The sequence below is a fragment of the Chenopodium album genome, chromosome 11, assembly GCF_948465745.1.
Source record: "Chenopodium album chromosome 11, dcCheAlbu1.1, whole genome shotgun sequence".
Taxonomy (NCBI): Eukaryota; Viridiplantae; Streptophyta; class Magnoliopsida; order Caryophyllales; family Amaranthaceae; genus Chenopodium; species Chenopodium album.
Genome location: NC_137844.1, coordinates 40,842,956 through 40,915,044, shown reverse-complemented (window position 1 = coordinate 40,915,044; position 72,089 = coordinate 40,842,956). Strand labels below are relative to the sequence as shown.

Below are 72,089 nucleotides of genomic sequence, written 5' to 3'. Positions count from 1 at the left end.
ATCCAATGTACTTTGGATGTGCAAATGGTTTATGTGACCTAACCTTACTTTGTTATAAGTAAGTTTACTTTAAATCATCTAATTTTGCTTTTGTGATCTACTTATATCAATGTCATAAAACAAAATAACTCATATCTAGCAAAATGAAAACAATTTATTACCTTGGTCATGGATCAACATTTGTCCAAGCAAAGTAAAAACAAATCAGTATTCAAATAAGAAAACCAAAATATTGTCTCATAAACTGGAAATTGTTCTAAAATCATCATAAAAATTCAGAAATTAAAACTATGAAGCTATCTCTGGCCACTCGAACATTTCTAGTGCACCTTCAAGTTTCACTTCCTTGCTAGCCTTACTTGCTTTGCAGCTTCTGCACAACATTAATAATGTTAAGCACTGCAACTTGGTATCTGTAGACACCCATTTGTGTCTCCCCAAAACCAAACCCAGTGATGAATACCTTTTGCGTCGAATAATTATCGAATAAGGTGAAAGTGTGAAAGGTCAGGTGTTGCAATTGGTTTTTATTAAAAATTCTTTCTTTATGTTTTCGAAAAACAACTCTATTTTATGAAAATAGCCAATCCAGTTTAGTTTAGTCCATGACAAGGGTCCAATAATAGTGTAGTTGGATGGGGCTTGCAAAGATCTTTCCAACGATATATTATAAGCCCAATTCCGATGAATAATGAGGAAGTTATGGCCAAAATACTAAATTGGGCCCGGTTTGATCTTTACATGCGGCCCGATGATCTAGGGAAGGGCCCAATGTTAATTATTATTCCTAAAGTTATTAGAATTAATTATAGTCTTCTAGAATTCTCTAGAAGGTTCTCTTAAGTCCTAATAAAATTAGAATTAATAATTATATTTTGATAAGTTTTACTTGGAATAAAATATTATTTTATGAAAAATACGATTTCAGTTTTCATACGGACTTTACGAGTCAATTTTGATTGATAAGTGGACTCCGTGTTTGAAAGCGCGTAGGAAACCCGGCTGTCGCCAAAAGACAGGCCTGTCGCTACGCGACAAGTTGGTTTTGCGGCGACAGCGTGAAGTTTTATTCCTTATCAAATTCTACCTATTTCCGGACTGTTTTCTTATAAATAGGGTCCTGAACCTCCGTTTTTTATCATCAACAACAATCAATTCTCATCTACGATCAATTCTACAATTATCATCTCTCTCTAGCTTTTCACAAACACAATTCCGCATACACGAGATCTAGAAACACCTAGCCAAGGTCGAAGTTGCCTTCGCCCTAGACGTGAAAGGTTATAATTTCTTAGGGTTTGGTCCCAAATCTCTACTTCAATTATTTAATTTGATTGTTTGATTTTATATTTTCCTCGAAGTTACTAACGCGTGTATTTTGTTATTAGAAAGAGGTACGAGGCATCAAAGAATGTAATCTTATTGCTCTATTCTTGTAGAAAGCATGTTTATTATTTATTAATTCCTGGTATCATGTTAGGATGTTTTTATTGCTTTCTAGTATCATGTTTAGGGTGCCTTTATCTCTTTTCTAATATCATGTTAGTATCATGTTAGGGCTAAAGCTTTGATTTTTATTGTTTAGTGACATGCTAGGGTTTGTTATTAATCTTGTTAGTATCATGCCTAGGATCTTGCTATTATTATGCTTTATTTTTAACATGATTATAATTATTATTTTTATTATGTTGCTTGATATATCTTATTCATTGTCATTGCTTGATCACGCCTTTTATGCATGATTAAAGGGAATTTGTACTTAAAATCACGCTTAATAAGATAATTAATAATCATGTTTAGGGCTAATATGATTTTAATTCAAGTGATCGCCAATAATAGATTTTTTTGTGCATTAATAATCAACCAACATAGATAAACAGGTTTAGGGTAAACCTAATGATTGCATGTTAGTCAGAAAGCGCACATGAATACAAGAAGAATGAAGTAAAGGCCTATTTAGCGCAGGTTCAATCTCTTTTAGGTTGGATTTGTACATTCATCCCCGAACACCAGTCTTGGTTCCAGACCTATTGGAGTTGACGATCTCATAGATCGTTAAGGGGTGTAACCTTCACCCTGTGAACGGTTTACAAGTTCCTAAAACTTGTTGGCGACTCTTTTACTCTAGCTTCCTTCCCTTTGGACGCCACCATGCTTAAGTGTATGATCATAGTGGGGCTTAAGTGTAGGATGACTTGAAATATTTCCTACAGTTTTTTGGCGACTCCACTAGGGAGGATTTCTATTTTAATTCCTGAAATTTATTTCAGTAATGATTTAGAATGAGTGGATGAGACTCGAAAAGTTCTAAGTATTTCATGTGCGTTATTTTGATTAACATTATTGTCATATGCATAAAAAAGGTTCTTATTGGAAAGATCATTCGTAATGAGTCAAAAACATAGGATTTTTACACGTAGGAAACTTGGGAAGTATCTTTCACAACTAGAATTGAAATAATACTACGAAATCTGGAAAATTCTAAGAACGTAGATACCTGCTGAGGCATGTAGGAACTAGCGTCTAGAAAACAACGCTTGTCGCCTGTAAAGTGCTTCTGTCGCCTGGCGACAGGGGTACTTTTACGGCAACAGTCCCTGTAGTCAGGCGCCAAATTCTTCCAATACCGAGCCAGAACTCTACCTTCTTGTTTTGACCATTTCTAGCACTATTGGCTCGATTCTATTTCTTGATTGAGTTTTTCTTTCTTTTCTGAAAACCATATGTGTTCTACATATGGACATAACCCTCTAGGGGTTCACGCTCCATCTACCCAATCGAACGCTCCTGGCAACGACGGGTACATCCGAGTTTGTGAATCCACCAAACCGTGGAAGCAAGTTTTTAACTTGCGGGGTCCCATCCATACGCGCCAACCCTTCCGAAGGTAAGGCTTCCGCGCGGTGCATCCGGACTCATAAACATGGACCCTCTTTGACTAACCCATATTCTTGAACTTTAGAGAACTAGAGCCATGATTAGGTTGCAAACTCATTACATCATATTGTGACTATTTGAACTATTTGTGCATTCTTTGCTTGTGCATACCCTATATGTGCTAACTATTTGTTTGACTTGTGCTTAAGTCTAAATAACCAATTAATGACTGAAAAGGACTTTGTCCAACTAATTAATTAATTAATTTGACTAATTAAAGACTAATAAAATAATCAATCTGACTTAGTACGACTGTAGGCATGTCCCCTTAGAGTAAACTTACTGGAAACAGTCCCAGATTAATGTTCCAGCAATGGCACAGAAGTTTGGGCTGTGGCGCCGCAGTTTACTGTTTGTCGCCTGGAGACAAATTTGTCGTTTGGCGACAAGCTTCAAACTGTGGCGACAGTTCCGTTGTTCTGGCGACAGTCCAGATTCTTACTCGAGTCATCACGACGAGTCTAATTAAACCGTCCGCTAATCAATTTAACCAATTTGTTAATGGCTTTAGCCATATTTAAGTCCTTAATTGAGTCTTGGCACTTAGTCCCATGGTTATACACAAGGGTCTTAACATGTCACCTACACTCACTAGTGTTAGCACACACTTTATATATTCACCATGACCATGTCTTAGGTTCATGCATGAGTCGGTTTTTTCCGTCATTTGAGTTGGGGGTACATTCTATTCCTAATTTTTTCATATCTCTCCATCTACATCATCTTTCCATTCTATACATGCTTTCCCCATGTCACAATATTCATTATTCCTACCTTCTTCCATCTATTGAATGTTGAATAGAGTTGAGTCAAATAATTAACAACGAATATCTCTTAATTTTCCCTTTCCACAGTACTTGGTCAAGGAGATAAGGACGATTAATCAAAGACAACACCTTTCGTTCAAGTCTCACTTTTTGATAAGCCATTCGGTCAAAAAAGGAAAGCTAAGAAGATAATGGCAAGTCAAGAAGAAGTCAATGAACTCAAGGGACAAGTGGCTAACATGGCTGAAATGTTTAAGAATATAACTCTTCAAATCAATGACCCTGTGAGACAACGGCAAATGGAGCTCATCCAGGAAAGTTTGAGAAGATTATCAAATGACTATAGATTCCAGGGCATTAGCTCACAAGGGGTCTCGATGGACAAGGATCTTCTTCCGCAGAAGTTCAATGCCAACGACATCCCGAAATTCAAGGCAATGGATAACCCTTATTTTCATTTAAGAGCCTTTGAAACTGTAATGAATATTAAGGGAATAGATAAGAAAACTTTTCATTCTGTGTTTTCTCTATCTTTAGAAACTGTTTGTCAGCAATGGTACTTTTCTCTTGATAAAGAGAAAACCTCTAGTTGGGAGTCAATTGTAAACGCTTTCATAGATAGATATAAGTGCAACATTCAAGACGAAACAGACCACAGACAACTTGAGATGTTAAAACAAAAAGAAAACGAAGGGTTCACTCCTTTCTTCAACAAATGGAGGGAAACTTCTGCTAATATGGTCAAGGTTCCTACCGAGAAAGAGTCTGTGAGGATGTTCATCAAGAATCTTCAAGAAAAATATGCAAAGCACTTAAAATATCTTGAATACTTTCAAGGCTGTGTATAATATAGGCATTGACATTGAAGATGACCTTCTGAAAGATAATAGTGCTAGAGGAAAGAAGAACGACCATCCTTCTTCTTCCTCTCCCATTAGTGAAGTACATGCTACGATCACCTCCAAACCACGAATCCAAAGGTCGAAAAGAGTGTTCACTCCACTTGGTATGAGTTATGAAACAGCTTTCGAAAAACTACACCACAAAGGACTAGTAATGCCCATAGGGCCTATCAAAGATCCAGTTCCCAAAGCCAAGCCACCCAAGTTGGATCCTAATAAGCACTGCAAATATCACCAAGGAAAGGGTCACGACACTGAGGAGTGTAGACACCCAAATGTGTCTCCCCAAAACCAAACCTAGTGATGAATACCTTTTGCGTCGAATGATTATCGAATAAGGTGACAGTGTGAAAAGTCAAGTGTTGCGGTTGGTTTTTATTAAATTCTTTCTTTCTGTATTCGAAAACAACTCTATTTTATGAAAACAGCCAATCCAGTTTAGTTAGGTTCACGAAAAGGGTCCAATAATAGTGTAGTTGGATGAGGATTGAAAAGAGCTTTCCAACGATATATTATAAGCCCAATTCCGATGAATAATGAGGAAGTTATGGCCAAAATACTAAACTGGGCCCGATTTGATCTTTACATACGGCCCAATGATCTAGGGGAGGGCCCAATGTTAATTATTATTCCTAAAGTTATTAGAATTAATGATAGAATTCTCTAGAAGGTTCTCTTTAATCCTAATAGAATTAGAATTAATAATTATGTTTTGATAAGTTTTATTTGGAATAAAATATTATTTTATGAAAAATACGGTTTCAGTTTTCATACGGACTTTACAAATCGATTTTGATTCATATGTGGACTCCGCGTTAAAAGCACGTAGAAATCCAGGCTGTCGCCAGACGACAGGCCTGTCGCCAAGCGACAAGGTCGGTTTTGCAGCGACAGCGTGGAGTTTTATTCCTTATCAAATTCTACCTATTTCCGGACTGTTTTCTTATAAATAGGGTCCTGAACCTCCGTTTTGACCATCAACAATCTACAATCTACAATCAACAATCATCATCTCTCTCTCTCTCTAAAGCTAGAAGCTTTCTCTTTCTTTCTCTAAACCTTCCCTCTTACAAAATTCCGCATTCACGAGATCTAGATACACCTAGCCAAGTTCGAAGTTGCCTTCGCCCTAAACGTGAAAGGTTATAATTTCTGAGGGTTTGGTCCCTAATCTCTATTTCCATTATTTGATTTGATTGTTTGATTTTATATTTTCCTTGAAGTTACTAACGCGTGTATTTTGTTATTAGAAAGAGGTACGAGGCATCCAAGTAAGTACTTTAATTGTTTAATTGATATTATGATATAGAAATCACGTTAAGATTGTTATTTTGGTTCCTAGTATCATGTTAGGATGCTTTCCTTAGTATGATATTTTGGGTGATTTGCTTATATCAATTATGATTTCTAGAATGCTTCCTATTTTCTTTCCTAATAGCATGTTAGTATCATGTTAGGCTAAAGCTTTGATTTTTATTGCTTAGTGACATGCTAGGATTTGTTATTAATCTTGTTAGTATCATGCCTAGGATTTTGCTAATATTGTGCTTTAACATGATTATATTTGTTATTTTATGATTATGATGATTTTTATTATGTTGCTCGATATATATTATTATTGTTATTGCTTGATCACACCTTTTATGCATATTTAAAGGGAATTTGTACTTGTAATCACGCTTAATAAGATAATTAATAATCTTGTTTAGGGTTACTTTTGATTATAATTCAAGTGATCGCCAATAATAGTTTTATCTGTGCATTAAATTCAACCAACATAGATAAACAGGTTTAGGGTGTGCCTATTGTTTGCATGCTATTCAGAAAACGCACATGAATACGAGAAGAATGAAGTAGAGGCCTATTTTATAGGGCAGGTTCAATCTCTTTTAGGTTGGATTTGTACCTTCATCCCTGAACCCTATTTGGTTCAAGACCTTTTGGAGTTGACGATCTCCTGGATTGTTAAGGGGTGTAATCTTCATCTTGTGAACGGTTTACAAGTTCCTAAAACTTGTTGGCAACTCTTTTGCTCTAGCTTCCTTCCCTTTGGACGCCACCATGCTTAAATGTATGATCACAGTGGGGTTCAAGCTTGGGGTTAATGGCTTGAAATATTCCCTACAGTTTTTGGCGACTCCACTAGGGATGATTTCTATTTTAATTCCTGAAATTTATTTCGGCAATGATTTAGAACGAGTGGATAAGACTCAAAAAGTTCTAAGTATTTCATGTGCGTAATTTTGATTAGCATTATTGTCATATGCATAAAAAAGGTCCTCATTGGATAGACCATCCGAAAAGAAAAAACATAGGATTTTAACACGTAGGGAATTTGAGAAATATCTTTCACAACTAGAATTGAAATAACGCTACGAAATCAGGAAAATTCTAAGAACGTAGATACCTGCTGAGGCATGTAGGAACTAGCGTCTAGAAAACAACGCTTGTCGCCTGTAAAGTGCTTCTATCGCCTGGCGACAGGGGCACTTTTGCGGCGACAGTCCCTGTAGTCTGGCGCCAAGTTCTTCCAATACCGAGCCAGAACTCTGCCTTCTTGTTTTGACCATTTCTAGCACTGTTGGCTCGATTCTACTTCCTGATTGAGTTTTTCTCTCTTTTCTGAAACCCATATGTGTTCTACATTTGGACATAACCCTCTGGGGGTTCACGCTCCATCTACCCAATCGAACGCTCCTGGCAACGACGGGTACATCCGAGTTTGTGAATCCACCAAACCGTGGAAGCAAGTTTTTAACTTGCGGGGTCCCATCCATACGCACCAACCCTTCCGAAGGTAAGGCTTCCGCGCGGTGCATCCGGACTCATAACCATGGACCCTCTTTGACTAACCCATATCCTGAACTTTAGAGAACTAGAGCCATGGTTAGGTTGCAAACTCATTGCATCATATCGTGACTATTTGAACTACTTGCGCATTCTTTGCTTGTGCATACTTTATATGTGCTAACCGTTTTTTGACTTGTGTTTGAGTCTAAATAAACCAATTAATGACTAAAAAGGACTTTGTCTAATTAATGAATTAATTAATTAATTTGACTAATTAAAGACTAATGAAGTAATTAATCTGACTTAGTACGACTTTAGGCATGTCCCCTTAGAGTAAAATTACTGGAAACAGTCCCAGATTAATGTTCCAGAAATGGCGCAGGAGTTTGGGCTGTGGCGCCGCAGTTTACTGATTGTCGCCTGGCGACAGGTTTGTCGTCTAGTGACAAGCTGTAAATTGTGGCGATAGTTCTGTTGTTCCGGCGACAGTCTAGTTTCTTACTCGAGTCATCACGATGAATCTAATTAAACAGTCTGCTAATCAGTTTAACCAACTTTTTAATGGCTTTAGCCACGTCTAAGTCCTTAATTGAGTCTAGACACTTAGTCCCATGGTCATACACAAGAGTCAAAGCATGTCATGTACACTCACTAGTGTTAGCACTCACTTTATATAGTCACCTTGACCATGTCTTAGGTTCATGCATGAGTCGGTTTTTTTCCGTCATTTGAGTTGGGGGTACATTCTATTCCTAATGCTTTCATAATCATCTCTCCATTCTCTACATGCTTTCCCCATATCACAATATTCATTCTACCTACCTTCTTCCATCTATTGCATGTTGAATAGAGTTGAGTCGAATAATTAACAATGAATATCCCTTAATTTCCCTTTCCACAGTACTTGGTCAAGGAGAGAAGGACAATTAATCAAAGACAACACCTTTATTCAAGTTCAACTTTTTGATAAGCCAATCGGTCGAAAAAGGAGAGCTAAGAAGATAAAGGCAAGTCAGGAAGAAGTCAACGAACTCAAGGGACAAGTGGCTAACATTGCTGAAATGTTGAAGAATCTGACTCTCCAAATCAATGACCCTGTGAGGCAATAGCAAATGGAGCTCATCCAGGAAAATTTAAGCAAATTGTCCAATGACTATAGATTGCAGGGCATTAGCTCACAAGGGGTCTCGGTGGACAAGGATCTTCTTCCCCAAAAGTTCAATGCCAACGACATCCCGAAATTCAAGGCAATGGATAACCCTTATTTTCATTTAAGAGCCTTTGAAACTATAATGAATATTAAGGGAATAGACAAGAAGGCTTTTCATTCTGTGTTTTCTCTATCATTAGAAACCGTTTGTCAGCAATGGTACTTTTCTCTTGATAAAGGGAAAACCTCTAGTTGGGAGTCAATTGTAAACACTTTCATTGATAGATATAAATGCAATATTCAAGTTGAAACTGATCATAGGGAACTTGAAATACTCAAGCAGAAAGAGAATGAAGGCTTTACTTCTTTCTTTAATAAATGGAGGGAAACTTCTGCAAAGATGGTTGAAGTCCCTACTGAAAGAGAATCCATGAGGATGTTCATCAAAAATTTACAAGAAAAGTATTCAAAGCACTTAAAATACCAACACAACTTGAATACTTTCAAGGCTGTGTATAATATAGGCATTGACATTGAAGATGACCTTCTGAAAGATAATAGTGCGAGAGGAAAAAATAACGACCATCCTTCTTCTTTCTCTCCCATTAATGAAGTACATGCTACGATCACCTCCAAACCACGAATCCAAAGGTCGAAAAGAGTGTTCACTCCACTTGGTATGAGTTATGAAACAACTTTCGAAAAATTACACCACAAAGGACTAGTCATGCCCATAGGGCCTATCAAAGATCCAGTTCCAGAAGCCAGGCCACCCAAGTGGGATCCTAATGAGCACTGCAAATATCACCAAGGAAAGGGTCATGACACTGAGGAGTGTTGGAAACTCAAAGAAGCTATTCAAGATCTGATCAATGACAATAAAACTTCCGAGATTCTAGCCATCGCAGAAGATCAAACATCCTTCGATCCTTCACTCCTTATCACACCTGTAGGTAAGCCCATGATCGAGACAGCTTATATAGCCTCTCTTGATGAAGTGGCCATGATTGAGGAGAATGAAAGTATTTTCTAAAATAATATCAGGGAAGACTCGTCAAGTCTAAAAGAAGACGTTCGAAAACTGCAAGATGTCATTGCCATGCTCTTGAATGTGGTAGAAGGATTAGCAAATCAGATGATAGTTGTTGAACAAAATTCTCACCAAGGATCTAATGAAGAACTCAATGCTCTAAGCCACGGACCAAACGGACCATTGAAGAATACACACCAATAGGAATGACTTACAATGAAGCTTTTGACTGTCTCCACGATCAAGGTCTCATTCGCCCCATTGGTCCCGGTCAAGACCCTCCGCCTGAAAAACGGTATCCAAATTGGGACCCAAAATCTTATTGTCGATACCATAGAGGTTGTGGTCACACCACCGAAGTATGTATCGCTCTCAAAGATCGTATTCAAGACCTCATTGATTCAAGTTTCCTCCATGTTCCTCCGCGCGACAAGAAGACCAGGATTAGTAACAATAATAAAAGTGGTTGGAAAGGAAAGAGGAACGAAAATCCTTCTTCCAAACAAACATTCAAGTATCAAAGCTCTATTGTCCAGAGACGCATGGACATTTCTTTCAAGCTCTTTTGTTCAGAGACACGTGGGCATCCTATTCAAGCTCTATTGTTCAAAGACGCGTGGACATTTCCTTCAAGCTCTTTTGCTCAGAGACACATGGGCATCCTATTCAAGCTCTTTTGTTCAGAGACGCGTGGACATTCCTATTCAAGCTCCATTGGTCAGAGACGCGTGGACATTTCTTTCAAGCTCTTTTGTTCAGAGACGCGTGGACATTTCTTTCAAGCTCTTTTGTTCAGAGACGCGTGGACATTCCTATTCAAGCTCCATTGTTCAGAGACGCGTGGACATATAAAAAGAAACTCTTTTGTTCAGAGACGAGTGAACATCAAAACAGCAAGATGGCGTTCCATAGATTGTGGAAAGTCGTCACAACAGCAATGCAGCAACAAATCGGTTACCTTCAGAGGCGTGTGCTCGACGGTGCAAGATACGCGTTTCTTAACTCTTTTATCTATTTAACTAACGTAGTTTGCAGGTATCGGCGTTACAAGAATGATTTAGGATCGCAGAACGTTCTAAATCATTCTCCGTCCCTATCGCTACTTTGACTTTCGTTTTCAAAACTTGCGTTTCTCCAAACTCAGTCAAAGTGGGGGCTTCTATAGACACCCAAATGTGTCTCCCCAAAACCAAACGTAGTGATGAATACCTTTTGCGTCGAATGATTATCGAATAAGGTGAAAGTGTGAAAAGTCAAGTGTTGCGGTTGGTTTTTATTAAATTCTTTCTTTCTGTTTTCGAAAACAACTCTATTTTATGAAAACAGCCAATCCAGTTTAGTTTGGTTCACGACAAAGGTCCAGTAATAGTGTAGTTGGATGGGGCTTGAAAAGAGCTTTCCAACAATATATTATAAGCCCAATTCTGATGAATAATCAGGAAGTTACGGCCAAAATACTAAACTGGGCCCGGTTTTGATCTTTACATACAGCCCAATGATCTAGGGGAGGGCCCAATGTTAATTATTATTCCTAAAGTTATTAGAATTAATGATAGAATTCTCTAGAAGGTTCTCTTTAATCCTAATAGAATTAGAATTAATAATTATGTTTTGATAAGTTTTATTTGGAATAAAATATTATTTTATGAAAAATACGATTTCAGTTTTCATACGGACTTTACGAGTCAATTTTGATTGATAAGTGGACTCCGTGTTTGAAAGCGCGTAGGAAACCAGGCTGTCGCCAGACGACAGGCCCTGTCGCCAAGCGACAGACCCTGTTGCCAAGCGACAAGGTCGGTTTTGCAGCAACAGCGTGGAGTTTTATTCCTTATCAAATTCTACCTATTTCCGGACTGTTTTCATATAAATAGGGTCCTAAACCTCCATTTTGATCATCAACAATCTACAATCTACAATCAACAATCATCATCTCTCTCTCTCTCTCTCTAAAGCTAGAAGCTTTCTCTCTCTTTTTCTAAACCTTCTCTCTTACAAAATTCCGCATTCACGAGATCTAGATACACCTAGCCAAGTTCGAAGTTGCCTTCGCCCTAGACGTGAAAGGTTATAATTTCTGAGGGTTTGGTCCCTAATCTCTATTTCCATTATTTGATTTGATTGTTTGATTTTATATTTTCCTTGAAGTTACTAACACGTGTATTTTGTTATTAGAAAGAGGTACGAGGCATCCAAGTAAGTACTTTAATTGTTTAATTGATATTATGATATAGAAATCATGTTAAGATTGTTATTTTGGTTCCTAGTATCATGTTAGGATGCTTTCCTTAGTATGATATTTAGGGTGATTTGCTTATATCAATTATGATTTCTAGTATGCTTCCTATTTTCTTTCCTAATAGCATGTTAGTATCATGTTAGGCTAAAGCTTTGATTTTTATTGCTTAGTGACATGCTAGGATTTGTTATTAATCTTGTTAGTATCATGCCTAGGATATTGCTGTTATTGTGCTTTAACATGATTATAATTGTTATTTTATGATTATGATGATTGTTATTATATTGCTTGATATATATAATTATTGTTATTGCTTGATCACACCTTTTATGCATGTTTAAAGGGAATTTGTACTTGTAATCATGCTTGATAAGATAATTAATAATCTTGTTTAGGGTTAATTTGATTATAATTCAAGTGATCGCCAATAATAGTTTTATCTGTGCATTAAATTTCACCAACATAGATAAACAGGTTTAGGGTTAACCTATTGTTTGCATGCTAGTCAGAAAGCGCACATGAATACGAGAAGAATGAAGTAGAGGCCTATTTTATAGGGCAGGTTCAATCTCTTTTAGGTTGGATTTGTACCTTCATCCCCGAACCCTATTTGGTTCAAGACCTTTTGGAGTTGACGATCTCCTAGATCGTTAAGGGGTGTAATCTTCACCTTGTGAACAGTTTACAAGTTCCTAAAACTTGTTGGCGACTCTTTTGCTCTAGCTTCCTTCCCTTTGGACGCCACCATGCTTAAGTGTATGATCACGGTGGGGTTCAAGCTTGGGGTTAATGGCTTGAAATATTCCCTACAAGGAGTGTTGGAAACTCAAAGAAGCTATTCAAGATCTGATTGATGACAATAAAACTTCCGAGATTCTAGCAATCGCAGAAGATCAAACATCCTTCGATCCTTCACTCCTTATCACACCTGTAGGTAAGCCCATGATCGAGACAGCTTATATAGCCTCTCTTGATGAAGTGGCCATGATTAGGGAGAATGAAAGTATTTTCTAAAATAATATCAGGGAAGACTCGTCAATTCTAAAAGAAGACGTTCGAAAACTGCAAGATGTCATTGCCATGCTCTTGAATGTGGTAAAAGGATTAGCAAATCGAATGATGGTTATTGAACAGAATTCTCACCAAGGATCTAATGAAGAACTCAATGCTCCTAAGCCACGGACAAAACAGACCATTGAAGAATACACACCAATAGGAATGACTTACAATGAAGCTTTTGACTGTCTCCACGATCAAGGTCTCATTCGCTCCATTGGTCCCAGTCAAGACCCTCCGCCTGAAAAACGGTTTCAAAATTGGGACCCAAAATCTTATTGTCAATACTATAGAGGTCGTGGTCACACCACCGAAGTATGTCTCGCTCTCAAAGATCGTATTCAAGACCTCATTGATTCAAGTTTCCTTCATGTTCCTCAGCCCGACAAGAAGGCCAGGATTAGGAACGATAACAACAGTGGTTGTAAAGGAAAGAAGAACGACAATCCTTCTTCTTCTGGAAACGCCCACTCTAGTAACAATGTTAATAACGGTGTCTTAGCTATGGATAATCAAAGTTATAAAAAGAAACCCAGGAGAGAGTTCACACCCATTGGAATGACCTGCGATGCCGCTTTCGATCGTCTCTATGATCGAGGATTAATCAAACTCATTGGCCCTACCGAGGATCCAACGCCAGAAAAACGATCTTCAAGATGGGATCCCAATTCCTATTGCAAGTACCATAAAGGAAATGGTCATACCACCGATGAATGCTACAGGTTTCAAAATCTCATTCAAGATCTCATAGAAGCAAACAAGGTCCCATTACCTCTAGCTAGCGAAAGACTGGGTGATGTTGAAGCAAACGACACAAGACAAGAGGCGAGCGTTAACGACAAGATTTCATGACCTCTTTTTTCTATTTCTTTTTTCCTTTCCCCAATAAGTCTAGCAATAGGCACCTTCCTCCTTAGATTTTTTTTATTTTGTATGTTTCTTTTCTCCCTTTAATAAAATGAGCATTTTTCCTTACGTATGATCATCACATCGCATTGCATTGCATTGCATTAAAAAAAATAATAATCCATGTCAAACTAAGCACAAGGTATACCCATGATTAGAGGCACCTCTTGTAGCCATGTTATACCTTTCACCCTTCATATATACAATCTTTTCTTGATAAACCACTTTGAGCTTCGTCTAACGATAGACCTTTCTTTCTTCAACCCACATCTACCTAACCTTGGGATGGGATAGTGTGTAACTTATGCAATTTTCAAAGAACAAAATCTTGAGTGAATTAAAAGATTAAAATAGCAAAAACAATACAAGTGGCGAAAGGGCAAGTGTTCCAATGACTTTGATATGAAAATGTCTTTGATATTAACATGTCTCAGATTGCGTCTCTTATCGAGTGCTCGGTACCGTGCTTGAGAAACATGAATGCCAAGTGAGTGATAGACCGCATGATCGGGATTGCCCACACTTATAAAAAAGAGATTTGAATTTGAAAAAATGATAAAGCGAAAAGAGAGAGCAAAATATAAAGAGTTAAAACACTCAAGCATAAAAATACAAAGATTCAAAAGTAAGGTTGCACACCTGGGGGCTTACCTAGGGTGTTGAGCCTTTATCCATTTCTTCTTCAAACCTTTAGCCTAACCACGTTACAACCCTTCAAAAGACCCTTTTAAGGTATACACATACTTGTGCGAGGTTCGGCTAGAGCTACGTTCGGTCTGATTCCTAACGGATACGTAGGCAACCTCACATCGAGGTGCGGCCGTAATAAACATGCATTCATATTCACATTCACACACTCACACCATGATTATATCAAAGGATCTCCAATGCTCATCCTTTTCCATTTAGAGCTAGACTTGGGGGCTTGATCCTTACATTATTAGCCTACCCAGCCTAAGAGTCAACACCATTTGACTCTTTTCAATCCTTTTCCATTTAGAGCTAGACTTGGGGGCTTGATCCTTACATTATTAGCCTACCCAGCCTAAGAGTCACCACCATTTGACTCTTTTCAATATATTTTTCCACACACTTAGCCCTTGCGGCCTAACTTTAGTGTCACTTTCACACACTACACAGATACATGACCAAATAGTCTTTCCCTTAGAAACCCTTTGTCATGAAATCTTAACACAACGCTGAAGCATGCCTTGTCATGTCAAAATAAAGATCAATCATCATTGCATCACAAAGTATGAAGTACTTAGCCTCCGCGCCTAAGCTACCTAAATACTTTCATCATTAAGTCAACTAGGATAGTCTAAGATGTTACAATCCTTGTACTGTGAGAGACAACATTAACGGATTAAGCTCATTCAACATGCACCTTCAAAAAAACTTCACTTCGATTCTTTTTCGCATCTTTCTTTTTCGGGAGAAAGTAGGTACCCTCCACAAAAATGATGTAAAATTTTTGCTTTTCACAATACAATGCACACACGGGTCATGAGTCACACGTGTCATTTCACTTCGAGTCGAGTCAACCTCGAGTCAATCACAGCGAGTCAAGTTTATACCTTGAGTCGTGTCAAGTCAATGAGTCAAGCGACATTAAACCTTAGGTTAACCCTAAAATAAATAAAGAAATTAGCAAAGTCCTATAGTCAAAGATAAATACAGGTGCATCCCAGCGGCATCAAGAGCATAATAGGGAAGACCCTACTCCAGCGCCAGACGACAACATCTAGCGTCTGGCAACAGATTTCAGCGCCTGGCGCTAGATCCCAGCATCTGGCGACAGAGCCAAATCGCGGCGCCAGAGGCATTGCAGCGACGACAGAACGCTCAACCACTTAGAGCAATTATTTCAACTTTTTTCAGCAATTTCGGGTTCCTTGGTACGCCAGTTAGCCCCTATAAGAAATTTGACATGATTAAGTAGTCGTCTTGATTACAATCGCAATAAGTGATCGACTTGACGAAAGATCGTCTCACTTAGCTTAAAGCACCTAAACATTGGCTCATCGCAAGACACCGACATACTGGTTCATAAACAACAGAGGCACCGACATAATGGTTCACAAGCAGCAAAAGCGCCGACGTACTGGCATAGCGGAAGCAAAGTTCAAGAGAGCTTTAAAGATCGACAAGCGTTGGTCTTCAGAAATTTTCTTCGAAATATTATCTCAACAAAAATTCAAGTATCATCAAAGCTCTTTTGTTCAGAGACGCGTGGACATTTCTTTTCAATCTCTTTTGTTTAGAGACGCGTGGACATTTCTTTCAAGCTCTTTTGTTCAGAGACGCGTGGACATTTCTTTCAAGCTCTTTTGTTCAGAGACGCGTGGACATTTCTTTCAAGCTCTTTTGTTCAGAGACGCGTGGACATTTCTTTCAAGCTCTTTTGTTCAGAGACGCGTGGACATTTCTTTTCAAGCTCTTTTTTTCAGAGACGCGTGGACATTTCTTTTCAAGCTCTTTTGCTCAGAGACGCGTGGGAATCCTATTCAAAGCTATTTTGCTCAAAGACGTATGGACATATCAAAGAAGCTCTTTGAAAGTCGTCAAAGCATACACAACAAATCGGTTACCTCCATAGACGTGTGCTCGACAGTGCAAGATACACGTTTCTTAACCCTTTTATCTGTTTAACTAACGCTAGTTTGGAGGTATCGGCGTTACAAGAATGATTTGGGATCGCAGAACGTTCTGAATTATTCTCCGTACCTATTGATACTTTGACTTTCGTTTTCGAAACTTGCGTTTCTCTAAACTCAGTCAAAGTGAGGGCTTCTGTAGACACCCATTTGTGTCTCCCCAAAACCAAACCCAGTGATGAATACCTTTTGCGTCGAATAATTATCGAATAAGGTGAAAGTGTGAAAGGTCAGGTGTTGCGGTTGGTTTTTATCAAAAATTCTTTCTTTCTGTTTTCGAAAAACAACTCTATTTTATGAAAATAGCCAATCCAGTTTAGTTTAGTCCACGACAAGGGTCCAATAATAGTGTAGTTGGACGGGGCTTGTAAAGAGCTTTCCAATGATATATTATAAGCCAAATTCCGATGAATAATGAGGAAGTTATGGCCAAAATACTAAATTGGGCCCGGTTTGATCTTTTCATGCGGCCCGATGATCTAGGGGAGGGCCCAATGTTATTTATTATTCCTAAAGTTATTAGAATTAATTATAGTCTTCTAGAATTCTCTAGAAGGTTCTCTTAACTCCTAATAAAATTAGAATTAATAATTATATTTTGATAAGTTTTACTTGGAATAAAATATTATTTTATAAAAAATACGATTTCAGTTTTCATACGGACTTTATGAGTCAATTTTGATTGATAAGTGGACTCCGTGTTTGAAAGCGCGTAGGAAACTAGGCTGTCGCCAAGCGACAAGTTGGTTTTGCGGCGACAGCGTGGAGTTTTATTCCTTATCAAATTCTACCTATTTCCGGACTGTTTTCTTATAAATAGGGTCCTAAACCTCCTTTTTTATCATCAAAAACAATCAATTCTCATCTATGATCAATTCTACAATCATCATCTCTCTCTAGCTTTTCACAAACACAATTCCGCATACACGAGATCTAGAAACACCTAGCCAAGTTCGAAGTTGCCTTCGCCCTAGACGTGAAAGGTTATAATTTCTGAGGGTTTGGTCCCAAATCTCTACTTCAATTATTTAATTTGATTGTTTGATTTTATATTTTCATTGAAGTTACTAACGTGTGTATTTTGTTATTAGAAAGAGGTACGAGGCATCAAAGTATGTAATCTTATTGCTCTATTCTTGTAGAAAGCATGTTTATTATTTATTAATTCCTAGTATCATGTTAGGATGTTTTTATTGCTTTCTAGTATCATGTTTAGGGTGCCTTTTTCTCTTTTCTAATATCATGTTAGTATCATGTTAGGGCTAAAGCTTTGATTTTTATTGTTTAGTGACATGCTAGGGTTTGTTATTAATCTTGTTAGTATCATGCCTAGGATCTTGCTATTATTATGCTTTATTTTTAACATGATTATAATTATTATTTTTATTATGTTGCTTGATATATCTTATTCATTGTCATTGCTTGATCACGCCTTTTATGCATGATTAAAGGAAATTTGTACTTAAAATCACGCTTAATAAGATAATTGATAATCTTGTTTAGGGCTAATATGATTTTAATTCAAGTGATCGCCAATAATGGATTTATTTGTGCATTAATAATCAACCAACATAGATAAACAGGTTTAGGGTAAACCTAATGATTGCATGTTAGTCAGAAAGCGCACATGAATACGAGAAGAATGAAGTAAAGGCCTATTTAGGGAAGGTTCAATCTCTTTTAGGTTGGATTTGTACATTCATCCCCGAACACCAGTCTTGGTTCCAGACCTATTGGAGTTGACGATCTCATGGATCGTTAAGGGGTGTAACCTTCACCCTGTGAACGGTTTACAAGTTCCTAAACTTGTTGGCAACTCTTTTACTCTAGCTTCCTTCCCTTTGGACGCCACCATGCTTAAGTGTATGATCACAGTAGGGCTCAAGTGTAGGATGGCTTGAAATACTTCCTACAGTATCACATACCAAAGTGAAAGTTAAAATGTTTATAACATAATACCTGAGGTTGATGCTCCATTCTTCTTGAGGAAGTCAAAGAATTTCTGGCAATTGCGTTTCCAATGCCCCTTCTTCTTGCAGTAAAAGCATTCACTTTCACTTGCAGCCACTGCCGCAAGGCAACAGCAGTCAGTAGCAGTGGCAGCCACTGCAGCAGCATGTTGCACAGCTGCTGCCCCAGCCACCTTGGACCGTCGCCCTCCCTCCCCTCCCTCTTGAACTGCCACCTGGTCGGCAGCCGCCGCGGCTGCCGACCTAAAATAAATTTTTTTTTATGTTTTTAATTTAATTAAAATAACTTTTATAAAATTAAATCAAATCAGTCCAAAAATTAAAATTAAATCATCATTCAATATTAAAATTAGGGTTCATCATATAATTAATCCCAATTTAATTCTAACTCTTAAAATTAAATCGATGATCATACACAAAACATTTTTATGCATAAATCAATCCGATTAAAATTATGAAGCATAAAACAAATCGAATTAAATTAAAAATCAAGCAGAAAATCATATTTTAGGGCTATGAATTTTCGAAATAATTCGAATTAGGGTTCTAGGGTTTGAAAATTTCGAATGATCTAGGGCTTAATTCGGTCCTCTTCGTGGTTATTTTATGCATAATTAAATCACATTTAATCAATTCCAAAAGTTTAATCACATTAAATATAATAATTGAACCATAATTAAATTAATTTCTCCCTCTTAATTGATTATAAAATTAACATGGACTTCAAATTAATCGTATTAATATGATCAAACGCGTTCATGCAAAAGGCTAACTGATACCACTGTAAGAGTTTATAGGTACTACGCAGCAGAAAATCATGAATCATATTCATAAAAGTTCCTAATCCCAAGATCACATGCATAACACACAAGACACATAATCATACCTTTGAAGCATGAATTCCACGTAGCAATTTGATTGACAAATCAGGGAGAGAATAGAGCCCAAGCGTTGCTCCTCTACTTAGTCCACGAGCTTCGAACGAGCCGTCCACCAATACTAGATTGGTCGAGTGATTGAGGAAAACCACGATCACCACCTTTATTGGACTAACCGACCACCACGATCTACCACCACCACGAACCACCACACTGGCGTCAAGGGAGGAGGAGAGAGCCGTGAGAGAGAGGAGAGTTTGAGAGGGGTTGGTCTTGTGTTTGCTAATTAGGCTTTGATCACACTGATCAGATAATTGCATACATCTTAGCAAACCCTAGGCACCTAGTCTATTTATAATCATATTACAATTAGACTAGGGTTAGGAAGCCCAAAACCCTCAAACTTACTCCATATGGCCGGCCATACTAGAGGATGAGGCCCATCATGGGCCTTGTCCTCTCGTGCCCGATCTAGACTCTTTGTGTGACCTTATAGGATCCGTCCAATTGGGCTTTGGGCTATTTTACTAGCCCAAAGATCGTTAGTACCTCTAGCTATGATAAAACGACGACCCAAATATCCGAACTTAATTATCTCCATAATTTAATCCATTTATATATCTAGTAATTGCACACGACGAAGACATAAATCCTTCAGTTACAACCCTTAAAAAACCTCTTTGAGGTATAACACTTATGCGAGGTTTGGCTAGAGCTACGTTCGGCCTGATTCCTAATGGATACGTAGACAACCTCACATTAAGGTGCGGCTGTAATAAAAATGCATTCATACATTCACATACTCACATCATGATCATATCAAGGGATTTCCAATGCTCATCCCTATCCATTTAGAGCTAGACTTTGGGGCTTGATCCTTACTTCATAAGCCTACCCAGCCTAAGAGTCACCACTATTTGACTTTTCACAAAATATATTTCCACACTTAGCCCTTACGGCCAAAGTTTAGTGTCACTTTCACACACATCACATATACATGGCCAAATAATCCTTCCCATAGGAACCCTTTGTCATGAAATCTTAACACAACGTTGAAACATGCTTTGTCATATTAAAATCAGTCATCACTTGTAATCATCATTGCATCACAAAGTATGAAGTACTTAGCCTCTGTGCCTAAGTAATCCAAATACTTTCATCATCGAGTCATCAACTAGGATAGCCTAGGATGCTATAATCCTTGCACCATGAGATACAACATCAATGCATACACTTGACTAAGCCCATTCAACATGCACTGCAAACACTCAAGCACTTCACTTCGATTCTTTTTTACGTCTTTCTTTTTCTGGGAGAAAGTCGGTACCCTCCACAAAAATGATGGAAAATTTTTTCTTTTTTGCATTTTAAGTCGCACGAGCACAAACACAATGCATACACGAGTCATGTCATATCACATCGAGTTGAGTCTACACACACGTGTCAAAACACATAAAGTCACATAAAAAATCAATTACATTAAACCTTGAGTCAACCTCAAGTCAACCAAACACAATAAGTCAAAAACAGCAAGCCTTAGGTCAACCCTAAGAAAAACGTAAGCAAAGTCCTATAGTCTAAAATATAGATGCATGTGCACTAAGTCCCAAACGGACAAGTGATCTTTACAAAGGTCTAAGGAAAAAGACGCAAGTTTTTTTTCAAGACATGAGAAGCTATCACTTCCAAGGTGTGAAGATGAGAGAATTTGACAAGACGGCTCAAGGCGTAGTGGTCTTCGACAACATCCCTTATGGAAGATGTCACCTTAATTTGAGAAGACGGCTCAAGGCGTAATGGTCTTCGACAACATCCCTTAAAGATGTGGAAGATGTCACCTTAATTTGAGAAGACGGCTCAAGGCGTAGTGATCTTCGACAACATTCCCTAAGATGAGAAAGTTGTCACCCGATTTGAGAGGATAGCTCAAGGCGAAGCAATCTTGGACTGCGTTCCCTAAGATATGGAGGTTGTCGAACAACTTTGATTTTTTAAAAATTAATTGTGTCCTAAGGCATGGACGACTCACACAGCAAGTTTCTCGAGGCGAAGAGACCTATAATTATCGGACAAGTTTTCCCAAGACGAAGAAAATTGTCGATTGATGCACACTTCTCAAGGCGTAGAAGTTGGCGATTGCTTCCCAAGGCGTGGGTACTTACTGAAATTTCATTTGCGAGCTACTCAAGGCGTAAAAGCTCACGGCAGGACTCTCAAGGCGTGGAAACTGTTAAACTATTAAGCTTCCCAAGGCGTGGAAAATCATCATTCAGAAGACTACTCAAGACGAAGGAGTCTACGACATGTTGCCCGAGGCGAGGAAATTTGTCATCATTCACTTGTGAGTTCCTTAGGGCGTAGAATCTCATGATAAGAATTCCCGGGGCATGGAAGACCGTCGTCTAATGGATCGTTCGAGACGTAGTGGTTCACAAAAAGAATTCCCGGGGCGTGGAAGTTTGTCGTTCAGTGGATCGCTCAGGAAGTGGTGGATCGCGATTCCCGAGACGTGGATGGTCGTCAATCAAATGATCAAGTCAAGGTATAGACAAGATTTTGGAGACAGCTACAAGCAGCAGTTTTCGGTGATGTCCCGAAGCAAGGAGGAGATTGTCTATAGTGGCGAGGCACTGCTGTGGTGAGGTACTGCCTCACCAATTGAAGATAGCTACAAGCAGCGATCTTCGATGATGTTCCCAAGCTTGTGGAAGATTGTCGCCGAAAAATTGAAGATGGCTACAAGCAGTCACTTTCAACGATGGTGTTCCCTAGCTTGTGGAAGGTCGTCACAACAAAAATGCAGCAAACAAAATCGGTTACTTCAGAGATGTGTGCTCGACGGTGCAACATACGCGTTTCTAAGTCTTTTATCTGTTTAACTAACGTTAGTTTGTAGGTATCGGCGTTGCAAGAATGATTTAGGATCGCAGAACGTTCTGAATCATTCTCCGTCCCTATCGCTACTTTGACTTTTGTTTTTGAAACTTACATTTCTCCAAACTCAGTCAAAGTGGGGGCTTCTGTAGACACCAAATTGTGTCTCCCCAAAACCAAACCCAGTGATGAGTACCTTTCGCGTCATTTGATTATCGAACGAGGTGAAATATGAAAGAGTCTCATGATTACTCTGTTTTTAAAAACATTTCTTTCTGTTTTCGAAAATATTTCATTTCATATCTTATTTATGAAAATGTCCAATCCAATTTAAATTTGTCCATGATATGGGTCCAATAATAGTGTAGTTAGATGGGGCTCAAAAAGAGCTTTCTGACAATATATTATAAACCCAATTCCGATGAATAATAAGGAAGTTATGGCCCAAATATTAAATTGGATATTAAATGAGTTTTATGGGTGACCCAATGATCAAGTGGAGGGTCCATTTAATTATCATTCCTAAAGTCATTAGGAATTACTTTAATTTTCTAGAATAGTCTAGAAGGTTATTTTAAGTTCTAAAGAGATTAGGATTAATAATTATATTTTCAGAAAAAATAAAGAATTTTAGTTAGAATAAAACAAGTGTTTTAAAAGATTTAATATGATTTTAAAAGATAAAGTACGGACTCTAATTATTGAATTATATTCGATAATGGAATCCGTACGGCTAAAAATTATCCAGCAGCATCATCGCGCCGCGATGGAGCCATCGCGTCGTGGTCCTGTCACGCCGTGACAGAGCTATCGGGTCGCGATGGTCTTGACACGCCGCGATGGGTGAAGTTTTACTTCGATTAAAATTCGATCTTCTCTGATCGTTTTCGGAGGTTTTTCTCTATAAATAGGATCATATTTTCCGTTTAACAATCATCTATTCTATTTTCTCTCTTAAAGCTAGAAGCTTATTCTTTCTCCCTCTTTCTAAGCCTTGCCTTTTCAAACACCATTCGTCCATCACGAGACTTAGACACACGTAACCAAGCTCAAGGTTGCCTTCGCCCTAAACGTGAAAGGTTGATATTTCTAAGGGATTGGTCCCAAATCTTATTTCAATTATTTAAAATTAATTGTTTAATACTTTCATTGAAGTTACTAACGCGTGTATTGTTTTGATAGAAAGATATAAGAGGCAACAAAGTGAGTAATTTTATTGTTATATCTTTAGAAAGCATGTCTAGATTATTTTAATTCCTAGTATCATGCTAGGATGTTATTTATTGCTTTCTAGTATCATGATTAGGTTGCTTCCTATTTCTTCTATCATGTTAGTGTCGTGTTAGGATTAAAGCTTTGATCTTTATTGCTTAGTGATATGTTAGGATTTGTTATTAATCTTGTTAGTATCATGTCTAGGATCTTGCAAATATTATTATGCTTGGATGAGAATATTGTTATGATGATGATGATTTGTTGTGTTAATATTATTGTTGCTTAATATTATTGGTATTGCTTGATCACGCCCTCTCTTGGAGGTTTAAAGGGAATTTGTATTTGAAATCACGCTTAATAAGAAAATTAATAAGTTTATTTAGGCTAATATGATTTTAATTCAAGTGGTCACCAATAAGAGATTTATTTGTGCATTAATATTCAACCAACATAGATTAAACAGGTTTAGGATTAATATAATGATTGTATGTTAGTCGGAAAGCGCACATGAATATGAGAAGAATAAAGTAGAGGTCTTTTTAGGGCAGGTTCAATCTCTTTCCGAATATCCAGTCATGGTTCAGGACCACTATGGAGTTAGCGATCTCTTGGATCGTGAAGGGGTATAACCTTCACCCTATGAACGGTTCACAAGTTCCTAAAACCTGTTGGCGACTCTTTTGCTCTAGCTTCCTTCCCTTTGGACGCCACCATACTTAAGTGTATAATCACAGTGGGGCTCAAGTGTGGGATGCTTGAAATATTCCCTACACCTACGATCCCTACCCTATAAATTTCTTAATACTTTGGGTAAGACCTACTATAGCGACTATTACGAAATGAAGGGAGTATATTTATTCCAACAGTTAAAGAAGTGTGTATGAATAGTACATGGTATTTATTAAAAAGTTACTACTAATTAAATTTTGACAACACATTAATATGTAAAAAAAGGGGGGAATTCTTGAGGGAAATTAACTACTTCCTCTATTTTTTTTTTTTTAGTTGACACCTTTATATTATCACGCTTGCCAACACATGTTTTTCACTATTAATATCTCTAATTATCAACATTGTAATAACATCTAAAAAATTAATTATATCATACAGATAATTAACTATGTCTTCCAGTCACATAATCATATCCATCATTCAACCTAAACACTTAAAAATATCATTAAAGCAATTAATCATGTATCATCCAGATAATTAATCATGTCATCCAGCCACCTAATCATAACATCTAGGCTAAACACTTAAAGAAATCACGCCCTTTTCTGCATGTTTAAAGGGAATTTGTACTTGAAATCACGCCTAATAAGATAATTAATAATTTGATTTAAGTTAATATGATTTTAATTCAAGTGATCGCCAATAATAGATTTATTTGTACATTAACAATCAACCAACATAGATTAAATATGCTTAGGATTAATTTGATGTATGTATGTTGATCGGAAAGCGCACATGAATATCATAAGAACTAAGTAGAGGCCAATTTAGGGCGGGTTCAATCACTTTTAGGTTGGATTAGTACCATCATCCCTGAATATTCAGTCATGGTTCCGGACCACTATGGAGTTAGCGATCTCTCTGATCGTGAATGGGGTGTAATCTTCACACCCGTGAACGGTTTACAAGTTCCTAAAATTTGTTGGCGATTATTTTATTTCTAGTTCCTTTCCTTTGGACACCACCATGCCTAAAAGCATGATCACAGTGGGCTCAAAGTTGAGTTTGAAAAATTCCCTACAATTGCCTCTTAGTTTTTTCTTATGTGACTTAATGACTTAACTCATATGTTAGTGTTTCGACAATTATACCATATAACATGTTTATACACTTATCTGCCGCATTAACGTTAATTGCCTTTTTATTGAACCTTAACAATAGTGTGCGGACATTTATATCCTCAAAAATATTTAATTTTATATTTTCTCTCATTATGTTGCCAAAAACTGAAATAACTTTTCGGACATGGATAGTTATGCGCACGCATTATGCGTGTTAGCTTAGCTTCCGTGGCATCTACAAAATTCGAAATCTATATGATAACAAATATTGTATGATTTAATATTGGATTTCTATGATTCAATTCGATTCTGATTGTTGAAGTCCATTTATTAATTGTGGTAAATATAATTTGAATAGAATTAGGGCCTGTTATGTTCACCTTATTTTCAGGTCTTATAAGTTCATATAAGTTAAGATAAGTTTAGTTTAGGAAAAATAAGTTCTAATAAGAGTTATCCAAGTTCAAATTACAACTAAAATAAGTTTTAATAAAGTCAGATAATTTCTAATAAGTCCAAATAAGTTCAAAAAAGTTCAGTTAAGTTATGATAAGTTTAGAATAGTGAAAATCAATCGAATAGAATACAAATATTTGAAACATGATTAGGTGTGTATTTTGGGAATTGGGAAACTTTGAAATGTTTTATTTTATGAGTCAATGTCAACAAATGTAGTTCAATGGTCTGTATCCGACAAAGGTATTCAAGTCATACGTGAGTTGTAGTTTGATTAGTCTCTTGAGGGATTCCATTAAAAACCTCGAAATAATCCTTTTTGACTTTTTGTCATTTACGATTATTAGACTTTTTGTATAGGGCAAAATTTTTCCAATTACAAATAAACAATTTTTGTAACGGTCATTAAATTTACTAGTTACAAATACATTTTTGTAACGTACATTATGTTTGCCCGTTACAATTAGGAGGGTTACGAATAGAGTTTTTTCCATTAGTGAAAGTCATGGGATAATTTCGCAAACTTTAATTACTTCCTCTGTTTTTTTAGTTGCAACACTTTCTTAACACTTTCTTACTTTGGAAATTTTTAATTACTTGCAGAACTTTCCATTTTTGACATTTCTTTCTCTATATCTCTCTCCTACCCACATGGGTTCCTCTTATTTTCTATACATCTCTCTCCTCTTCAAAAATTGCCTATGAGTCCATGAATTTAAAAGTGTTGCAACTAAAAAAAATGGAGCAAGTAGTTATTATCTAGAGAAAAAAGATATTTCTACTTGTGGCTCATGTGTTGTAGAAGTTTTTTTTTTCTATTTTTTTACACTCAATAACAACTTCATTTAGACCAATAATCATCCAATTTTTTTAAAAAAACAAAAATTAATTCTTTTAAATTGATCTCAAAGTTTTTCGTTACAATATTCGTACTCTACCATTTTTAAGATTTTAATTAATGTGTTTGACACGTAAATAACTAATATGATACCAAAATAAATAAAATGACACCCACATCACTAAAATTAATACTTAAATAAGTAATTTGCTACAAGCATAATAACTGAAAATACTTTATACTTCTACATATAAATACAAAGTATATTGTAATATCATTTTGAAAGGATTAATCTGCCAATCATCAACCATATGTCCATCAAACTCACAATTCCAAGGTGCGGATGAACTAATAATTCCTCTAAAATATGTAAATTAAGCTAACTTGAAGGTTTATTAGAGTATTGCAATTGGTTGCTGATGTGGATTAAAGCCCTTTAACCTAATAAAAGATCTAAAATCACACAATTAGAATAAAGATTCGTTCTTAACAAGAAATTCGAACCAAAAACGAGTCAAAGTAACTGGATATGACCTTGAAAACGACCACTCCTGGAACGGATTCAATGCCTAATCAAATTATCTAGACTACTCCTAGAACTAGATACTTTGATGAACAAATCTTAGACTACTCCTAGAACTAAGAATTGCACGTTCTAACAATCAAGACAACTCCTTGAATTGACAATTAGCAAGAAAGTGTTCAAACAAAGCTAAACAATTGTATTGAATTAATCTGATTTTCAATGACTCTAAAGTCCACGAAAATCCCTTATTTATAGACTTAAAATAAGTTGATTCCATCCCTACAAGGATTAGGACAAACCCCTAACCTTGCCCCCCAAGTATCCTAACAAAAATAGGAAACTACTTCTAATTAGAATAGGAAACTAATCCTAAACAAACTTTACTTAATTAACTAAAAACTTTCCTAATATACTTAGGAAATTTATAGCAACTGAATAAGAGAAAATAAACTTAATCCTAAGTGCTTAAACCAAGAAAAACCCTTTCAAGTGAAAGGTAAAAACTTGCAAGCAAAACTCTAAGAAAAACTAAGTATAAAATTTCTTCCATTTCATGCCGCCGCCACCAACCCACCTCACGCGCATCACCTCTCTTCACTTCTTTCCTTGATCACCAAGAAAGTGACTCAATCTTGACTTTTCCCTCCAAGTTCGAACCCTATTGGACTCACAATCAATGTAATTGGCTCTTCAGAATAATTGCCCTCTTGATTCACATCATTCTCCCCCTCTTCGAAAGAATTTGCCCTCAAATTCACATCATCCAAGTAAGGAGACAAATCACCAACATTGAAAGTAGCACTTACATTCCCATATTCACTTGGTAGGTCAAGCTTGTAGGCACTCTCACCATATGCTTCCAACACCTCAAAGGGACCATCGGCTCTAGGCATGAGTTTGTTCTTTCTTTTGCTTGGAAATCTTTCTTTCCTCAAGTGTAACCAAACAAGATCTCCCGGTTTGAATGTAGGTTGCTTGCGCTTCTTATTAGACCGAGTCTTGTATAAGTTATTCATCTTCTCAATCCTTGCTTTAACTTGTTCACATGTCTTCTTGAAAACCTCAAGTCTCTGCTTAGCATCAACATGAATATCCTCTTTACTCAAAGGTAACAAATCAATTGGTAAGAAAGGGTTAACTCCATAAACTACCTCAAAAGGTGATTGTTGAGTAGTAGATGAAGGAGATCGATTATAAGCAAACTCCGCATGACAAAGTCTCATATCCCAATTAGAATAAAAGATCTAAAATCACACAATTAGAATAAAGATTCGTTCTTGACAAGAAATTCGAACCAAAAACGAGTCAAAGTAACTGGATATGACCTTGAAAACGACCACTCCTGGAACGGATTCAATGCCTAATCAAATTATCTAGACTACTCCTAGAACTAGATACTTTGATGAACAAATCTTAGACTACTCCTAGAACTAAGAATTGCACGTTCTAACAATCAAGACAACTCCTTGAATTGACAATTAGCAAGAAAGTGTTCAAACAAAGCTAAACAATTGTATTGAATTAATCTGATTTTCTATGACTCTAAAGTCCACGAAAATCCCTTATTTATAGACTAAAAATAAGCTGATTCCATCCCTACAAGGATTAGGACAAACCCCTAACCTTGCCCCCCAAGTATCCTAACAAAAATAGGAAACTACTTCTAATTAGAATAGGAAACTAATCCTAAACAAACTTTACTTAATTAACTAAAAACTTTCCTAATATACTTAGGAAATTTATAGCAACTAAATAAGAGAAAATAAACTTAATCCTAAGTGCTTAAACCAAAAAAAACCCTTTCAAGTGAAAGGTAAAAACTTGCAAGCAAAACTCTAAGAAAAACTAAGTATAAAATTTCTTCCATTTCATGCCGCCGCCACCAACCCACCTCACGCGCATCACCTCTCTTCACTTCTTTCCTTGATCACCAAGAAAGTGACTCAATCTTGACTTTTCCCTCCAAGTTCGAACCCTATTGGACTCACAATCAATGTAATTGGCTCTTCAGAATAATTGCCCTCTTGATTCACATCAGTTGCTCTTTGTGGGTGGTCATGAAGAGAGAGAAAATTATAAAAAAAAAAAAAAAGAGCTTAAAATAATAATATGATGTACTTTTTGGGGAAACTGGTCCATGACCAGGTCATGGCCATGCCCAGGTCATGGCCATGCCCATTTGAGAATTATGGGCATTGCATATTATTGGGACACTTGTCTAATAGAGAGTGGTTGCTGAGAATTTTTTTTTTTTTTTAAATGTTGATGACTTCACGTGGGAATTGGAGGAGTGGAGAAAGGTGGGTAAACTTGTTTGGAAAGTGACACTTGGCAGCATCTTGTATCATTGCAATTTTAGCATTATCTTTATTTAATTAATTATGCTTTCTTCAATAATAATTGGGCATTTTCACCCATTTCAGAAAAATAAAAAAATAAATAAATACTTTTGGCGCGCCGGCATCCCCCATAACGGCCTTCCCCTTGTCCTACATCGACATTTTTCGCGTGACGGTGATGCGGATCTGCAGTTTGGGATGTTTTTGAAGTGTGGGTGGTGGTGATTTTGTAAGTAAATGGAGGAGGTAGTGGTATGAAGATTGTAATGATGAAGTGCATGTTGTATTGGGAAGAAGCAAAATACAAACCCAATTTCTCTCTGAAATTTTCTCTCTCTTGAAAATAGGAAGAAAGTGGGGGAAGCTGGCTTACAAACCCAATTTCTTCTCATCTTTGATTTTTTCACCTAATCGTTTTTTTTTTTTTTTGTAAGAAATTAATTAATTACATTCACATTCTTTGATTTTCATCAATTTTTATTTTTTTTGTAATTTTGCTGAATTTTCTGATTTAATTTTGAAAGCTATTGGAGTGGAGTGAAATGGGTAGTGGTGAAAGTGATTGGAGAATGGAGATGGTAGTTTTCTATTATAAATAAGGGTAAGTTTGTAAATTTAAGTTTATTTTGTGGGTGTTGCTCGGAGATTTGAGGGCGCGGTTTAACAACCCCCCCCCCCCCTTTTAGAACGTTCTATGTATTATTGTATTTTTAACATTTGTTATCGTATTGTCAAATAGTATGTTATCATATCATCTTATCATTTTTTTACTTAATTAACGATTATTAGATCACAATTTACATTAATAATTAATAATTACGTAATTAATGACGATCAAATAATGTAATCATTTATTGTTAATTATTTAATTCATTAATTTACTAATTATAATGGTGGGTAGAGTAAAAGTAGGAAAGAGAAAATCAATGACCACAAAATTGGAGCGCAACCAATGGGAGGGCATGGACATAAGTGGGCATGAATGAGGTAGAAGAGAAAGAAATTGACAAAAAAAAAAAAAAAAAAAAAAAATGTGATGACCACCATGTCAATATGGTCATCCATCGGCTATACTCTTATAGAAATTGTCTTTGCTTTTGACTCAAAGTTGTTCCTTCTCACAACACCATAGTCTTACTACCATAATTTGAGAAAACCAAACATTCTCTTTTACAAATTACTCTATAACTTACATGGATTATGGTTGCAAAGCTTTGATTAATAGTAATATTTCACCGACATTGTCTACTTACATGAGTATTGTCTGCTTGTTTATAATCAATCAATAACTATATATATATATATATATATATATATATATATATATATATATATATATATATATATATATATATATATATATATATATATATATATATATATATATTAAAAGACACACCAGCAATGACACATGTCAGTTTCTGGTATGTCCTTATTAATATTTTTTTAATAAAAATAAATAATTAGAAAATTTTATTTAAAAAAGTTATTTAAAAGGAAGTTTATTTTTGTCAATAAAATAAATTAGCTATAATATTTACCTTTTTATGTTTATATGCAATTAACTAGGGAGAATAAGGAAACAAATAATCTTTTATAAGAAGATGTGATTTTGGTGGAATATATTTTAAGAATGCAATTTTGATTATATATAAATAAACATTTACAAAATTTTCGATATATATATATTTTCTAGAAATCACTATACTATATAGAGAAATTTTATCAAAAATATACTTCGTAATTCATTACATAATCAACTAGACTTCTTCAAAAAAAAAAATGCTACACTCTTCTTATTCAATTTTTTTATATATATAAAATAATTAGTCCAATATAATACGCTCTTCTCATAATTTTAGTAAACCGTAGAGTAATGTAATGAATCAATTCCTCTACATAAAACTGATTTTTTATGGACTACTCATATAGAGAGTTGGAATTTATCAAGATGAGCATGATTTTTTTTGCCTTAGGATAGCTTAGTCTTTGATAATTGTGCCTTTTCTCATGCTAGGCGGACGTGTAAATCGTAGTTCACTTTGTTGCTAGGTCGGATATGATTAACTACCCCAAATATGTTTGTATTGAACCATTTTCACAAACTTGATGTAAATTAATAAAATGCTCATGCTACCTTTCATTAAAAAAAAAATTTATAAAATGCCATCTTTCCGTAAAAAAAATAAAAAAAAAATTAACGTAATATTTCATTATTTTATCAAATACTTCAATTTCTAAATAATTTTTAAAAAATTTAATTTTTATTTATAAAGTAATTTATCAAAAGAAATACATAGTATTTAAAATAATCGTGCATGGCACGAAACCTAACCTACTTAATAATTAAGTATGCCTTATTATAATTAAGTAGTCATTCTAATCAATTTTAATGAAACTAAAGGCGCCAATGATCGATTCTCGCGAAAATTTTCCCGCTTACTTATACTTAGGCGGTAAAATACCAAAAGTTTTCCCCTCAATTTTCCCTCCTATCTTTTCAATGAGTCATGTGTTGTCAATTTGATATTAATTGTCTATATAGGGTTCACATAAACTATGTCTATTAACCCGAAATATTTTTTTTGACACACAACCCAAAACATTACCCAAGAACCGTATATACACTAGTTTGTGTCTTAAAAGATACTCTCTCCAGATTTAAATACTTGCTCCACTTTTCTTTTTCGACCGTTTTTAAATACTTGCTTCATTTCCTTATTTGAAAAGATTTTACAATATTTAATTTATTTCTCTTACTTAGTGGACCTAATATAAACCATATTTTATTAATTTCATATTCACTCTCCTCTAATTCTCTCAACTACTTTTGTTATTTACAATTTTTTATTCTTTCGTCTACCCCACTACCTCCATATTTTATTACTTTCTCTAATTTCTCCTAAAACTCCGCGCATGCAGAAATGGAGCAAGTATTTAAAAACGAAGGGAGTACTCCGTAATTATTTTACAACTCTCAATTAAACTCTCATTAGAAGTTCAAACCTAGAGCTACTCATTTGCAGGCTTGGGCCGGACCAAACCCTATAATTTTATCCAACAGGCTTAATGTGGAAGTCCAAGCCCTTTTAGCGGGCTTAATATGCTGCCCACACCCACCTTTTTACCAGGCCGGGCTTGCCCGCGGGTTAACTAACGGGTCTAATATTAACCTTCATTATTTTTCAACTGATAGGTGGATTATTTTCTTAAAAATTTGCAACTTTTAATTGTTATGGTTTAAAATCTTAAATAATTAGAGTATGAACCCTAAAATAGATAATGCATTAAGCTAAATATTAACAGTAGTGCAATAGTTGACAATACATGTTATAAATTTAATTTTTACAATAGTATATATTAATTACACAAAATTAAAACAAGCTTAAGAGTCCAACTTTGCAAGCAGTAGCGTATGCCGTTTATCCAATCTTCTCTCCAGCTTAGCTAGTTTAATCCAAAATCCAATGTAGACCCCTTGTAATCCCCCGTATTTTTAAATATTTTATAAATGAAAATTTATTTTATTTATAATATTTATTTGTATTTTTCCGGATTTTATTTTAAAAAGTTTCAAATTATTAATTTGGGTCGAAAATTATTTTAGTACAAATTATTTTATGAGCTTTCATTCTACAATCTATGCCATACAAATAAAGTCTAGTCCATTTCATTTACCTAATTGGCCCATTAATTTTATGAGGCCTAATACTCCTACTTACCCTACAACTCTCTCCCCTATAAATACCCCATACATCCCAAAATTTTCCCCACACAAAAGGTTAGTCTTATTTTCTCCTTTGTTTTATTAATTTGTGTAATTATAATTATTGATTTATGGGTTTTGATTTTATTGTTTGAAATTAATTTAATTAGTATCAAATTGTATTTTGATGATTAAACTTTATAATTTCAGATTTTATAAATGTCATAATTTTCAGATTTTGTAAATTTTATAACCTAGGATTTTTAATTATTGAAAATCACGATTTTAGGGTTTTTACGAACAATTGATTTAGGGCTTTTAAAGTAATGATGTTTGAAATTTTGGTGAATATAACTACTGATTAGTTTAACTTAATCCCAGAATATTTTGAACACGTAAATTCGTGTTTTAATTCTTAGATTTCTATTCGTTAATATTAATCCCGTTTTAATCCCGATTAGGTTCTGAACTCATCCGATTTTGATAAAAAAAAAAAAGTAGTGTCTTCCATGTGGAAACAATGTTTTAAGAAAGACTCACTACCTTTGGTAGTGAACACTACCCTCTCGTGGCCAAATTCAGCCTCTAAATATGATTTTCGGGCAGTTTTTGATTTTTAACGAAGTTTTTTTTATGCTTTAAATTTTATCCTTGAGTTTTAAAGGGTTTTTGATTAGTTTAAAATGCTGGAATTTTATTTAAAGTTGTATAATTGTGATTTTAATTAAAGGGTGTGATTACCCATTTAAAAGGAGTTTAATTAAGGGTTTTTAAATAATTTTTAGATTTTTTTTAAGTAGTCTAAAGTAAATTTAAGTTGCTGGAAATTTGGTTGAGTATTAATTTATTGTTATTTGTTGTTCTCTAGGAAGTGATTATTCCCTAGGAGACTTTTGAGTGATTAAAAGTGGCACAAAGGATTGTTTATACGAGGTACGTACATGTCTACTTCGTTGTAAGTAGTATCATGTTTAGGTACCAAAAAGAAATAACTTAGTTTCATGTTTAGAGAACACTTGGATGGAAATTGTTTGGTTATACATTTAATTAATTCATGTGCTTATGTTTATGAGACATGTTTTGGTGAATTGATTATGTTTGTATGGAATTATGGATGCAAGCATGTTGAATTATATTGGATTAATTGTTTGTATGGAATATTGATACAAGCATATTTTTATTAGATTGGTTTATTAACCACATTTGGATTATTGAAGGATTGGAATTGAATGGTTTAAGTGGAATGAATTTATTAATTATTCCACAAGGTTTTATTATTTTATTTATTACTCAAGCATGACTTGTTAGTATGTTGAGTAAAAGTAGATTAAGCCGAAATGGCTAGGTGGGTTGACTAAGTTCAACAATTTTGGATAATTTGGAAGTTTAAAGGAATTAAAGGTCAATTTGTGATGTGATCACCATTGTCCTAAATAAGATTAAAAGTGAATTGATGTATGATTGTTATGTATGGTCTACTTGAATGAGTCAGCTATTAATTAAAATTGTAATCACGTAAAGTGAAACAAGGATGAGCAATAAAACTCTGGAAAGTGTGCACTTCTAGAGTATTGACAATTATGGGTTGGGGTACACGGTGGTAGCCCGTGGCTTTTCGAGGCTTGTTTGATCAACGTGTCCTCTTCTCTTTTGGTATTTACATTTTTATTTTATAATGAAAGTTAGATGGGATCCTAGACTAACTTTGTGAGAATGGAGTCGCCCCCATTCTTGCATTGCGCTAAACTTTTATTTTAAATGGTCATTTGGGACCAAAATGATTTGGTGGGTTGGACAACCTCGTCTATTACTTACTCCAAATTAAATTAATCAAACTAAATATTAAGAGTCAAGTGTTTGGAACTGGTTACTAAGTATGTTGAGTCAATTGAATTGTTTAAGTGTGGAGTCTTGATTAATGAATTCGTTTTGTATGTTTATTTACTTTAATTAATTGAGCATGTTAAGTTTTGTACGTTGTAGCTTGTATGTACTCAGCTTTGCTGATTGCGTGCTTTTGTGTGTGTTTTCTTTTGGTCATAGCCTTCGCCTTTCAATGACCCTGTGATGATCCAATTATTACACTTGTATTATTGGAGAGCAGTATTGCACAGGTTAGCTTGATGATGTGAGGTTCGGGGATTTGACATACGCATTGTCAAGGGATTGGTGTGATTGAGAGTATTCGTTCTTTGTGTTGAACTTATCTATGTTTTACTATTTCAATTATGTTTTGGGATTTTAAATATGAGTTTGGTTTAATAAGGGCCTTTATGGTTCTAATTTATAAGCTTTGATTTATTGGTTTTCTAAATTATATTATTTTAAGATTTAAGTTGGATTTCCGCTGCAATACTTTGATAAAGCCTTAACGTTTTAACACGTGGCGGTAACATGCCAATGGTTCTCCACTATTTTATTTAAATTAAGTGGTTTGGAAAAAGGGAGAATTATTGGGGTGTTACACCCCTGTCCACTATCAAAACAAAAATTAAAATTAAATTAGTAGTTTGAAGATAATAAGAAAAAAAAAAATGTAAAAAAAGCATTATTAAATGTGTAGACACACTTAATTAAATAATTTTATTCAATAGTAGTTTAATCCTCGTCATTCGATTCATAGTCATCTTCATCTTCTTCTTTTTTGCCAAGAGCTGAATTCCCGTAACTAAAAAAGCTCGATGAGCCTCCTACGAAGGAAAAGACAGATAATAGTTAGAGGATAAACAAATTTGAAATTAACACAATATACAAAAGATTAAAAAATTTAAATAATCAAGTTACCTAATGTAAAGCCTTTTGCACGTAACCAATCTTCGTAACATGCTAGAACCTCAATTGTCTCTTCCCCCAAGGAAGCTCTCTATGGATTTATCAATTTTTCACTCATACTAAAAGCAGATTCAGAAGGAACAGTAGAGATAGGAATGGTTAAAATATCACGAGCCATGCATGCAAGGTTTGGATAACGAACTGAGCTCTTATTCCAATAAGCTAATACATCACATTTTTCCATGACATCGAAATTCTTCTCCTCTTAGTAGAGCTCCAATTCACTTTTGTCACTGTTTACTTTTCTCTTCTTACTCAAGAACATTTTATACTCCATCATTTCATTCATTTGATCACCGAAACAACTTACATTGTTAGAAATATTGGTTTTCCCCAAGCTTGTGCCAAAAGAAGGAGAAGATGAGCCATGTGCAACTCCTTTATACTCGTCAAACAAATCAAACAATGTAATTCTAATATGTGAAACCATCTCACTAGCATATGTTTCCCCATACAACTTCACAAAGCAATATTCTACCCTCTCTAACTTAAAACGAGGATCTAAAACAGCAGCACATGGAAGAAGAATATTATATTCAGACCAATACTTATCAAACTTTACTTGCATATCCTTAGCCATGGAACACAAGTTACCCAAAGGTCCTTCTGCAACCTCAATTAATTTCTTATGTACCCTCCACACACTATCAAAAAATATATTTGCAGTGGGATTCTTGGAAGCTGAAAATGTATTAGTTACATCATAGAAGATATTCAAGAAAGCATGCAACTCAACAACTCTATCCCACTCATCCTTTGTGAGACTAAAGCTTTTCAGATCTTTATCTCGACTAACTACATGATCAATGACATCTTTAAAATATATAAAACCGATCAAGCATCAAAAAAGTTGAATTCCACCTTATGTAATTATCTCCAAGCAATTTTTTAGTTGATTTTATGCCAAAACTTGTTTCAGCAATATTATAAAACTTGTTCTTCTTTGAGATCGAGTGTCGAAAATGCTTAATTATACTTCTGATTTTAATGACAACATTGTCTATAAGCTTTAACCCAGCTTGCACCACTAGATTAATGATATGACAAGCACAACGACAATGAAAAAATTCTCCACCAAAAACCAAACAATTTTTTTTTTGGAGATAATTTTAAGAGAAGAAATCATGCTATCATTATATGATGCATTGTCCACGGTAAAAATATGTACCTTGTGATCAATTTTCCATTCACTCAAACATAATGCAATCTCATCAGCAAGAGACACTCCGTCAAATGGGGGTGTTAAGACCCTAGACTTAATTATTCTCTTCTGCAATTTCCAATTAATATCAACCCAATGAGCTGCTATGCACATATATTCATCTTGAGTATGCTCACTTCTCCAATTATCTGTTGTAAAACATATTCTGCCAGGAGCCTTTTGCAAATCATCCATAATAACTTGTTTCACATCAGTATAATATTTGAATATATCTCTCCTTATGGTGTGCCTACTAATATTATTAAATTGGGGGCACATAACTGAGATCATATACCTAAATCCAGGTTCCTCACAAGTAGTAAAAGAATGAGCACCCGCCACAACATAAATCCCAATAGCTCTACGAACCTCCTCAAAATTAATATTAGGATTTTTTAATGACAAGTTGCTACTATCACCCACTAATGGAGTACTAAAAATGCAAAAATTTCTAATGTCATAATTCAATTGTTTAGGACATTTGCCTATTTCTTGTAAGATGAGATGTGCCACTATTACTATTAGCACTTATTACAATCTTACAATGATTATAAGTAGCTTTGACACTCCCATCTTTTAAGACTTGTCTTGCCATATTTTGCCAAACAGGGGAAGTTATCTTCCTACCTTTAGAATTAACTGGAGGGCCTTGATTATTGCAAGGAAGTTCATCTTCATCATCCAATACATCTATGGTGAATTGACACTCCCTTCCATGATTATTACACACAACCTGTTAAATTGGGCCAAGAAAAAAGAATTAAATACTACATATACAATTATACTCAATAGCACAACAATGTAATAAGCACAAGAAATCAATAGAAACAAGTTGAAACTAAATTATGTAGTTTTACTAACCAAATTAACAAAGTTATATATTAACTAATGGATTACAAGACTTACAACCCCATTAAATACTAGGACTATTAGGAGCCATAATATGAACCTTAAAAGTTGAATTCGCTGTCGAATTGGAGTAAAAGCAAATAAATTCACATGCTATTATCTAATTTAGTTCACATTGGTAAAGGAAAAAAAATCTAATAATAGAAAATCAGACAATCATTCAACCAATTACCTAATACTAGATAATTAGAATTACCTCACTATTCACGTCGTACTGTCGTAGATCTCGTGCTTTGAAAGATGCTACCTTTCACTATGATTAGTATGATATGAAGATTATGAACTATGAAGTAATCAGAGATGAAAATGTAGATTGTAGATCTAGGGTTTTTTTGTTTATGTTGTGGAGAGAGAGAGAGATAAATGACAGTCAAATACTCAAATATACAAGACTCTTCTAGATATCTACTTGTATGAGTATATTTTTTGAAAAAAAAAAAAAAAAAAATTCTGACTTTTTGTAAAAAAAACAAAACGCTGATTTAATTTGCAAAACGGGCTGACGGGCTGGCCCGAAATTTAATTACTGTTGTCCATGCCCGCCCATTTCTACAAACGGGCTGGGCCTAGCCCGTCCATTAATTAATTTATTTTTAAAAAAGGTGTTCAGGCCCAAATTTTAACGGGCCAGATGGGCCGGGCCTATTGAGTCGGACTACCTATGAACAGCTCTATTCAAACCAAACCCCCAAAGTTTGAAATTGCTGCATAACTTCTCTTCCTTGCTCCCTCCCTCTTCGCCATCTGAGAAGACTGAAAATGTTGCAGCACCCGCAGCAGCAATTACAGCAATATTCGCAGCAACAATCACTGCAACAACAGCCGCAACAACAGCAGCCGCAACAGCCGCAACAGCAGCAACAACTGCAGCAACAACCGCAAGTTCCGGCGGAAACAAGCGAAGATGCACCGCCAAAGCAGGTAGCAATGGCAATGGATAGATTGGGGCAAGCCTCTCGCCTTATCGCCGACATTAGGATCGGCGCTGATCGCTTACTTGAGGCATTGTTTGTGTCAGCTGAGTCTTATCAGCCTCAAAAAACCGCCAATTTAATCGCCAAAGAAGAGTCTGCGATGCGTGTTCACCTCCAGGATCTTCGCAATATTGGTTCGTTCTCCATTCTCTTTCCTTCACTAGGGTTTACCAACTTTACTTTATTGATAAAAAAATTTATTTCTTTGATAAATTTAGGGTTAATCAAAGCATTGGAATTCTATAGATGATTCACATTTAGGGTTTTTGTACTGTATTTAGTTTTGTGTTATTCAATAAAGATTCAAAATTTTGAAAGAGTGAAAAAAATATAAAATTATGTATGTTCAAGCTAGTATTATGTATTTTTATGTAACATGTGGTACTATTTTTTGAGTGTTCCAATTCTGATATGTTCTTATATTCTGCTGATTTCTTTTGTTCATATTAGGAAGGCAGCTTGAATCTTCTGGGGTCCTCAATGATGCGCTCAGATCACGAAGCAACTCTTGGGGATTGCACATGCCTTTAGTTTGTCCAGATGGTGCTGTTGTTGCATATGCCTGGAAGAGGCAGCTTGCTGGTCAGGCGGGTGCATCTGCAGTTGACAGGACAAGGTGAGATAAGGATTTAAGTTAGCAATAAATATTGTAGAAAATGCCTTATCTCTTTTCACATTATTCATTAATCATCTCATTCTTTCTTTCTCCTTTAATTTAAGGATTGTTGAGTGGCATGAGCTAGATTTTTAATCATATAATCACCTTTTTGAGCTAATTTTTGGTAACACGAGATTTCATGTCTTAGAATCCAAGGTGAGATACCTCGGTGTATGCTGTTTGCCAATGCTATTGTATTGTTGGAGGAGACTAGAGTTGATTTTAATTCCAAATTGGAGCAACATAGGCAAAACTTAAAATCTTGGGGGTTTAGACTAAGGCGGCGCATGAGTGAGTAAATGAATTGTAGTTTTAGCCTTACGAGGAACTCAAGTAGGGATATACATATAGTGATTTTTGATAATAAGAAGGCTTCCACAAGCGAGTTTTTGAAAGTGAAGTTATTAACAAAGATGTGACCCCACATGATTAAGCCATTTGATGAAATGGAGAGCATGAAGACAAGAGCATACCTTTGAAGTGAAAGGGGATATATTTTTGGGCGACTTAGGTTACATTGGTCGGAGCAATTAAGGATCACATTAGGAAGATGATAGTAGTAAAGATGCACGTATGTTGAGATGGATGTATGGGAACCCCTTAAAGGATAAAATTAGAAATGAAGTAGATTTGTGGACATTGAGGATAAAATAAGGGAGAATAGATTGCAGTGGTTTCGACATGTTAAGGTGAGATCAGAAGACACTCTTGTAAGGAAAGTAGAGAGTTGAGAAAATGGGGAGCTTAGAAGAGGCTAAGGAAGATCATACCAGTATATGACTAGGATAGAAGTTAAGGACCTTAAGAAGCTGGAATGTTAGGATTAACAATAGCCATAATTTAGGAATGTTAGGATTAACAAGGGACTTAGTGTTCATTTCACATGATTTTCTCTTATCTTATCTTATCTTTCTAGTCTTGACCTTATTTGCTCTTATCTTAACTTATCTAGACTTATTAGCCCTCAACTTATTGACGCTTATCTTATCTTATTGGACCATATCAGACCTTATCAAACCTTATTGGAATTTATTAACCCGCATCTTATCTTATTTGAACTTATCAATTCTTTTCTTATCGTATATGAAACTTATTAGCCCTTATATCATCGTATATGAACTTATTAGTCCTTATCTTTGGTGACATATTTTAAACATCTCCCTGATCTTTCTATTGAGTCCTCTCTATGAGAGATTTGTTTTACATAGCCAAAGAATTTACTGTTGGGAGTCAAAGTCACAGTTAGGTGATCGCATGATTCTGTTGGCCAGGTTGGATTCTTGCTTAATTTCTTTGATTAAAGGGTATAGTTGGCAGAGCTTTATGATGTATTGTAGCATATCTTATACTTCTTCCGTCCCTTTCTTTTTTATTTGCGTCATATCGAGTTTAATTCATGCTAGTGGGGCCTAGTGCACAACTTATGCCTTATTATCTAAAATTATAATTTAGCAAAAATTACAATAAGTTGATATTTTGAAAGTATATATATTTAAAAGTGTGTGAATATTAAATGTTGCAATAGATAAAGAATGGAGGAAGTGTATGTTTTCAAGAGTCCACATTATCTTATCTCTATTGAGGATATTTAAACTTTAAATGAAGGTTTAAGGTCTTTCAAAGTTTCGGGAAAAAAAGGTGAATTTTCAAGGATATAGAACTTTATTTGTGAATGTTTGTGTTTTGCGTTGTAAAAAGACCTAGGATTTATTTATATTTTATTTTTCATCTATTTAATTTTTGTTTTTTTTACCGCATTGTAAATAAAAAAACTGATTATAAAGTACTTGTACAGAATAACAACAAAGTAGTACATGCAAAGGGAATAGATAAATTAGAACTAATCTAAACCAACTCCTAAAGTCCTAACCAAGAATAAGGTACATATATGAGGAGACGATTACTTGCTGGCAGCTAATCCTCTGCAGATTCTGTGCTAAGGTTCTCGAAAGTACAACATAAAAACTCACTCCATTCAAACCTTGGCTTATTACTCATAATTCATTACAGTTTGACCCATAATTATAAACCCAATAGCCCATAAAATTCTTAAAGCATTATAAAACTGTGCTTTTGTAGCATTTAAAGACTCCAAGGATGAGAGTCAAATTCTAAACCCAATAGCCCTTAAAATTCTTCCCTCATGCTATTCCCAAGATTAGGTATCTCATTCCTATGCTAACCACTACAGTCATTCAATGATTTGGAGGGAGTAAGGATATTGTATACTTCGTATTAAATTTGGAGGGAGTAGGATATTGTATAATAAAACTGGAGGGATTTATGAGGATTGGAATGTAAATGCTTTGGGTGTATATGGTGCTAGCGAACATAGTTGTACTATTGTACTAGTGACCTAGGGCTAGGGATTGCGTTTCATTGAGTTGCTTTTAATTTCTAATTAATTGCATGACATTTTGGTGTAGCATCAGATCTATGATTGGGGTATCTGTCTTCCTCTTCATATTGCATATGCTTTCTAGGTGAGAGGAGCTTAGAGAGTGGTTTCAGTGAGCTCATTTGAGTATAGGGCTATGAATGCGAAGTATATTGTTTCTAATCCATAAGCTAGATGGCACAATGGAACAATATCTTCTTTTTAGTTACTCAGTCTAGAGTTGTGGTTAGTTCCTCCAAGTGAGTGATAGAAATATTCTTGGAGTAGCATGGTTGTAGTGAGGGTTTTGAATTGCTGCAAGGGTGTGATTAGCTGGGAAAATCTTAATTGCATCAAGGGTTTAAATTGCGCTGTGGCTGTGATTGCATTAATGGAAATGCATCACATGCTTAATTGTACTCAGTGTTGCATTTGTCCTAGCACGACTTTATATACTTGTATTGGACTTTTGCTGGTCTGAATCTAGGGCATCGAAACTAAAGTTTGGTTTCATCTTTAATCTTCTCTTAGTGCCTATATAAGTTAAGACATGATTTACCTAAGCTTTGCTCATTTTTCGTTCACAAAATAAAGTAATAAGATTCAACCAATAAGGCATGTTCACTTCACTTTATTTTTATTGAACTGAAATTATTCTTACTAATTTGGAACTATATTTGCTGAACTTAAATTATTTTTGTTGAACTGAAATTATTTTTACTGAACTGGAATTATTTTTGTTGAATTGAAATTATTTTTATTAGTTTTCTATTAAATTTCTTCTTTAAAGTTACTTATTTTTATTGAACTGAAATTAATTTTATTGAACTAAACTTATTTTCACTGAATTAAAATTAATTTTACTGGATACTATTTTTTTTAATGTGAAGTGAACAGGGCTTAACTAATGATAAAGTAATTGTATGGAATAGCAACTGAGTAGTACATGCAAAGGGAATAGATAAATTAGAACTATTCTAAACCAACTCCTAATGTCCTAACCAAGAATAAGATATATACATGAGGAGATAACTACTTGCTGGCATCTAATCTCTGCAGATTCTGTCCTAACTTAAAGTACTTGCTGGTACACAGATACTTTCACTCCATCCAAAACCTTATAACCCCAATAGCCAATAAAAGTTCAATTCAAAAACATCATCTTAAAGCATTATAAAACTGAGCTTTTGTAGCATTTAAAAACTCCAAGGATTGAGAGTCAAATTTCAGTTAAACTAATTATGCTTACCAACAAAAAGACAATCAAGACGCAAATACAGATGCAGCTACATAAACCAATAAACTAACATTGCTTTAAGAATTAATGTGATGAAATTGTTTCAAACTTCTTGGTTGAACCAAATGCCTAATCTTTTGGCTCATACTTTGATTCATTTCTTTGATTTTTGAGGGACTGTTGTGTGGCTAGTCCCTAATGGAAACATCATTATGACTAGGTTGCACATAGCTATGTCCCTCTTTTGATGGCATTACTTATATTGGAAAGATGTTGTAGCTTAAATATAATTAGTGTGCATGGCTTATAAGGGTATCATACTGAGATTAGTGGTTAGTTAAGTAGCAAGACAACATGGTCCAACTAGCTTTCTTCAAATGTTAAATGTTTTACTTAGTGTTATGATTAGATTTTGGCAACAAGAAATGTTGTAGATTTGTTAGGACTCATGTTACTGAAAAAAGGGTTGCACAATTGAGAAAGCCCCAGGATGAGCCTAAGCCTCAATGTAAATCTTCATTTTCATAATTATCACGTATACGTAGCAAAGATGTTTAATGGTCAAAGATGCGCAATGGAGACCATGTAAAAACCAAGAGAGTCAAACTTTTAGGAATGAAGTATTAGATTACGCTTCATGTTATGAGCTCTTAGAAAGTCAAAATTAAAATTGAACCAAATTCGGCCTATGTGTGTGTTTAATTGCCAATGAAGTACGAGTCAGCCTATAAAATTGGGCAAATGAGAAACTATACATGTCTAGCTTAGAGATCCAAGGACCAACAAAGATCCAAAAATCTTTACTATGAAGAAATTTTTAATATCATGGAGTGATAGCTTCAACAATGAGGTTAGAGAGAGTTCTACATCCGCTTCCCATCAAGATCATCATATAATAAATGCCGATATACAAAACAAGTAAAAATAAAAAATTGATCTGATTAAGTTTTAGCAAGGTAAATTCAAAATAGGAATAGAAAATTAATCTTGAAGAATGGAGTGTTTTCTACTTATAAAACTCTTAGAGTGTTGGAGGTTGTGATGCTTTTACTTGAGCTAATAATTGTGATGCCTTGTTTTGGATCCATACTTTTAATTATACTGTATATGTCCCTGAAATGCGTTAGGTACATGAGACCGTAGTTTCTGCACATTCAAGTTAATTGTCTATTAAATTGCATTTATTAGTGCAAAGGGAACTTATATCTATCTTGTTATTTGTATGTTCAGGTGATGGAAATTATCAATATGTACCATTTTATATAGTCTAAAGGGAGCTTATAAGTTCTTATCTAGGCATAAATCCTTTGTGGCCATGACATTCTCACCATGTTCTTTCTATTATAATATTTCTAACTAATCATTTTTTCTTGTTTGCCAATGATTTTTCTGCCATTCATCTCTTTTAATGTCTCATACATGAACCAATATCTCTGCCGTGCACCAATAATTTTGCCATCACTCATATTTCTAGCATTATGTACTTTAGTTGCACAATTCAATTTTAAAAAGGTGCCTATTTTAAACATTGTTTTTGGTTTTGCTTATTATCTTGCTGATATAGTTAATTGCATCAAGATAATGTTCAGTCTATTACTTGTTAATCCAACTGAATTATGAGTTATCCTTCTACAAATTGCAGACTAGCCCTAAAGTCATTCGCAGATCAAAAGCGGAGATTTTTTCCTCATCTTGACTGTGAATCATCTTCAAAGAAACAATGTGTTTCACAAGAATCGTTGGTCGAAAACCCAGAAGAAACTAGTAATTACAGGACACTAACTGATACTTTAGAAAGTCTGGAGAAAGAAGTGCCTGACATGAAGATTTACACTTATGAAAGGTTAGAGTGGTTGAAGCGAGCTTCTTCACTTCCTGCGTCAGCCAATGAGGATGCCTTTAATACGTCAATGGCACAAGCCTACCATGGTCCTAGTAGTTTAAGACCTGAATCTCCGCATGTCTCCTCAGATAAAGTTGCTGTGGTTGAATTGTCTATTCCTTCTGTCTTTAGAGCTGTCGTGTCCCTTCACCCTGTTGGTTCTACAGATCCTGATGCAGTTGCCTTCTTTTCTCCAGATGAGGTAGTCAGCTTTGCCATGGAATATTTACATTTATACTTGGTCATATGGTCTTGCACAAACATGGAAGTGACACACATGTAGATTTGGTTGTATATTCTCGCCAAATGATTTTCTAAAAATTATATGTTTTCAATCCTGAAATCGGACAATCATAAAAAAAACAAAGCTTAAAATTCAAAAAGGTTTACATGTGACACATATCAACTTTGTATGAGGAACATTATTTTCCATATAGTTATAAGTGGCTGAATTTAGGCAGATTGGTTGAGAAAGGTGCCTTTATTAGGAACAAGTCGTAGACAGTGACCACAGTGTGTTGAAAATAAACATATTATAAAAGGTGGTTATTATCTGAAAAGCTTCTTTCATCAAAACAGATGTATGTTCTGTTCAATTCCTCCAAAAATGCAAGTCCTTTCGTATGGTAATTTCCAGACAAATATCATCTTGCAACCAAGAATATGCCTATTAAAAGCAGTGTACAAGGAACTGTATATGTAGCATCTTAATTGTCTAGTATGTACAACACATGATTACAATATTATCTTATATCTGGGTCATGATTGTTGATTCAATAATTAGATGGAGCCTCTTTTATTATTTTGAGTGCTAGTCTTGGTTGCATTCTAAGCCTGCATTAGAAAAATATTTGGGATTAGTGAGTTACTAGGGAACGTTTCCTGAATACTGCTAATAAGATCCATCACATCAACTCTCATTGTAGCTGTGTGGATGATAATTAAATGACTTAGTATAGTTGCAAATGTCAAGTAGTGGGATCCTCATGTGGCAGGTGAAATAAGATAGACACTCTGAGACCTTAAAAATGATACTCACTTATTTTGCTTGTAATTTTGCCTGCTGTGTGCTGATACAATGCTGAGCATGTCTTTTCAACTTGTGTTATACTCCTCCGTACTGTATATGTAGTGAATGCTGAAGAAAGTATAGGGAATAGGACATAAAGTTGTAATAAAAAATTTCTAATGCATTTAATGTTTGAGACCACTTGGCCGTGCAAGCTGGGTTATGGCTCGTTCTAAATGTTATAATATGTTTTATACCCCTCTTTATTTTATTTTTCTTTTCTTTTTTTCTCTTGGTGAGCTTAAGGATTTACGCAATTGCTGCTTGTGAATTTTTTTTTTCTTTTTTTCAATATTTTCCCCCCTTCTGAATTGCTTGTGCCTTGCAAAATCTTTGGTATAGAGAGCTTTAGGTGGTGTTGAATAGTTATAATAATCCCTGATAAAGCATGAGGTACTACTTTGGAAAGCAATCATTCTGTCCTGTCTGTGATTGATTGTCACATACGCTGGTTTGGGCATGTGAGATGTCAACCTTAGGATGCACTGGTAAGGAAGGTGGAGGGTTAATGGAGATTTCAAAAGAAACCGAGGGAGGCCAAAGGTGACTTGGACTGAGGGAGGATCGTTAGTTCGTTACTTCACGGAAACACCATTAAAAAAGTGTTTGCAAGAGCATGTAGTACTGGATAGAAGTAAATGGAAGAAGAGGTTCTATGTGGATGACCACAAAAGATAGATTCTTGATTTATGCTGCCAACCCCATCCATATGGGAATAACACTTTGGATTTGTTACTGTAGTCATGTTGCAAGTTAAGTTACATGGGGATTGGGATAGTTGATGCTAGATGGAGCTATAAATAGATCCTCTTAGGTTCAGGAATTCATATGCAATGATAAATGATGTCACTAGCAGTTTGCCAACAAATGTTATGTTTACTGTTAGAGAAAGGTGAAATTTTTTTATATTCCTAAATTTGAGACCTTATTTGACAATTTCCTTGAACTTTTGATTCCCAGTAACTGTGGTGCTTGAATTGAGTTCTACAATACCAATGCTGTGTTGATTTGTTGCTGTTGTATTTAATCATTTGCACTTTAGTCTTTATTTTGAGATTCTCAGAGTGCTACTGCTTTCTCATTTGCAGGGAGGGAGCCATGTACATGCAAGAGGTTCATCACTTTATAATACTTATAGGCATATAACGGTAATTTATCTTTTGTCTACAGAATTCACAATGCTATTATGTGAACGGTTATTTAGTTAAAACTTTTCTTCCCCTATTTGCAGGAATTTTCTAATATAGCTCTACAACATTTCCTTGGAAATAAATCTGAGATGGCTCTGTATCTTCTTCTGGTATGATTAATTTATTACTTGATCCACTGCAATGTCTATTAGCATCCTTTGTCCAATATAATTCTAGGTTTTACGTTGTTTTACTGATTATGATGTGTGCTTTTGAAGCATTGGATCAGCGGCTATCAGAACCTATTTACACAAGCATGCAGGTGATAATGTGACCAAAAACAGGTGTTTATTTTCTCTCTTTGCTTTGTCTGACCTTTGTTGTTTGTCTATGTAGCAAATGTGAAAGGATTATCTCAATGGATAGACAATCAGCATTATTATTGCCTCCTGTACATCGTCCCTACCAAAACCTGCTTGCTGCTAAGGCGGCATCAGGTCTGCTAAAGGATCAGACTTCAAACACTGGGCAAGCGTATCATGTTAGCTGCTCCCCACCAGATGTGTAGTGTTCCAGTTATATTCTAATGTACTTAAGACTAATATGAAAGTTTTCTTGAAGCAAACTCTCTGGAGAAAATAACATAGTTTAACTCTTGTAGAAGGGTGATTGACTGTTATTGAGCTATTGTACAACAGAGGTGAAGGCTACAGCTTTAAAAATCCAAATGCAGGACGCAGATAATGTGCTACATATCATATTAGATGGTGCTACTGAAAGAAGTATAGCTAGTTTTCTGGAAGTTCTATAGATTTATTGCCTTATTGGTTCTTGCTAATCACTATTTTTATGTGTTTTTTTTGTATTAATTTTTGTGTACACCCTCTTATTTGAATATAAGCTGTAGTATTGCCTCAGTATTAGCACCTTCATTGGACTTCTCTGTACGGCTTAAAAGAGTTAACCATATAAAGTCGGTTTTTTTATTTATTTATTTATTTATTTATTTATTTTTTTATGAGATGATCGCAAACTCAGACAACACTTTTTATGTAAAACTCAGAAGTCCTCTTATTTTTGAGGAGTATGGCCTCATAATGGGCCTTTATAGAATAGAAAAATATTTATAATGCTCTTATAGGATTCTAGATTTGGCTAAAAGAATCAATAATGGTTGCAATTGCAATGAATGTAACATTTATATAAGTATTGTTAGTGATTTATTGTTTGTACTCCCCTGTTTTTATTTAAGTGTTTTAGTTTGAGTGAAAGTGCCAATACGGAACCTTGATTAATAATAATAGTATTAATAAGTATAGATTATATAAAGTTGATATTCGAAAACTATGCATGGAGATGATTCTAATAAGTACTCATATGATTATATTTAATTTAATATATAAAACATAAACATTGATCAAATAGTTGCATGTGAAATTGTGAATAGTGCCAAAGTCAAATTGGGCACTTTAATAAAAATGAAAAGGGTAACGTGTAATTATAAAATAAATAATAAAAAAAAAAAGTCTTTAACTAGCGGCTAGGGTTTTCGAGAGTGGGATAGTGATTCAGAGGGAAGGGGGAGGGGCGACGATAGGGGCGGGGGAAGGTCGACGAGGGAGGGAGAAATGAGCTGGGCGGTCCGGTGGAGAACGGGGGAAGGGCTTTTTTTTTTTTTTTTTTTTTTTTTTGGACCAATCACGGCTTGATTTGTGTCAAGTGCTAAATCACATCCATATATGATTTATAGGCACGTTTATGTTACACTATAGTTGCTTTTTAGGTCTTTTAGTCGCTTATCAAGTCGCAAATGCATAACTTGTTTGTTTTATGCTCTATTACGCTTTATTTGTGTTTTTCTAATGTTTTCAGGTAGTTTTCATTACTATTTGGACGTTTTATTTCACAGTTTTGGAAGTCTCGGACAATGAAAGAATGAAACGTCGATGAATCGAGGTCGTTAAATGAAGGATATGTATATGTGGAAGCTTAGTTCAAACATTATAAGCATATGAAGTGATAATAGAATCTATAAGGATCTTTATGCATCTTTCGGGATTGGATTTGAGTTAAAAACGAAGAAAAGCGATGGTTTACGAAGTATTAAAAATGACCTTGGTTCATTCTTTTGATCATAACTTGAGTTCTACAAATTGGATTAAAGCGATTCAAATTGCGTAGGAAACTAGAATTGACTTGAAGAGATTTCCAACGATAGGTCACACGCCCCGATAAACAACCTAGAACTCAAGATATAGCCCCTGAAAGGCGATCCTACGAACCAGCGATAACCAGCGCGCCCGCAGCTCGAGCAGCTACTGGTTCGGCCGCTAGATACCCAGCGAGTGTTGTTTTGGGCGTGGATGGCAGCTCGTGATGGGCTAGGTCTTCACACCTTTGCAAGCTTCGTCGACTACGATTTTACTTGTCGCCTTAATAGACTAATCATCAAACGACTTTTTATTTTATATTGTTTTTAAATGTATTTATTTATTTATCTTTATGATAATATAAATACTCAAGGGATATTATTTTTCCCTTTTGTCATTTATGCCTTTTAATATTACTTTACGTTCGTTATAGTTTGCTCTCTAGCCCTATTTTTTCATGGACAACTCCATAGATTTCTCCATGGATTTGTCCTTAAGTTTGTTACTTTAATTTATAGAGTTAATTTGATTTCTTGACTTTAATTATGCTTTCTTTATTAGATTTAGTTTTTAATTATTTATTTCATGTTTAAGTAGTTTAATTTCTAGGGTTTAGGAATCCATGTTTGTAATATAATTCTTGATTGATATTTATGGTTTGATTATTATTTGATATCTCTAATTGATAGCGTTCTACTGCTAATCTTGCAACCTGATCAATTATTTGATTAATTATTGTTAATAAGAGTTGGAACCGAAAGATCATACTTTTAGAGGCTTACCTACAATTAGCAATTATAAGTATGCTACCGAAATAACTACGTTATGTTGATGAATTGAGAGTGTTAAAACCCGACCGTAGGCTTAGCAATTGTTTTAGATACTTGATTTTTTGAATTGTTATTGATATTTGATAGATTTAAAAATTTAAGCATGGTGAACCATAACCCTAGACCTTTTTATTGATTGTATGGTACATTCTTATTTTAGTTTAGATTACCTTTAAATCCCAATTTCGTGACATAATTTAGTTTCTCCAAATATTTAAAAGTTAGATTAAATAGTCATCTCTCTGTAAATTCGATCCTACCCTACTACATTGTTACTTAGCTTGTATATATATTTGTTTTATATATTTTGTATATACTTTTCTTTTCTTATACTCTTATTGTGTTGCCATGGAGTGGTATGATTATAATTCGTATGGGGTGAATGATTTTAATTATCAAGGGCAATATGAATATATTTCCGGGTATTGTAATGATAATGTTTCTATATTTAATGCATCATATATGTGCATGAATTCATGTGAAAATTTCTTATTATCCTAGTCAGTCTTATATACCTGATTTTAATTCTTCTTACCAACCCCAAGTGGATAACTATACTCAACAACATTCATCGGATTGTAGGAAGCTTTTTTATCCTATTGATTGAGTTTATTGTTAATAATCAGCATGAAGAACTTAACAAATTGATGCATGATTTCCAACGTATTTCAAAATCTATTGAATTACTTGTTGTGCAACAATATACTAACCAACAACCGATACATAATGATAATGATATTAGTTTTGAGGATCATATTTCATTGGAGGAAAATGTTAGTCCCATCTAATGAAAGTATAATAGAGGAGAATAATCTTCCTTCTCTTTATGTTGAGCCTAACCCATCTCCCATTTATATCTCGTTTTCCAAAAGGCTTGATATATAGTATTTCCTTCATTTACTATGTTGAATCCTCTGTACTTTTTCAAAATGTCTCCATGCCATGATACATTTGGATATTGGATCTTGATGTTTATTAAAAAAAGGTTTACATTGCCTAAGGGACAAGCAGAGGTAAGTTGTATATATACTCTCCTTTTTCTTTTGATTTTAACTTTTCTTATTCAAATATTTTCTCTTTTATTTTTTCTAACCCCCTATATTAAATACTGTGTGCTTGTAATCAAGCCATATACGGTGCTCAATCATATGTTTGTAGGGGCATATGATAAGTTATCCAAAGTCCACTTACTTAAGAATTTGTGAATATCTTGTACATGCAAACATTTTCAATTTCTCATCCTAGATTATTAGTTCTAATAAATAGACCCCCTTTTTGTTGACTTTGACCGTCACTAGGCCGGGAAAACAACAGTAATACACTGCCGAAATGGAAACTACCAACCCATCCATAAAAGATAAAGGGATCGTCAATCGCCTACAATTGAAAAATCGCCTTTAAATTATTACTCCCTCTATTTCAGCTTGTTAGTCTCATATATTATTTTGTTCGTTTCAAAAAAAATCTATCCATATTGAATGTATTCTACTTTAAACTTAATTTTTATTTCTTATTTTATACATATCAAATTCTGATTGGTTAGATTAATTGCTTGTGAATTAATGACATGACTCTAAGTAAAGAAATTACTCATTTGATTTAAGCAATTATGACTAATGCTTTTCTAAAAAAAATCAAAAAAATTAAATAAGGCAAAACTATTTATGAATTGTTTTTTTTACTTTAATGCTAGATTCCAAATATTCTCCTTTTCTTATTTTATGTGATTGATTTCATATGAAACTATCACATTGAAACGGATAGAGTATTACTTTTTTTCTAAAAATAAAAGAAAAGTTGTCTCCTTAAATTACCCACGTGGGACAACAAAAAAGAACAATTATTGTGTCGGTTCATGTTTCAATCAAATAATATTGTAAAGGATATTCTTAACTTGTAGTAGTAGTTTTTTTTCATTTTACCCTAGTAGGGTTGCTATTTCTCACGAAGCTAATCTTATAAGGAAAATTATTTCGCTTCAACTTTATTTTATGCTTTTCAATTTATTTTTATTTTTTTTTCCTGCAGGAATGCTTTTCAATTTTTCAATTTTTTTTTTTTTTTTTTTTTTTTTTTTTTTTTTTTTTGGAAGTAAAATTATTTTTGTTAAACTAAAATTATATTTATTAAATTATAATATGATTTATTTTATTTTTTTAATTTCTTTAAAATTACTAATTGAATATTTTAGTTGTTGGTAGCATTAATAAGGGAAAATAAGTAAGGGGGTTGTTAAATAACGCCCACATTTTTATCAAAATCGCCCACAAATTAGGGATGAATTTACGTTCTTACCCCTACTTAAAATCCTAAACTCTTTCTCTCTTTCACTCTCTAACACCACCTCTTTCTCTCTCCTCGCTTAAAACCTCTCAAGAAAACTTAAAATCACCACCACCACCAACCAACACCACCATTGCCGCCGCTACCGCCGCAAAACAACATTCACCACTTTAAATCACCACCACCACCGTACATTGCAACCACCACCACAAGGTCCACCACTTCAATATCACCACCACCACCGCCCATAACTTCGAGAATGCCACGGTCGAGGAACGCAACACGCGCGAGGGAGGAGGACGCACCCCAGGCGGAAAAGTACTCAAACCGCCCTGTCTGTGCGATTCAACCGTGGTACAACCGCCCAAGTTAGACGATTTGACCATGGTCAGAACGCCCAGGGTATACGGTTTGACCATGGTTCAATCGTGTAGTTTGGGCGGTTTGACCACGGTCAAACCGTATTTTTTGGGCGGTTTGTCTACGGTAAAACCGTATTGCCTGGGCGGTTTGACCACGGTCAAACCGTCTTACTTGGGCGGTTTACGTAATTAAAAAAAATTAATTTAATTATATATTTATTTTGCATATTAATAAAATTATATATTTGTTTATTTTAAGTGCATATTAATTAGAAATATGTTTAGGAAATAAAATTATGTAATTGTTTATTTTAAGTGAATGTTAATTAGAAATATGTTTAAGAAATTAAGTAATATAATTGTTTATTTTAAGTGAATATTAATTAGATTTATTTGTAGGAAATAAAATTACGTAATTGTTTATTATTAGTGAATATTAATTAGATTTATGTTTAGGAAAATAAAATAATGTAATTGTTTATTGGTAGTGAATATTAATTAGATTTATGTTTAGGAAAATAAAATAATGTAATTGTTTATTTTAAGTGATTATAAATTAGATTTATGTTTAGGAAAATAAAATAATGTAATTTTTTATTATTAGTGAATATTAATTAGATTTATAGAATTGAGTATTAATTATTTGTATTACATTTTTTTTATTAAATAATAGCCACAGACCGTTAGAAGGCTAAATATCGAGTTCACACGTGTCGAAGGATCGGGTCCTCGACATACTCGATCTCGTGGTGTTGATGCTTCTGTTAGGAGGGAGAGGGCAGCTTCTCGCACGGCGGATGATGTCCTGGGTTGGCCTTCGGATGCTCAGCACGAGCTAGATCAGGTCATGGATGATTATGATTCTGATCATCATGACACGGAGGATGCCACGACTTCCGAGAGTGGGCGAGGAGGATTCGAGCACGGGGAGTCGTCGTCTGGGATTTTCGTGAGGAAAGGTAGAGGAGGGAGGTTTGTGGGTTCTACGACTACGACTTCGAGCACCGGCCGTACTCGTAGGTCTCGTGGTTCTCGAGAGTCAGATACGTCTTGGCTTGTTCACGAGGCGATGCCAGGTGGTCCAGCTGATGGCAGTCTTATCCCTAGCTATGCAGCTCACGTTGCTTCTCGTGTTTGGGTCGGGGATGATCGTGATCCGTTGAGGTGCCACAGTAGGATTCAGTGGTGTAGGTCGTTGCAGGAATGGGAGACAGAGCTGAGTGCGGATTTACGTGCACGCCTTAGTGTCACTGGACTACAACACTTGCCGTCTATCATGCATTTGCACATTGATTGGCCTCTGATCTCTGCGTTCGTTGAACGGTGGCAGCCGGATACGAACACTTTTCATCTCCCCTTTGGTGAGATGACGATCATGCTACACGACGTCGCTTATATTCTGGGGATCCCCGTTGAGGGTGACTTGGTTGACATGATTAGCGACAGTGCATCTCTCCAGGTTGACTTTCAGGAGTTGTTGGGGCTGAGTAGGGATGAGCTTTTGGTGAATCCGAAAGCTATTTGGAAGAACAGTGCTGTAGCGGTGACTAGCATCTATGAACGGTGCAAGTTGTTGGATCGGGTCCCAGACGTTGAGTTCATGGGTTTCTTTGTCACACTACTTGGTAGCACCTTGTTCGTTGAAAAGAGTGGTCACCGCCTTCTTCCCTCCTGCATTTTAGAGGTGAAGAAGTCTTATGACGATCTTCACCGATATTCTTGGGGGTCAGCTACACTTGCTTTCCTGTATCGGCAGTTGGGTATCGCCTCCCGTATTGAGTGTAAGGCTATCGGAGGTTGTCTCACACTGCTGCAGGCGTGGATACACGAGTACTTCCCATGTTTTCGGCCTTGTCATGGAGCTTTAGTGGTACAGCCAGGTGAGGCACGGGCCTCAATGTGGGATCCACGCTCAGAGTCGAGGGATCACCAGCGACTTATATCTTTCCGTACCCGACTTGATCAGATGACTGATGCTGAGGTAGTATGTGAACTTAGCTTGCGTATATTATATTATTATTTAACGTCTTCAAAACTAATGTAACATTCTTCTTATGATTGCGTGTGCAGGTTAACTGGCGGCCCTATACACTTACCCCCGCACAGGACGTCCCGAGAACCACGTACATGGGATGTATACAGTTTCGGGACATGTCGAGCCGTATAACCCAGACAGGGTTTTACGGCAACTTGGTCATGTGCAGGGGATACCGCGGCCCGGTTTTAGGCCTGACAGCGCGTACAGACCTGCTAATGTCCGGTCGTATAGCGTTACTTTTCGAGGTCAGGGGTTATGGGATAAGTTTGGTCCTGGGAGCTGCTGTTTCGGCCTGTCGTTCCATCCACCTCTATTGGATGGACAGCCCACATGCACACCTGACTACTTGGCCTGGTTTTACACGTACTCCCATCCTCGGCTTATCAGTGATACCACGGTTCTTGCCCCCCCACCAATTCCAGGGAGGACGAACACTGATTACGTAAGTATTTGTTACTTGTTTTCCATAGAAACCTGTGCAACTTAATATTGGTACTGATTATTTTTTGTATTTTTCACAGTGGATGGGTCTCTCCATGCATGTTATACGACGATTCATTGCTGAAAGCGGCGGTGAGGTTACCCAGACAGTGGTTGAGGCCCAGGACCTTATTGCGGCGTGGGACGCAATGATGAGGATGTAGTTGATTTCATTTTCTTATTTAGAAACTAACTTCATTTGTTTAGGTTATGTTGTAAAATTTTTTAAATTTATTATTTGAATTTAAATTTGCATAATACATTGCTTAATTCTACAACTATGCAAAGTTCTACAACTAAACATTGCAAAGTTCTATCACTAATTTGTAGCTAAAGTATGCCATGTTGCTATCCAACCTACATATCGTTGATCCCAGTCTTGCACACTAAAATCGCGCACGTCGTACCAAAAACCTGCTACAGGAGGGACTGGAAAATTAGGTGACATGTCCAATCGAACATAGTGATAGTTTGCCACTGTGAGGAGTGCAAACTCCCTATATGGGCCCGTGGCAGTGGACGGGGCACTCCATGTAGCACAGTGATGCATGGATACACACCTATTCCATCTACGCCAGCACCGAAAAGCATAATGGCAGTGTTGAATAGGTTAACGATCGGAAACAAGTCCTGAAACACTACCATCCAATGTTCACTTGTGCATCTCCCACCAGTCCATCTGATACAACAAACCTCGTTCTCCAGTTGATCAGCATAAATTTGAGAGTAAATGTTAGGATGTGCGGCAACCTCGTTTGCAACCATAGTCCTGGCCAACATCCACTGCCCCTGGTCACCCAAAAAGAAATCTGCAATACATCAAAATCCGCAATTTCCGTCACCTATCGGGTCAAGCCAACCTTCCAAAAACGGCAACATGAATTTCGGAAAATGATCGACGTATAAAAAATCATCGATGTTCATCTGACTACCTGTAATAATCAACAGGAAAGTATTTTAGCATTATAAAAACCCGACAACATCCGCACTAATTAAATCCCAAAAGAATTAATTAAATGTAAAACATATTAACAACAACAACAACAACAACAATAATAATAATAATAATAATAGCAAGTAACAATAATAATAATAATAATAATAAAGCATATACCAGAAGGCGTTTCCATGTTTACTGATGATTGTGATCGACCACATCCGGAGCTAGATGTAGAAGTAGCACGACCCCTACTTCGGCCGCGACCTCGCCCACGACCACGACTACGGCCGCCCGGAATATGCTCGATGCCACTTGGATCACGCCTGGTAGATGAGGACCACTGTTGGCCTTGTGGTCGACCCCTGGTTGTCTCATTTATCTCGGGCTCTTCATAATCTACATCTTCAGGGTAAAGCTCCGCAAACAACACTCGGTTCACACTTCGCACAAAACTGGCATCACGAAGTAGTACCTCATCAACTAGGGATCTAAACTGCGTCGTGTCCTGTTCCAACTCATCCTCAAAGATAGGAATGTCAACACCATCTCCAATGACTAGGGTTTTCCAAAAAGGATGGACCTGATCCAAATACAACCCCGTACCACCCTAAATCGAGGTGTGTATAGTACAAGCGCATGGGAGTCCGTGTGTCATCAACATCGCACAACCACAACGCTCGTACACATCATCAGATAACTCTCTCATCCTGTTCACCTCCTGCTTAAGAATTTTGAGAGCATGGAAGGAAACATAGCCATTGAGATTGTGCAAGGGCATTCCCCTGTACTCCACTCCAATTCGTCGTCTGGAGTCCTCCAAATGATGACGAATTTGAATAAGCAAACCCTCAGTGGCGCGGTGTACACGGTTGAAGATAGAATCCATTGAACCTTTGGAGCTTCCGAGCCACTGTTTAAGCACATAATGTTGACTCTCCACTCTACATGTGTTCACGTTGCCAAAGTGCAGCACCTTATTTGTCCAAGCCGGAATAAACTTGTTCTTGTGCACAAGCCAAGTTTTTTTCACATAATCCACAATGGTATGCCTTGACCTTCCCCAAGTATCCTTCATTTATTGCAACTCAAATTCATATTCATCCTCAGTTGTCGCATTCATGATTTTTGATCACCTCCCATTCCTAAATTTCTCGGCAGTCACCATGTCTTTCTTACACAAATGGTATACCTTGGCCAACACATCTTTGTTGATGTGCCACCTACATAGCAAGTGAGCTGTGTTTGGGAATATCTCTTTCACCGCCTTCATAAGTCCCAACTCTCGATCAGTTAGTATCACCTTAGGAGTCACTTCAAAACCTATATACAACTTCATTTTCTCCAAGACCCACTTGTAACTCTCATAGGACTCTATCTTCATTAAAGCATACGCGATCAAAAAGTTTTGATTTGTCGGTGTGATCCCAACAATCTCGAAAAACGGCATGTTGTATCTGTTTGTCTTGTAAGTGGAATCCATCCCTATGACATGTGGATATGTTCGTAACATATTCGCCATCTCTGGATGTGCCATAAAGGCGTGGGTGACAACACGTGTATCGGGGTCAGCAGCTACCCAACTAACGTATTTGCGCTCATTGGCCAAGTGAAGGAACTGGTTGACGACATCTCTCCCTTCACTAGCATCAACCCTAACACGACTTCTGAAATTGTAGATGTGTCTCATGTTAGGGTTCTCAGTGGGAAACGCATCTTTCACTGCCGCCATTATGTGACTAGGTTTAGCACATGCTGAACTCATTTAACTAACCAATTGCTTCGCAGCCGGACTTAGACCACTCACTTGCCGATGACCCTCTCGATATACCATCATTGGGTGGTTATGCAAGCCATGCAAACCTGATGAAGGAATGATTTTCCACCCTTGATCGTCCACCATACATGTGACCTTGATACGAAATGGACACTTAACACCCTTTCTTTTCGTGTTTTTCCGTACAGCATTCTCCATATCTCTATCTTCGGCTGTGTTTCTATGGCCACAATCGCACTTAAGATACTTGACCGGTCGACCATCTCGTTGTTTCTTATACGAAGACTTTGTAAGGAAAAAGCCATAACGTATGGAAATGTTTTGTGCCCATTCAAATGCTTCTTCAAAAGTCGGGAAGATCATTGACGTTATAAAATATGAACTGTAGTCAATGCCACGCCACCATAATCCGGAAGTGATGCCTATTAAACATCCCAATAAAATATTTTTAAAATAATAATCAAAATAATAATAATCATAATCATAACAACAATAATAATCATAATCATAGTTATAGTAATAATAATAACAACAAGAACAATAATAATAATAATAATAACAATGAAATAATAATAATAATAATAATAATAATAATAACAACAATTAAATAATAATAATAAAAACAATATTAATTAAAAAAAAACAAACCGGGCAAACCGGGCGGTTAAACCGTGGTAAAACCGTGCAATCCGGGCGGTTCAACCACGGTCAAACCGTGTAGTCCAGGCGGTTTGACCAATGGACTACACGGTTTGACCGTGGTTGAACCGCCCGGATTGCACGGTTTTACCACGGTTTAACCGCCCGGTTTGCCCGGTTTGACCACGGTGGACCGTTTTTTTTGGGCGGTTTGAGTTCCGGCGAAAATAAATTACCTCGCGAAGTGGATCCGGCGGAGTACACGGCCTGCCGCTATCACTTTCCGTCATGTTGGCGCTGGTGGCGACGGTGCAATGGTAGTGACGGGCGGTGGTTGTTGTGTTAGGAGAGAGAGGAAGAAAAGGGTAATGTTGGAAGTTTACATAAAAATGTGGGCGATTTCGATAAAAATGTGGGCGTTGTTTAGCAGTTCACATAAGTAATTAAGCAAATATTTAGAGGCATTAATAACCACACATTATTTTTAAGAGTTCAAAAAAAGATGACATTAACATCAATAAAGGTAAACAAGCTAACAAATATTTCAAATATATAAATATCCGTACATATTCATAAGAGTTTGTTTGAAAATTTTAAAAGGTAGGGATTAACATTTTTTTCTTGACTTGTGTGAGGTGTGACCTAGGTTTATTAGAAATTCTCTTCATGTTTTTTAGTTCTTAATCAATAATCAAAGAAATTAATTTAAAGAACGCAATTTTTGTAACTTTACAATAAAAAAAATAATTAAAAAAATTATTACAAACTCCATAAAAGGTAAAAACTACGAAGTACCTTTGATATAATTTAGGGGGTAAATTGTCAGGAACTACTCGCTTAATAGGCAATTTGTGAACAATTACTCGCTAAAAAGTTTTATAAAAAAGACTACCCCTAAATTTAAAAAGTTTGGATAGTACTACTCCTTTTCCTTTTTCGACAAGTAATTTTGGCGAGTGGAGCCCATTTGTTATTTTCTTCCAAAAAAAACTTCCTCACCCTCGTGTGTGTGTGTATATATTAACCAACCATTGCATCCTCTTCTTTGCAAAGAATCAATCCAGAAATCAAAATCTTTGTGAAAATCGCCGAGTAGAAAAGGGAAAACGATTTGGTATTCATAAATATTTGGTTTTTTGGATTGAGTTTTTGTAAAGAAGAGGAAGCTTAATATATGTGAGTAAGAGAATTGTTTTTCAGAGGAAAAATAATATATGGGCCCCTATCGCCGGAATTAATTGCTGGAAAATTAGAAAGGGTATTGTTACCCAAACTTTTTAAATTTAGGGGTAGTTTTTTTAAAAAAAACTTTTTAATGAGTAGTTGTTCACAAATTGATCTGTTAAGATATTAAACATTTAATATGTTTTGAGATAGTGAAAAACATACTACAACAACGCAATTTCTAAGGTACTCCAAGTTTATTGGGAAATTAGGGATCCTACTTGATTGGGTTGAGAATCGAACCCCTCTCACAGGTGTGGAAGGAGAGCCTCCAACCAACTAGGCTAATCTTGATTCTCTAAAATATTTGTTATTTTAAAATAAGTACATGTTATTTAATTTCATTCTTGCATGCTGTTTTTTATACATGTTGAAGTAAATAAGTGAATAACATACTGTTTTAGCAGAATAACACAAAATTTAAGCAAAATAACATGAGATTTAGGCAAAATAACTCAATCATAAATGATATGGAGTAGGGCTGAGCAAAACTATCTGAAAATCCGAAAATCCGATGATCCGATCCGTATTTGATCCGAAAAATATGGATATCCGATCCGAAACAAATTTCGGATCGGATATCCGATCCGAAAAAATCGGATATCAGATCGGATATCGGATATCCAAATTTTGGATTTCGGATATCCGATTATCCGAAATCCGAAAAATCACTTATTGTTACGCACTATGTTTTGGTGAATAAATGATACCCTCAAAGGCCCAAGGCCCAAATAACTAACCCTAATTCCCTCAAAACTCCCCCAGACCCCTACTGCCTCTTTTCTCACCATCTCTCTAACTCTCTCTCTCTCTCTCTCTCCTTTCCTCATCTCTCTCTAACTTTCTCTCTCCTTTCATCTTCTCAAATATAAATCTCAATATCTCAGATCTCATCAACAGCTACTTACTACCTTCGCTGTTTCGTTCCTTCAGTCGACTTTGTGGTTTCGTTCTCACCACCGTCGCGTTCTCACCGTTCATTTAGGTGACTTTGTGGTTTCGTTCTCGCCGTTCGTTCTTCTGCTTTGAGAACCATGTGAACGGAGAATGGGCATCTACATTTTTTTACAGATTATTTATGTAAATTAATTTCGTTTTTCACAATTTTTTTTGTATATGATTCGTATATTTTTTTGGGTACTTTGATTTCAATTCTGATTTGGTTTTTTCATTTGAGTTTTTATCATTTAGATTCTGGATTTTGTGGGATATTTAGATTCAAAAATTTTGAAGAATTATAGTTGCTAATTACGAGTTTGTTCTTGTAGTTATGAGTGTTAATAATTAATATACTGGACAAATTTGAAATGACTCTTGAAGTTCAATAAAATATCAATTTGCCTTTAAAAACCAACAGATAATTAAATTTTTAACAATATTATTAAATTGATTGGATATTGGATATCCGAACTATTCGATCCGAAATTATCGGATACCCGAAAAGTCGGATATCTGATAATTTCGGATCGGATACGGATATCAAATTTTTGAATTTTCGGATACGGATATCCGATCCGAAATTGGAATTCGGATCGGATATCCGATCCATGCTCACCCCTAATATGGAGTAGTACATATACTATAAAAATATTCTTACTAACTATACTTTATGTTATAAAATTTTCCATTTAATCCATGCCTGATAGGCTGATAATGACTGGTTGATGTCAATTAGTTTTATTGTTTATGTATTTTAAAATTTCTCCTAGGTCACCTAGGAGTCATTATCAATCTTTAAGGCGTATGATATTCAACAAATGCTGCGATACGATATGGATCTCTGGTTAGTGTCCTATCAGAAGACGGTAGACGGAAAGTGATAACAAACTCAAAATCAAAAAAATGTCTTTTTCACTAATAACACTTGTAGTCTCATTCATCATTGCCTCCTTTTTTAATTTGATCAGCCGAAAGGGATATATTAGCTTTTGTTTGTTATTTAACTACCACATACATTCCACATTCTCTTGACTAATTGCCACTTCAAGATCGTTCCACGTCTCACCAATGCTTCACCCTATTAAAAGCCAAATACTACGGAGTATTCCTATTTACTTCTTCGTATATTTTTATAGTCAAATTAAATTTTTTTACTAATAATTCTATATTATACTTTTAAATAGACTATAAAAAAACGAAGGAAATATTATAAATGGTCATATAAGATACTTTTAAATTTGTTTAACAATTCTCATTAATAGATTAGAGGTTGGTTGATTGTAATTATTTTTGGTATTTAGAGAGTCACAAGGGGTGGTGAGAATCGATCCCCAAGATCTCTTGAAATCGAGAGGAAAACTCTAACCACTTAAATTATCCCTCACTTTCTAGTTAATTGTAATTATAAATCTATATTAAAAATAGAAGATCTAACAGGTTAATAGAGAAATACATATTGATCGAGGTTGAACCGTTGAACAATAATTAATCAACAATCATATATAAATGATTCTAGAGCAATGGACATCTCGCTCTCCTACAATGGCATAACTAGCTTTCCCTCTACATGCTTAAATAAGTGCTCCCTAAAAATCTAGCTATTTGATGTTAGAATATGACATCCATGCATGCGTCACTATATATAATTTTTTAAGTACATGATGTTGCACTTATGTCATGCGCAGGTAGATCAATATTATTTCTCAAGTAATTTTTTATACAAATTAAATAATTATTGGATAACCAAGTTATATCAATTTGGAAAATTGATATAGCTTAATATAAGGGAATTCAAGCATCATATAACTAATATATAAAATTAAACTTTTAGCCAAGTCACGAGACAACGACATTTAGCGTTTTAACTTTTCGTAAAGTGTCGTGCCACGTTGGATAGATTTAAATAGACTTCACAAGATAAAAAAAAAAAAAAAAAATTAGTTTAGAATTCTATTTGAATAGAATTTTAGGATAAAATTGTTAGTTTAGAGTTTTATTTTTGATAAAATACCAATATTTCAGATGAACAAATTGAATTATAATTTTATTAAAAAAATTATTAGATTATAATTCTCAAAAATTGTCGTATAAATTTATTTTTTATATTAATGTTTTTTGGAGCGACGGAAAAAGTTTAAAGCGTAAAACAACCATTTATAATATATACTAATCGATTAAAATAATATGCTTCACAATCTAATAGAATTTTATTAGTATGTAGACATGTCCATTAGGGTCGAGTCATAAGTCATCTCGGATTGGGTCATTTCAGGTTATGAGTATAGAAATGTTCAACCCTTACCCAAAATTTTGGGTTCAGGTCAACCCAACGGGATTTTGAACATTTATTTTATTTAATTGTCACAAAAGCACATCAATTCCTAACTAATTCGTATCGATAATATATTTTAAAATTTGACATATAGATTAAAAATTTATCTTTTAATTCAATAAATAATCCGGATATCGCACATATACAAAACTAGTAAACTTATAAAGCTAATACTAATCCAAAAAATCCGTAGTTTTTCGAATGAAGTTTTTAATATGAAATACATTATTTTTTGCATAAATTTCAAAGATTGATGTCATACTATAGTTTGTTTTTTTAATGCTTTTGGCCCCCTAATTGAGGCTTGAAAATTTTTAAGTTATATATATATTAGTTGGATATAAGTTATGGTTACATATAAGAAAAAGACCAATTCAAAAGATGGGGGCTACACACCAACTCAAAAAATGGATTTCTCACCCCAAGTTTGTTACTTCACTAACAACTCTGACTACAATAAAATATTTCTGTTTACATAGAAAAAAATAGATTCTGTTAGTAACAGTACTACTCTTTTAGGGAAGATTTTAGTGAACTAACCCAAAACCGAAAGATGAAGCAAACAACATAAATCTCTCTTTTTTCTTTAAGTAAATAAAATATACAAATGCTTACAAAATATGTTGCTCAGACTCACACGTGGTGGGTGATGGTGGAGATGCACGTGCAGTGTGAATGTTACATTTTTTTTTTGAAGAAGAAAAGTGTGAATGTTACATAACATAAATTAAAATAAATTAAATTAAAATGAAATAAATTAAAATATGACCGCATCATCCAAATAAAAATAAAGTACTCCGTAATAAACCCACCATTATTCTTTGTTTGTTATGATTCCCCCATGCAAGGGCTTTATCACGCAGTTTTCGCCATAACAAAAGCATATTTAATGAGAGTTGCAAATGTTTTTACACGAGTGTTTAATCTTTAGAACTTTTCGTTTTCGAATAATATTGTCTCCTATTAGCTGTCATTTTTGAGAATTAAATCTACGTATGGCATGTTTGGTACTGTTAGATTTGTGTGAACTCTTCCGGATTTGAGTGTATTTTTTTTTATCAATATTTATACATATCAATACTATTATTTTAAAACAAGAATTTGGAGGGACACTTGTCCTCCTCCTATTTTTCATGTTTTATAATAATTTTTTTATTACAAAAAAAAAAAAAAAAAAAAAACCCTCTTCCATCCAGCCCATCCCTTAACATGTCTATTCAAGAAGAAAAAGAAAAAAAAAATCAAGGCGAAAAAAATAATTAAAACAGAAATTAAATCAGAGGTGAACAAACACAAATGAAATTGGACAATTTTTAGGAGATTGAAAACATTTGTGAGGGTTTTCTTTATTTTTTTTTTTAAAAAAAGAAAAAAAATCAAGAAAACATCTCTTATGACCAAATTTACATATTTACTAATCATGTTTGTTCAAAATACATTTGTAGGATTATTATTAAATTTTTATTGTATCTTAAAACAAAAAAAAAAAAAAAAAAAACAACATCGATACTATTATTTTAAAACTGGATGTTGGAAGGACACTTGTCCCTCATCCTGTTTTTCCTGTTTTAAAATAATTTTTTTTTAATTACACAAAAAAAAAAAAAAAAAAAAAAATCTCTTTCATTGAAAATAATTTTTTTTAAAAAAATCATACATCTCTTCTATCCCAATCCCCTAATCATGCCTATTCAAAAAAATAATTTTTTTTTTTTAAAAAAAAAAAAATCATTTTTCTTCTCCATTTCAATCCCCTAATCATGCCTATTCAGATTGTAATTTTTTTCATCAAAAAAATAATTATTAAAACAAATTTAGTGTTTTATGTCAAAGGAAGTTAATCTTATTCCAATTCACTATGCATATATTTAAAGTTTCGCTTATGTATGATTAAAATTTATTTTCCACATTTAAAATAATTGCTATGTTTGATTTGCAGAAAGGTCATTGTGGACCAAATGACTAAAAGTGACTAAAGTTCAAATTGGGCTACAAATTCTCTTTTGGTAAGCATCTTTCTTCTATTTTATGTATATTGCAGAATAATGAATTAGAAAAATAAATTTGTAGCCCTCATATGTATTTATATTGTATTGTGGAGTACAAGATTTCTTTATAAATTGTCGAACAACATTTATAAATTGTAACTATAAAAGATGACAAATTGTTTAAATTTGACAGAATCTATATACTATACTAAAACAGGGTACACTAGCTCCATGACTACCCCGTGTCCCTGTTTTTTTTTTTTTTTTTTTTTTGGTAAAATGTATAATTGTCAAAGATCCTATTATTAAAGATACTCCGAGATAATATCTTGACTTTCTTAATATTGTTTCTCAATTTATATTATTCTTGGATTTTCAGCATATTTTTAGTCCATATCATTTGATTTTAGATTGCGTAATTCAAGGAGAGTATATTTTGTACTCCGGCATTATATTTTAGGTTTCCTTATTAGCACACGTACAACTATATTAGAGCAGGTTATTCCTTCAACCTAATTTTTTTTCCTCCCCACAATATTCCTATGGCTACTAACACCATTCCTAATGATGTTGAAGCTAATTGTACTCTGTTGTCAACCTCACTAATATTATCAAACTCAATTCAACCAATTATTTATCCTACTATACTTGTGGGATATGACCTTTTCAAGTTTCTTCATGGATCTCACCCTGGCCTCCTCCATCCATATCTTTTATATTTAAGTCAAATTTATATTACGGATTAGTACAAGATATATTTGATTATATATTAAATATAGATTATCACTCAAATATACTAATGTGTATAAATTATATATCTTATTTAAAAAATTAATACAATACAGAGTACTACCTCCACTTTGTTAAGTGTTACATTTAATTAAACGATCTCCAATTCACTATTTTGACCATTATTTTTTATATATATATAATCGTGCATTAATTTTTATTATACAAAGTTGATATATTGAAAAGTTATAACAATTTTAATCTAATAAGATCAAACTTGATACTAATGTGCTTTCTAGCTTATATTTAAACAATTAGACATGTTGTGAATCGTAAATAGCTTATAAATATGTAGATTGTGTTTTCTCTAAAAAAAATAAATGTAAATTGTGATACAATTATAATGATTTTACTAATTTTCTACCATATGATTTTAGATGTATTATACTTAACTTTTTTTAAAAAATTATACTATACTAAAACAGAGTACACTAGCTCCATGGCTGCCACATGTCCCCGTTTTAGGTTTTTTTTTTTTTTTTATTTTTTTTTTTTTTGAAAAATGTATAATTGTCAAAGATCCTATTATCAAAGATACTCCGAGATAATATCTTGGCTTTCTTAATATTGTTTCTCAATAATATTATTCATGGATTTTCAGCATATATTTAGTCCATATCATTTGACTTTAGATTGCTTAATTCAAGGAGAGTATATTTTATTATTTTGTATTCCGTACATTATATTTTAGGTTTCCTTATTAGCACACGTATAGCCATATTAGAGCAGGTTATTCATTCAACCTAATTTTTTTTTCCTCCCCACATTATTCTTATGGCTACTAACACCATTCCTAATGATGTTGAAGCTAATTGTGCTCTGTTGTCAACCTCACTAATATTATCAAACTTAATTCAACCAATTATTTATTTTGAAAAATTCAACTTGAGACTATACATGTGGGATATGACCTTTTCAAGTTTCTTCATGGATCTCACCCTGGCCTCCTCCATCCATATCTTTTATATTTAAATCAAGTTTATATTATGGATTAGTAAAAGATATATTTGATTATATATTAAATGTAGATTATCACTCAAATATACTAATGTATAAATTAGGATTATTTCACAGTGTAGGGAATATTTCAAGCATTACGATAACCCCAAACTTGAACCCCACTGTGATCATACACTTAAGTACGGTGGCGTTCCAAAGGGAAAGAAAAAGAGCAAAAAGAGTCGCCATCAAGTTTTAGGAACTTGTAAACCCAAAAGACAATCCAAAAGGACCATCAACTACTCCATAAGGTCTTGAACCAAATAGGGTCCGGGGATGAGGGTACGAATCCAATCTACAAAAGAAAGGACCCGCCCTATAAAATAGGCCTCTACTTTGTTCTACTCGTATTCATGTGCGCTTTTCGAATAACATACAAACATTATATTAAACCTACCCTGTTTATCTATGTTGGTTGAAATTAATGCACAAATAAAACTATTATTGGCGATCACTTGAATTAAAATCACATTAGCCTAAACCAAATTAATAATTATCTTATTAAGCGTGATTTCAAGTACAAATTCCCTTTAACAAGCATAAAAGGTGTGATCAAGCAATAACAATAAAACATAAATCAAGCAACATAATAAATAAAGCAATAATAATAATGACGATAATAGCATGATAAGGCATAATAAAGCTCAATAATAATAGCAAGATCCTAGGCATGATACTAACAAGGTTAATAACAAACCCTAGCATGTCACTAAACAATAAAGATCAAAGCTTCAAACCTAACATGGTACTAACATGATATTAGAATGCATAAAGGCATCCTAAACATGATACTAGAAAGCAATAATAACATCCTAACATGATACTAGGAATATTAAACATCCTAACATGATACTAGGAATTATAAGACAATAATAAACAAATCTAAACATGCTTTCTACATTGAAAGAGAGTAATAAGATTACATACTTTGAAGCCTCGTACCTCTTTCTAATAACAAAATACACAAGTTAGTAAACTTCAATGAAAATCAATAAAGAATAATTAAAGAATCAAATTGAAATCAAATTAAATAAAGTTTTGACTAGTTTTTGACCAAACCCTCATAAAATATCAAACCTTGCACGTCTAGGGCGAAGGCAACTTCGAACTTGGCTAAGTGATTCTAATTCTTGTGAATGCGGAATATTGTATGTAAAAAGGCTAGTTTAGAAAGAGAGAAAGAAAGCATATATTGCTTAGAGAGAGAATAGAGAGAATTAAAGATGAGAGTTGATGAGAATTCCTGATTCTGAAAACAGGGATTCGGACCCTTTTTATAATGAAAATAGTCCGAAAAAACATAGAATTTGATAAGGAATAAAACTACACGCTGTCGCCAGGAATCGACTCTGTCGCGACGCGACAATGTCTGTCCCGCGGCGACAGACTTGTCGTTTGGCGACAACCTGTATTAGCGCGTTTTCTTCACGCGGAATCCGTTCTTTAATCAACTTGATCTACGGAATCCGTACAGAAGATAAAATACGTATTTTTAAGATAATAAAATAATATTTTACTCCAAATAAAAGTCTATTTTAAAATAATTAATTATTAAATCTAATAATATTAGAATTAAAAAGAATCTTCTAGAAACTTCTAGGAAATTATAATTAATCCTAATGATTTTAGGAATAATAATTAACATTGGGCCCTCCTCTAGATCATTGGGCCGTATTTAAATAATTAACCGGGCCCAGTTAAGTATATTGGCCATAACTTCCTCAATATTCATCGAAATTGGGCTTATAATATATCGTTGGAAAGGTCTTTTCGAGCCCCATCCAACTACACTATTATTGGACCTTAATTATGGACCAAACTAAACTGGTATGGACGTTTTCATAAAATAGAGTTATTTTCAAAAACAGAGAGAAGAGAATTTTAATTAAAACTAAACCGCAACACTTGACTTTCAACCACTTTCACCTTATTCGATTATGGTTCGACGTGAAAGGTATTCATCACTGGGTTTGGTTTTGGGGAGACACAAATGGGTGTCTACACACAGGAATAATCCAACCTTTGTCTCATTCTCCCAAAATAATCCAACCTTTTGATTATCCCTGAATAATCCTAAGTTTGCTATTTATTCTCTCGTAGCAACCCTAGCAGGTCACCTTACTCATTATAGCCGGTTGCAATCCACGTGTCACTTTCTCGTTGGTTAATTTTTTATTTATTTTTATTTCATAAATTCTTATATTAAAAAAAAAAATCCTCCTTTCTTCCTCATCTTTCTTCCATGGCCTTTCCTCCAACCCCTTCCACCACCTAGGCCAACAACACTGTGGCGCCACCCCCACCACCACCACAAACCTCAAAACCCCCACAACTTGACAAACAACTTATAACTCCATCCCCCAACCACGAACAATCCCCATCCACGACCCTACAATCAGACCCCAAAATATTCAGATCCCCCTCCCCCCTTTGACCTCCCATTTCCTTTCTTTATGGTTGCTTTCATCGGGGCTTTAATCCAAAGCTTCCTATACTTCTTTAATCATCATCAATCAGCAACAATAATATAATCTGCCCATTGAATTAGGATGAAACAAATCAAGCCATCCAAAATCATCAATTCCATACAAATGGTCAGTGCCAATACGGAGATGTGGGTGCGTTGCGGTGCTTTAGATTGGTGGTCCGTAGCTGGATGGTGGGCAGTTTATGTGTTGCTGCAGTGGTGTGATTAGGTGGTGGTTTCGGGTTCTAGGTAAGTGGGGTTAGGGTTTCGAGGCCTGGATACGTGGGGATGGGGTTTTTGGTGGTTACGGGGTACAGTCTGAGTGGATGGAATTGGTGGTTTCAGTTTGGTGAGGTGAGTGGTTTCGAGACTGGGTAGCTAGGGGTGGTGGTGGGGTAAGTGGTGGCTGAGGTGGTGGTGGCGATGGCGAAAGGTTCAAGGAGGTGATGGAGTTGAAGAGAGAAGGAAGGAGGGAAAAAGAATTAAGAAAAAAAAAGTTACCTGAAGTTCAGGTAACTGGTCAAAAAGGTTCGCTAGAAGATAATAAGTATTAAACTTAGGATTATTCTAGGTTAATCGAAAGGTTGGATTATTTTTGGAGAATGAAGTAAAGGTTGGATTATTCTTGTTAAATTTTCCTATAAATTAAATATCTTATTTAAAAATATAATACGGAGTACTACCTCCACTTTTTAAGTGTTACATTTAAACGATCTCCAATTCACTATTTTGACCATTAATATATATATATATATACATATACATATACATATATACATATATATATATATATATATATATATATATATATATATATATATATATATATATATATATATATATATATATATATATATATATATATATATATATATATATATATATATATATATACACACATATACATATACATATATACATATATACATATATATATATATAATCTACATTAATTTAAATTATACAAAGTTGATAATAATAATAATGATTAAAAAAAAAGACAATTAATCAAACAATTAAGGGCAAGCCTACGCATCCTTCTAAGGTCATATATAGCTAAAGGTTACAATTTTTGAAAAAAAAATTATACTAAGCAATGGCTTTTCAGATTTTTAGACGTGCAAATTTTGGATGTGGAAGATGTAATATGTGTGTGGTGATGAGGTTGATTCATCATGTGATAAAATTTAGTAGGTGATGAGACAAGATAATTTCATATTTTTTATTCTCCACGAGGGAAAGAAAAATATGAGAACTAATATTTACATTCATAATAAAACTACAACAACTTTTTGGTGCAGCAGGCCACACCGTGTGACAGGGGTTACCCGAGTTATTTTGTTAGAGGTTACTCGAGTTATTCAGTTAAGAGTTACTTGAGTTACTCGGTCAGGGGTTACTTGAGGGTTTCGGACAGGGGTTACTCGAGGGGCTCACTCGGTTTTAGGGTTACTTGAGGGGTTACTCGGTCAGGGGTTACTCGGTCATGAGTTACTCGAGTTACTCGATCAGGGGTTACTCGAGTTACTAGGTTAGGATTATTTAAGAAGTTCGGTCAGGGGTTACATACTCGAGTAATTTGGTTAAGGGTTATTCAAGGAGTTAGGGGTAACTTGAGGGGTTATTTAGTCAGGGGTTACTTAAGGGGTTCAGTCATGGATTACTCGAGGGGTTACTCGGTCATGGGTTACTTGAGGAGTTACTCGGTCAGGAGTAACTCAAGTAATCCCTGACCGAGTAACTTGAGTAACCCCAACAACTCAAGTAACCCCTGACCGAGTAACTCGAGTAACCCTTGTCGCACGGTATAGCAGGCCGCATACAAAAAATTGTGATAAACATATCAAATGTCTATAAAAAAATGTGACTATATTCATGCTATATGTGAATATAAAAATTCCTATTTTTAGAAGTTACATGTTAAATTTCAAGTGTTTTAGAGGCCATAGAGAAAAAAGATATGACATTATTTGTGATATACGAAATACAATATTAATACAATGATCATGTTGTTTTATAATAGAAATTATTTTTCCAAACATATATTGAGTTTACAAAGTTTAATATTTGGTTGGCTACACCGTGTGGCCGAGATTACTTGGTCAGGGGTTACTTAGTCAAGGGTTATTCGATCGGTCAAGTGTCACTCAGTCAGTTTGGGATTACTAGGTCAGGGGTTACTCGTGTTTTGGTGTGTGTCAGCCGTGCCAGTCACACTGAAAAAGCATTGTATATATTGAGTTAGTGGACAGATAGAGTTTAATCATATTTAAAATGAGGTGGCCAGTGGCTCAAGTAGAAATAGAAAAAAAAAATGACTTAATGTAGGGATTTATTATCAGTAGTTCATTGATTGAGTTGAATTATATTTAAAAACTTTACATTCAATTTAAGAATAAAAAAGTTGTCTTTAGATTAAATATCATTATTTTAAGAGGTTAAAAATGCATGATTAAGACATTTATGTTAGTAGATTCATTATTACTCATTAAATCGTTTTATCTTAAACTTTTGTGAAATGAAAATAAGTAATAAGATTTGTTAACTGTGCATCGCA

General features: G+C 34.9%; 2 protein-coding genes across 2 annotated transcripts; one reads left to right on the top strand and one right to left on the bottom strand.

Annotated features, from left to right (window-relative positions):
* Positions 1 to 35,627: 35,627 nt before the first annotated feature.
* Positions 35,628 to 38,715, bottom strand: LOC145566614 (zinc finger BED domain-containing protein DAYSLEEPER-like). The gene is made up of 6 exons (XM_081625977.1): positions 38,653 to 38,715; positions 37,548 to 37,795; positions 37,059 to 37,495; positions 36,172 to 36,674; positions 35,814 to 35,892; positions 35,628 to 35,719 (listed from the first exon to the last, which is right to left on the bottom strand). Exons 1-6 carry the CDS (start codon positions 38,713 to 38,715, stop codon positions 35,628 to 35,630), a joined length of 1,422 nt encoding a protein of 473 aa, XP_081482103.1.
* LOC145568884 (mediator of RNA polymerase II transcription subunit 27-like) lies at positions 38,665 to 48,288 on the top strand. The gene is made up of 7 exons (XM_081628260.1): positions 38,665 to 39,079; positions 39,396 to 39,561; positions 44,860 to 45,301; positions 47,257 to 47,316; positions 47,400 to 47,468; positions 47,577 to 47,620; positions 47,695 to 48,288. The coding sequence occupies exons 1-7, from the start codon at positions 38,731 to 38,733 to the stop codon at positions 47,864 to 47,866; spliced, it is 1,302 nt and encodes a 433-aa protein (XP_081484386.1). The 5' UTR covers positions 38,665 to 38,730; the 3' UTR covers positions 47,867 to 48,288.
* The last annotated feature ends 23,801 nt before the right edge of the window (positions 48,289 to 72,089 follow it).

Excerpts from the sequence above, each read along its gene's own strand:
- LOC145566614 (XM_081625977.1), bottom strand. The coding sequence starts at position 38,715 with ATGGCGAAGAGGGAGGGAGCAAGGAAGAGAAGTTATGCAGCAATTTCA. Across the intron at positions 37,796-38,652 it reads TTTCAAACTTTGGGGGTTTG|GTTGTGTGTAATAATCATGG; the intron begins GTTTGAATAGAG and ends CCAATTTAACAG. Across the intron at positions 35,893-36,171 it reads AAACCAATATTTCTAACAAT|AGAGCTTCCTTGGGGGAAGA; the intron begins GTAAGTTGTTTC and ends ATAAATCCATAG.
- LOC145568884 (XM_081628260.1), top strand. The coding sequence starts at position 38,731 with ATGTTGCAGCACCCGCAGCAGCAATTACAGCAATATTCGCAGCAACAA. Across the intron at positions 39,080-39,395 it reads CCAGGATCTTCGCAATATTG|GAAGGCAGCTTGAATCTTCT; the intron begins GTTCGTTCTCCA and ends TGTTCATATTAG. Across the intron at positions 39,562-44,859 it reads TCTGCAGTTGACAGGACAAG|ACTAGCCCTAAAGTCATTCG; the intron begins GTGAGATAAGGA and ends TACAAATTGCAG.